Genomic DNA, 72,089 nt, shown 5'->3' on the forward strand with positions numbered 1-72,089 from the left:
GCTTAGGTGCAACACAAGAGCAACATGTGCAACACAATCAAAACGTGCATCGAGAGCAACAGGTGCAACACAATAAAACGTGCATCGAGTGCAACACAAAAAAACGTTCATCGAGAGCAACAGGTGCAAAAATGTGCATCGAGAGCAACAGGTACAATGGTGCAACACAATAAAACATGCATCGAGTGCGACACAACAGGTGCAACACAAAAAACGTTCATCGAGAGCAACAGGTGCAAGAATGTGCATCGAGAGCAACAGGTACAATGATGCTGCGCATCGAGGGCGACAGGTGTCATTCGCAGTGCGAGTGACACCTGTTAATGGGCGCCTGCTGAACACAACCCTGTGAACAACAATAGGAACGTGCTGCGCGAGAACAACAAGTGGTGGGCGCATGGTGAACACAATACTGTGAATAACAATAGGAGCGTGCTACGCATCGAGACCTACAAGTAAAGAGCGCATGGTGAATACAATACAGTTGATAGGCAAGAGGAATAGGAACAAAGGCGAGTTTGCGCCAACAATGAGGTGTGCACTGTACACTAGGCAAGTATGCTAGTCAACCTACCCGCGTTCTCGTTTAAGCCACAAGAAACCGTGTTGAACCCTTATGCGGACGGCATCTTGGCGGTTGTTGAGGCGTACGACATATTTTCCGGCGATAAGCCAATAGACAGCCCTACCCTAGCGACACTACTTGATTCTCCAGCTGAACAATTTCGTGTTTAACGAAGTCCACTACCTACAGGTTAGCGGCACTTCTATGGGAACTAAGATTGGACCGAACTATGCAAACATATTTATGGGGAGGCTTGAAGAGCAATTTTTACGCAGTCGCCATTTAAAACCGCTATGCTACAAAAGGTTCATTGACGACATCTTTTTTATTTGGCCACATGGTGGATCTCAACTTCGCGCATTTATATCGGATTTTAATAACGTTCACCCATCCATATCCTTCACGCACACCTACTCGGCGGAAACTATTAACTTCCTTGACGTCACTGTAAGCCTGAGAAGCGGGAACCTATTGACTAAGCTTTATCAGAAGCCTACTGATCGACAGCAATATCTTCATTTCAACGGTAGTCACCTTAAACATTGTAAATCAAGCATCCCATATAGTCAAGCAGTCCGTTTTAAACGCATTTGCTCAGAGCAGGCAGACTTCAGTGCTAGCTGCGATAAAATGTATACGTGTTTCCCTTCTAAAACAGAAGTACCCCGCTCAGATTATTGATGACGCTGTGGCACACGCAGACAAGCTTGACCGTAAAACGCTTATCAACGCCGAGAGACGTCCCCGTAGCCTCAATAGCGCTAACCTTGTCCTCACGCATAGCGCCTCAGCGCCCAATGTGGCAGCAATTCTGAGGAAACATTACAACATGCTGACTCAAAGCGAGCATTTAAAGAAAGTTTTTCCCGAGCCACCCCGCGCCGTGTATCGACGTTGCAGTAATCTGCAGGATATCCTCACGTCCTCCAAAGTTCGAAACAACTACATTCCACACGCTGGTTGCCATCCATGTCACAAACCTCGATGCAAAGTATGCACTCAGATGACGACCACCACAGTGGCTAAAAGCACCGCCAATGGTTTTAGCTTGAAAATTCGTGGCGATTTTTCGTGTGAGACAGATAATGTGTTTGCTTGAGTGCCACCTGTCGCCCTCGATGCGCAGCATCATTGTACCTGTTGCTCTCGATGCACATTCTTGCACCTGTTGCTCTCGATGAACGTTTTTTTGTGTTGCACATGTTGTGTTGCACTCGATGCCCGTTTTATTTTGTTGCATCTGTTGCTCTCGATGCACGTTTTGATTGTGTTGCACCTGTTGCTCTTGTGTTGCACCTAAGTACGTTTGATTGTGTTACACACTTATAAATAGTGTGTCACAGGCAGTACATTCATGCTGACGAAGGCTGGACCACCAGCCGAAACGTTAATAAAACTACATTTCGTACGTGAGTCCTTCTTCTCACTCATATATATATATATATATATATATATATATATATATATATATATATATATATATATATATATATATATATATATATGTATATATATATATATATATCTTGTCACGTGGTCGTGACTTCGACGAAGGCAGCAGTCAGCACGTCCGAGATGAAACTCTTTATTAGGCCGAACTTGTGGCCGGGAAAATGAAACTCCAGCTATAGCAATAAACTGATAGCGGCGAACAGAGCGTCGACCGTCGATCAACTGACAAGCGGTCAAGTGCGTCGGCTTTTATACAGGCGCTATCGAATTTTCCAGCGATATCCCTGGTGGCGGCGTTATCGCTCGATAATGCTGGAACATTCGCGTGCGGCGCGAAATCTTAACAAAACGATCTACTACAATCTAGAAGCTTCTCGAACACTGCTTCGCAGACAGCCTCGAGCGTTGATAACCGTATTTGCTGGTCAAACACAAAAACATCAAAATAAAATAGGAAGTGGGCGCGGCAATATATATATATATATATATATATATATATATATATATATATATATATATATATATATATATATATATATATATATATATATATATATATATATATATATAAAGTGGACTAATAGACAACTCACCACCAGCACATACAAAACAAATATAAACAAGATAAAAACTATATTAATTTCCTTGACAACCTCTAGAGAACTAGGACAAGATCCATCGAAAGTGACGCGTGCAGGGACAAAAAAATCGAAACAAGTACTCAACAACCACAACAGTTGTCATTCTGGCAGCTGCACGTATTGTCATGTTACTTGTCTTCGAGTGTGCCTCGCTATCGCGACGTATACAAGATGAATCGAAATGGACAAACATCGCACCAGCTGGCACAGCGTTTATGCAACTGTATCGAAGAGACCTGGACACGAGGGTTCAGCTTAGAGCGATGTTGTCTCTCGCAATGTAACAGCGGCGTAGGTTGTGTTGGAACTTTCCAGCTGCCTTTCGCGGTGTCGTCGTATATTTAGTACCTCCCCTACAATGATCGCCGCCACGATAATGTATTAAAGGATCGAAGAATAGCATAAGCCGCGGTTTTGGGACCTGCATCTTTACTTCCCGAAATTGACGCTCATATCAACCGCGCCAGCTGCGCAAACGTTGATACCGAAATGCACTGAATGACACAACAATGGGAACACTGCGTCAACTAATACTGCGTACAGCAACTTGGGTATCACCGCTAACAAGCTGTCGCCGTTACTGTTTCGCAAGGCAAAACTGCAGCTCGTTCTCTCGAAGCTCTCTCTCTCTTTCTTTTTTCTCGAGTATTGTGAAAAGTGTTTGCCTTAACCCGTTAAATAAGCTTGACGAACCATTGGGCCAGCGCGACCACAAAAATGAGCGCGGAAATGAGCGCGAAAACCTATAATCTGACTCGAAAGCTTGCTTTCCCTCTACTGTTTGAAGTTCGCATCGTTCTGCGCAGCTTCACGTCCTTACATTCGCATGCATCGTAAACACAGGGGGCGCGAATGACGGAGAATACTTAACATGGCCGGCACAGTAAATGGCGCGCCGCTTAATCGACACAGAATATATGCATACTATGTGGCTATTTCGGGGAGGCTTATTCTAATGCTCCCTAATGTACGTGTCTCTCTTGCATTCCGCCCTACTTCAAAAGTAGCACAAAAGAAAAAGAAAACCCCAAAACGAACAAAACAAGTAAACGCATACAATGCGGTAATGTGTCCCCGAAGCCAAGTTGGGTACGAAGCACGGTGTCAACTAGATTGGGTGGACACTTGTTAACTCAAACAAAACATGCGCTGACTCTGGTTAACTGCTAGCGCATTACAAAGAATGGAACAACTAACACACAGCAGCAGAGTGATCGTTGTAGTGTGAAGTCACGTGAATGGTGAGGAAAAGGCCGTGGAAGCTCTCCCTTGTCAAATACTGCATAACAAAAATACATAAGTATATTTTAAGTCGTAACAAGACCGTCAACGTCTTCCCTGGCACCGATTCATTTGCTGATGAGACTCCTTAAGGTGTCACAGTTTAAGCAGTCTACCGAGATTAACACCCTTAAATTTAGAGCGTTTTGCCGGCCGCCAGAGCAGCATTCTGCTTGTGTCTTATTTTCTGGAGTTTTCGAACAGCATTAAGCATAGATATGCCGCAAGTGATGGCGATATGATGACTTATGCCTATCAGAGGGATCACATTGCGATATACGATATTACCTAATGTTGCGATAGTAAAACAACTTGGAAGCTTTAGTGCGTCATCATTATTATTGCTATTATTGGTGTTACCAACGGAAAGCCCGCACTGCGCCCGCTTAAAAATAAGCAGTGGTATTTACTAACCTTGAGGTGTTAAATGTTTGTCTCAACAACCTATGTAGCAAATGGACGTAGTATCTGCCAAGTTAGTAGCTTTACAACAACGACAATCACTACCTCGTTAATGCGGTTACGAACACGTTAGTGACCTACAGATACCTAACAATAGGTTTACATTTACTTGGTTTATGCGTGCCGTTGGCATCTTCATATCAAGTCGAATTTATTGCAAAAGATTAAGCTCAAATATTATAAAAAAAGTAAAATGGTACGGTTAGCTGCTTTATGGACTTTAACGTAGCAAAGCGACTCAGGTTATGAGCGACGCCGTAGTAAAAAAGGCATTGTCTTGAAAAGCTAACAGTAACTTATAACTTCATGGGATTAACCTGGTAAATGCGCAACACAACGACATCTTCAGATTACAATGTATACAGAAAGGCGTGAACGAACCATGGATAAACGAGAGCACACATACACGCACACACAATATGAAAGGCTTATGTGCTACACAGCAACTTGAAAGAGGCTATGGACAACCCCTCGTGACAGGTAAAAAAACACATACAGTAGAAAGCAGACGCTGCCGTGAACAGCTCACCCAAATGTTGCAGTCGTGCGTGGCAAGGAAAGTTCACAAGCGGAGCGGGAAGTTGCCGTTTTCTCAACTTCAATCTCAAGCGCCCTCTGTTCATACAGATGCCCGTACTCACGTTCTTCGGAGGGCTGTCATAACACAGCTGTTTCGTCATACAACAGATTGCTGCTATTGGTCGACAGCTGGCATATGCCAAGAGTGGCGTTTGGATCAGATGAGGTTCTTGCCACGGGGTACCGCCCCGTGCCGGGCGCCGCGCTCTATAGTGTGCTAAAATTACACAGTATGAGACAAGCGCTCTCCGGAATCCATAGAGTTTCCTACAATACTTACTAGAGGGAACTCTGGCGCTAGTGTCTATGGGAGCTGCAATGCATCGCGCTTCAGCCAGCATGGGAATGATGGGTAGTACACGGATTTGTCTAAACTTCGTTCTTTTCTCCGTTTGGCTCCGCGTCGCCTGCATCCGCTTTGTCGCAAAACGAAGTTCAGCAAAAATCAGCAGTTTCACTTCACCACTTTCACTTCTTTAGGCTCACCGATTCAAATCTGGTCACGAAGTTCACAACGGTCTATTCTTTTATCGGAAAGAAAACCAAAACATAGCAATAAACAAAGCCACAAGTGCGTTCGAAGCGCACAAGCACGAAGACTAGGCAAGTCCGTGTACTACCCATCATATTCCCATGGTGGCTGAACGATCGCAGCGCCAGAGTTCCCTCTAGGTCATTTTAGGAAACTCTATGCCGGAATCAACCGGGGATGACGCACGCTCAACGTCATGGCGCGTGCGTTTACGTAGCTTCTTTCAATTTTGTTATCCGCCCCCTAGGCAGCTTCCAGCGTGCTCTTCGGGACGAAAGAAGAGGGAAAGCGCTTAAAGCGTGCGGCAAATCCCTGTTACTCTGCTCGTTATTGACGGATTCGAAAATTTTGTGCGGCGATCGATTCACGAGACAACGATCACCGATACTGAGGTCATTCGACGATTACTTAGGAAACTGGCTCAGGACCCCTTTAAGGCTATATAGCTCTACACGCACACACAGAATGTCAAGGCTTCTGCGCGACATTTATTCTAAGAGCAACTTTAAAGGGACACTAAAGGCAAATAATAATTTATGTCAAAGTGAAAGCCCAACGTATGACAACTTCTAAAACGGCAATATTATCAACAGCAGTGCCCTACTTACCGAGAAATTAAGCTAAATGTATCACATGATGAGCGCCACGAGTGGGACATTTTCGAAGTGATCCCGATGACGTAGGGAAGTCGGCCTACAATAAATCACTAGTAATCAAACTAGCAGCAGTAAAAAAAGAACATTCCGAGCATCAAAAGACGTAATAAAATGCTGTTTGTTCATTTCCGCTTGATTCATGGAAAACAAAACCTCCGTGGCGTTGCCATGGGGAACGGCGCGCGTGGTTCAAAGGTTCCGTTTTCGCCGAACTGTGCCTCGCCCGTCTCAGTGGTAGTTTCGGGATCGCGTACTGCCGTGCGTGTTTTGCGCGCTCGTGAAAGTCGCTCTGACAGAAAGTTCGACAAAATGCCGCATGCGTGTGATATTGCCGGATGCCCGAATGGTGCACAACGCCAGTTCTGCAGCAAGGAAACCGGTTTGTCTTTTCACTGGGTGCCGCGGAATGAACCCTTACGCTCGAAGTGGCTTAGTGTCATGCCATTGCGCCAGTGTGCTAAACAGTCAAAACCTCTGCGTGTGTGCTCGCTGCACTTTCGTACTGAGGATTACGAGACCAACCGCAACTTGGTGATGGCTTTGAATGTGCCCATCCGAGCAAGTCTTTGCCGCAGCGCCGTTGTTGCTGGTCCCGCTACTTCCGCTCGGCTGCTACTAGTGTCGGCGGCCGCGCAGTAAAACCGGGCAACGCTGGGCACGGCAGCAGTGACGTATGAGAGTCGTATTTTCAGGCGGGAGATTTGAAGCGCGCTAACGCGATGCGGACCACTAAAAACGTGGTTTTATTTCAAAATAAGCATTTCCTTGGCACAAAAGCAGCGCTACGAGGTTTCTGGACCGCTGTTTCAACAATCAACGTCAACTTAATATTTGCCTTTAGCGTCCCTTTAAGGATATTAGCCCTACTTTGGTGTATAGTATACGTAGTAGCGGTGAGCAATCATGAACTTAGACATATAATAGATGTTTTGGACTCAGATTCCGTACTAGTTGCATATGCTAGTGCCATAACTAAGTAGAAAATGTTATTCCAACATAATCAAGCAAATTATACTTTGCAAAACTCTTCCAAAACACGGTCACAATTACAGCATAGCATACTATATACGGCCAGCAGAGGTAATAATGTTTACTAACCAGTGTTGTACGGAACGGCGTTCCAAGGAACGACGTTCCAGGAACTAGTTCCTTTTTGGAGGAACGGAGGAACGCCGCCGTTCCATTGAGGATCGGTGTAACTGTAACGGTAACTCGTTACGTTTACGTAGGAACGGCATAGGGAACGGCGTTCCTTCTGTAAACGTTCCTCGGCATTGAACAGGCGCCCGCGCACAGCCCATCATGCAGAACAGGGTGGACGGGCGACAGCGTGAGGCACAAGAAACTACCGCTCGCCTGTCACTTGACTATGCTGCACCCTGGTTTTCAGTTTAAGGCACACGCTGGGGGCTTGGGGAAGCGCGCGATGTGAAGACCGACCACGTGCGGGAGGAACAGCTGATTTTTTTGTTCTTTTTGTTTGAGCCAGTCTGACAGCAATCGCGGGCCGTTCTGGAGTGTAGACCGTTGGTGTAGACACACCTTGGCGAACTTTTACTGGAAATTCGAGAATTATCGAACCCCATTGTAAGGCTGCCGCCAGGAAAGGGCACGCAGTTTTTTTTTTGCGTGTGTGGGGGGAGGGGGATACGTATTCGGGCGGTTCTGCGGCGCGTTCCCGTGGCCTTGTCAACATGGCGAAAAGTGCGTGGGGGAAGGAATCGACTTACCGTAGTCGAGGCGCCTGTATACGCGTGGTTCCGTGGAGTTTTCGAACGGCGCGAATAATCGTCACGAATCTGGTGCTTGACGCGCATGGGACAAAGGAGCCAATCACAACGTTAGAGGCCACAGAAAATGAGTGAAGCACTGACATACTAACCACCTAAATCCCGCGCGGTTGCCTCCCACTGCGCATGAATGGTCTTCGGCCCCATCGTAACGGTGGCGAAGTTACACTTTAGTTCTACCTTCCGACGTTTTATTGGTTTTATGTTCGCGCGCTGCCAACTGCGAAGCTTGGGCCCAGTTCCTGGGAATGTTTCTCTCGTCGCGTGCTCTTTAGCGGCTGGCTCGATCGTCCCTTTAGTATCTCGTGCATGCCGCCGGCAGCTATCGACAAATCTGTCTTTTGACACCCGGTTGCGTGGATAGCGGGGAAGAGGTCATGTTGAAACTTTTTTAGCGCGCACAAAAGACAGAGGACACAGAAAGAAGGTACAAAACGAGCGCAAAACAAAGCGCTCGTTTTGTACCTTCTTTCTGTGTCCTCCGCCTTTTGTGCGCGCTAAAAAAGTTTCAACATGAATTCATACCAACTCGCCCAGCTCTCAGTTTTACCGCGGGGAAGAGGACCGAAACGCAGTGGACGCGAGTGCTGCAGTGGCGCCTGTCCGGTGCCTTCGATGGTTTCGTTCGGGCAAGCATCCCTTCAACATCCAAGTTATCTCCGCGGCTATCGGTCTATAACTTCTATTATAGTTCAGTTCGAAAGCCGCCTCACCGATAACGTCTGTCATGCAATAAACGATACGCGTACATCCAGTGCTACATTCTTGTTGCGCACGCTGAGCCTGTCCTCGCCCCTGTGACCTCGGTTGATTTTGTTCCTATTTGTGTACAACACGGCAGTACCCTCAAGCGCTTGGTGAAACGGCTCTTCAACGTTGGCAACGAAGTTCTGACGAGAAAACAGGTTCGTCTGTCGGATACGAACATCGAGATGCTACTCTTGCTGAGTGCGAACAAGGCACTTTACTAAGCTGCGAATTCGTATCCTGGACATTATATCAGCACTCGTTAAGCGCCTATATATTGTTCCTTTCGATGCGATTTCCTGTGCAAGAAACTTATTTATATTGGTGCATGTGTGGGAATTTCTATTTGAATATCTGAAGCGCAGTATTCTGACTGCATGTGAAGAGTGACGTGGAAAGTGCCACGTGTGTTGCACTTGTAATAATATATAATAATAATATCTGGGGTTTAACGTCCCAAAACCACGATATGATTATGAGAGACGCCGTAGTGAAGGGCTCCGGAAATTTCGACCACCTGGGGTTCTTTAACGTGCACCTAAAGCTAAGTACACGGGCCTCAAACATTTTCGCCTCCATCGAAAATGCAGCCGCCGCGGCCGGGATTCGATCCCGCGACCTTCGGATCAGCAGTCGAGCGCCATAACCACTAGACCACCGTGGCGGGGCTTGCACTTGTAATAGACGAGCACGAAAGTTGCAGTTAGACATGTCTGTAGTATGAGCAGCGGTCTATGAAAAGTTCATCTAGGAGCGTTTCTTTAGATTCCTTTTATCTACATGTAACCTGCTGCTGGCGATGTCAAATTTGTAAAATTTATGTAGCTCGATGTGAGCTTTAAATTGCTCACTTTATTTCGCCTCAGGATTATCCGGCAGCCACGGGAACTATTTTTTGAATAACAATTCAAATGTAACGTTAATGTAACGGCACGTTCCAATTTTCGAAATGTAACTGGAACGAGTTTCTTTCTCATTAGAGGAACTTGTAACGGGAACTCGTTCCAATATTGGGAAGGAACGAGGAACAAGCTTTCGTTCCTGTTTTAGAGGAACGTGTACAACACTGTTACTAACCGTAACGTACGCAAGTAGTAACCTTTACTAACCGCGTTGTTCCCATTGGTATTGCCCCCGCCTGAAGAAGTCGCGCTGTTTTGTTATTACTGTGCATCACCAACTATCCCGAAGATTTTCATTACCAAGTTACTTTACTAACCCTAACACGCTTAGTAGTATTGACAACGTTTACGACCTCTCATTTGTTTCAATAGTTGTAAAACATTAGCGGCACTTAGTAAAGGTGACATGGTGGCATACGTTAATGCTGCAGTTACTAACTTTTTACTACCTTTTTACAGTGAAACTATATGCCGACGCGAAACGGATGTTCATAGGCAGGTTGACCCTAGCGAAAGTACGCGCCACAGAAATTGGACAAGCCCCACTACCCACCAACGTTCAGTCTACAAATGAAGAAGCGGCCGCTGCTGCGGGTTTGTCAAGCGGCTGATCCCAAGACAAAGCTTGCTTGACCATGACACCGGGCTGCGCATTTGTTGGTGTGGAGCTGCTGATTTGTGATTATGTCACGTACAAGTATTTTTAGCAACTTATCTCCGAGTTCCAGCCCATAACAAACGACGCGGCCGCTAGGCTGGCATGGTCACATTTGACGCACTATAACTTGTTAGCAACCAAAATAATGCAACATTTTTTTCTGCACAATAGTAGATGACGTCCTTGACTTCAATCAGAGGGCTTTTAAAAAAATTAAAAATGGCCTTTTTGAGAAAATCATTTTCAAAGTTAGGCATTTTTGGTAAATTACTTACGTTTCAGCCCAATTATCGAGTAAAACAGAGCGCGATAAAACCACGCAAATTATTTTAAAAGAGAGCGAAAGTATCAAAGTTAATATGTACCGATTTTCATTATCCTCACTTTAACTTGCTTGCAGCAATAAATTCCTGAAATAGAGGTATTTTGTGCGATTTGCCAAGTTTGTGATTTTTTTCTTCAAAAGTGCTTCGACAAGCAAGGGAAATAATCGACTCATAAGATTATATTTCACTTGTTCTTTAAGGGGAATAAATATTATGACGAAGAAGTGCACCGTTTTTTCCCTAGGTGCGCTCAAAATTCAGAAATCGCGAAATTAGCGGAAAAGCGTTTTTTGCGGCCAAAAGTTGTATATTTTATTTCAGGCGAACAAAATTTTTTTCCGCGAAACTAACTGCGAAACCATTGTTCTGGGTGTAATGCCTAGACCTACAGTAAATTTCATCACAATCGGGAATGGTGACCGGGACCTTGTGTTCGATCTTATCTGGACACACCCTCCTCAAGGTCGTGAACGAAACGCCAAGCGCATGCGGCGAGCCAGATGATCATGCACTGTAACAGCGCCTCGTCTAAAGAAAGATAGAAGAGGCGCTGACTGTAAGTATTCTTAAAGGACACCGAACTGTGCTATTTCAGGCAACGTACTAATTGCGTGCGCATATTTTAGATGCGGAGTATCTCTTGCTCGGTGGTATGTAACGCGGCGTGGTAATCCGCACGCGGCGTAGTGGTCCGCACTCACACTACGCATGCGCGACTCTCCTCCTTTCCTCTCTCCAACAGCTGCGCGTTACTCTCTCCCCTTCTCTACCAGCACCTGCTTGTGCTTCTCCTGCGTTCTCGCTTCTGCTCTCACGGCGCATACGCTATTCTCCTCCTCTAGTCTCCTCTCCTTCAAATGGTAAAGCGCTGCGCGCGTTCAGTCCAGCGCTTGCCTCGGTTGGCTCCTCTGTAATGCGGGCTCGACATGCCGATATTGTCTCCTGCGCAGCGCCGCGATGAGGGCCAGCGCATGCGCGTCCCCTCCCCTTCTCTCTCCTCTCCTACGCTGCCTCTCTCTCGCGCGCCTGTCGACGTTCCCAGCACGCTCTGTGAGAATTAACGGCCAGGCTAGTGGGAAGACACGACGCGCGTAGTGTTCTTCGCGTTCCACGACGCGAGGTCGGTAGCATGCCCAGCGAACACCAACGGAACGCGATCGTGCAAGTATTCCGGACAGGGGCGTAGCCAGAAATTTTTTTCGGGGGGGGGGGGGGTTTCAACCATACATTATGTATGTTCGTGCGTGTGTTTGTATGTGTGCATATATATACATGCAAGCAAAATTGAAAAATTTCGGGGGGGGGGTCAACCCCCCCCCCCCTTGGCTACGCCCCTGATTCCGGATTCGCATCGCCTCATGGTCCCCTTTAGCGGGAGATGGTGTACCTTTTTTTACTGGTAAATAAATCCCAAGAAAGGCGAAAGGTATCACGTACGCTCTCACCCAAATAGGAAAGCAGCGCCCTCAATTAAGCTTACTGCCATCAACCATTTTGTGTGTTGCCCGCCGCCAGGGGCAGCGTTCCGTCAGCAAGATGGGGGGGATGGCCAGCGGCGTGTGTCGCAATTTTAGAGGGATCCTTTCCACTCGATTGTACGCCCCTATCATTATCCGTATCTCACGGCCGACTGATCCCGTTGATAACGCGACCGCAGCACCATTCTGACCAGGGCCTGACATTGTCAGTTCGCTTTTGTGGCCATAAAGGCAGAAAAAAAAAAGCTATCCGCGCCCTTTAACTACGCTGCAACAACAGCTGTCAGATATTATTTCATTGCCAATACCAAAGCGACGTGTTGCTTCAGCTGGGACATGACAGATAAAGCACTAACTCGATCACATCTTTCTTTTTTAGCTTTCTGCCTTCTTTGTTAAATTCTGGATGCATCATAGTGATATTGTTTGATGACCCTTTATATCTTATGGGCGTGGCAGTGTAATCGCGCGGTCTTTTTGGTGTGTCGTAGGCTTCCTTCTTCAGTCAGAAAACAATTGCACGCAATTAGTGCGTCGCTGAAAATAGCGCATTTAGATGTAACTATAAAATGCCTGCAGATGCCTCACTAACCATTTGATGATTAGGAGACTACTTCTAGAGTTGCACAATTAATGGTAATTACTAAATGAATGTCATTAACGGAAAAAATTACTGTAGGCTACAATAGCACTCCAGTGCACTGGGAACAATATCTACACGAATTTCTTCACTTAAGACACTTCCTCTTCTTCAAAATTTTGGTGGTCGATAGCTGGGACGCCTGCATATGGCGGAACTGCACTAAAAAGAAGAATAGCATTAATGCGCCAAGAGAGGGTAGATCGAGACGGGCAAGTCGAATCACTCAATGGATGTGCACGCTGGCGTATCGTATCGAGGTGGGGGGGGGGGGGGGGGGGGGGATTGAGACGGCTGCCAGCGCGTGCTCTCCTCCATCGGCGAAATGCGCTCGCCAGAAGATGGTTCCAGTGTGTCTCGGGCTACAGACGGGAATGGAGCCCGCGTAAACGCTGCCGCATAATATTACTTTCATGCGCTAGGAAATGCGTTACCCTACCATCTCATTCATGTAAACGCGACTGTTTGCCAGAAACTGTTTCCGGCGAGTGCATTTTCGCCGGTGAATGGACCAGAACACACGTCCGCCAGCTGTATAAATTTTGTCTCTCTCCCTTCCCTCCTCCTCTGTCTCTCTACATCCCCCCTCCCCCCATCTATACTATTTGCCAGCGTTGTTTATCTAGTGCGTGAGACGATTTCCCTCTACCAAACTACGCTCTGTTGTAGCTACGCCTTCCATATAACGCAGTGCCGCCGCTTAACATGATTACGATGAGCTACAAATGTGGTGCAATGCGCCATTTGTCACATTTATGTAAACATAACTTGTATCGTAGAAAGTAAGCAGTGGAGGTTTCTCATCATACAGTGTCTTGTTTGTTTTCTTTTCTTTTTCCCGATATACAGGGCGAAAAATAAAAAAAAAGAAGCTTTTTAGAGCCTTTCGCATGGCTAATACGTCAGGAATGCTTATGCTGTGGCATTATCTGATAAATGCAAATAAAAACACTTTCTTCAGTTGTCGCCATCTCTACCGATAGGCGCGTCGGTGTTAAGTGAAAACAGTACTGGCGCTGTACTGTGTGACGTTAAGATTGAATATTAATGCAACCCGGCACATTGTTCTAGTGGTTATGGTTCGAACCCGCAGGTCGTGGGATCGAATCCCGGCCGCGGCTGCCACCGACGCATTTTCGATGGAGGCGAAAATGCTTGAGGCCCATATGTGCTTAAATTTGGGAGCACGTTAAAGAACCTCAGATGATCGAAATTTCCGGAGCCCTCCACTACGGCGTCTCTCATAATCATGTCGTGGTTTTGGGATGTCAAACCCCGTCAATTACTATTATAAATAGTAATACATAAAAAAGCCACTTAAATCATTGCGTTTTACTTGAAAAAAAAAACACGGTAGGAAAGGGGGTAGGCATTTATTTTAAATGACCACCTGGGAGTCTTTAAAGGGCGCCCACAACACTTTTCCAACTAATGATCGAATGGCATCATTAAAAGAGCTTATTGCCTCACGAATCGACTGTCACCAAAATTTTTAGAATCCGTCATGTACTTGCGCAGTAACAGGGTCTTGTCGCACGCTTCAGGCTTCCCTCTCCTATCGTACCAGCGGCGCTGAAAGCTCGCACGGAGAGAGGTGGCAAGGGGGCAAGAAGATGCGTCCTTTCGTCATCGCGCATCATGACCTTGAGCACTTTATTTTCTTTTTTTCTTCAAACGCGCGGCTTACTTTCAGTGTGTTCGCGAGCGTGCGCGCGGGCGCGTGGCGGCATCCTGCGGCCGCCGCAGAAACTATGTAGCTCAAGATGCTCAAATCAGCCAATGGCCTTGGACTTTGGGTTTATATGGCGTGGTCATTTGGGTTCATGGCATCATTTGTCGAGAGAAGAGGGGATGATTTCTAGCTGACTTTGAGAATTAATTGTAAATTCCAGGCCACTTGCTGCGCTGTAATATTTGGCTCGCGTGTTCTCAAGAGCCTCGACTACAGATCGACAGCGTTTTCTGACCGTGCTGAAAAAGTGTTGCAGGGCCCCTTTAACGTGTACCTAAATCTAAGTAGCCGATATGTGTATTTCTGGAATTGGCACTCATCAAAATGGGGCCCCTGCTGGGGCCTGAAATCGAAACCCCCGCCCCCACATGCTTAGTGGCGCAACGCTATAGTCGCTAAGCCACCAAGGCGGGTAAAATCTACAAAATTCTGATGTGCTTAAAGTTTCTTACCTCAACAGCAGCCTCCCAAGCCACTCTGTGTCTGAAGCTTCTCGGAGACGGCAATGTTGCAGTAATCGCTGAATGAAGACATGCTGGCTGGCCGCCTGACACCCACCACGATCTGTATGACGGCTTTTTCTAGCAGTTTAAAGAAACAGACAAATAGGCAGAGTAGGTACCAGCGGATGCGCAGGTTGAGCGTTGTCTTTTTCTATTTTCGATCGGCATTTATAGTATAATCGCTAACATGCAGTGCAAAGTTCTCTTGCAGTGCAGCTTGAAGTGTTGCGCGTATACGATACCGGACAGGCACGTTGGCTGTATTGTTTCTCTTTCTCACATTGTTGAGTGGCCACACTCGGGCATTTAAAGCAGACACAGGCCGAAGCTCGACAATTTCGTAAGCACTATATGCACTCGAGGATTGTCCACGGCGGGTTTTTGAAACATCGCGAATATTTTGTTCTTGGCTGGGACTAAGTGACAGATGGGACTAAGCGACAGCTTATTCATTTGTTACCTCCGCAACGAGAACTAAATAGCAGGGGTGTGCGAATAGTGAACTTTACAACCGAATCGAATACGAATACGAATCGAATACTATTCGAATACTTTTCGAATAGTAAGGCAACCATTTTCGAAACAGCCCTAGAATTCCGTAAAATTCTACTTGATACAAATATTCACAAACTGTAACGGAATAACATTACGATTGCTTTTAACCCACAAAAACTACTGCAGTTATGTAAACTGTGGTAAGCTCGTACGCATCAGCGACTAGAGCATTCGGCATATTTTGTAACTGTACAATGAAATACAGCAGTAACTATAGTACTGAATGTGGTACTTTTTCTCCAGCCTTTAAATAAAACTGAGGCATAAGAATTAAGCAATGTTGAACCAAGCACCGCACACGCAGCTAAAAATTTAATGAAATAGATAAGCCAGTTATAGACTCATGGGCCTTAGTACCGAACGCACCAACCAAATATTATTGTTGAATACTGCCTTTTCAAGAACAATTTACATCAACATAGCACTTGCGTCTGTTGTTAGTCATGTAAGCGCGTACAAAAACTGCACTTTGGCATCCTAATGCGACGGTAATCCCCACCGTCCCATGACAAATCTCATGGTGATTATAGTGTATTGGCGACACGTTCCCTTCGGCGACACTGCAGTTTGAAGCAAAAACGCCTTTATCCGGTGATCAATATAGCGTCGATAGTCCCTCAAAAGCTGGGGCTGCATGCATTTTGACAATCCGCCTTTTTCACGACGCCCCGGCGCATGCGTTCCCCCCTAGCGGAAAAGTCGCGAAACGTCTCCTCATCTCGGAGGCTTTGCTTCTGGAAATACCGGTTCTTCCGGCCCCTACCAAACCCCTACCAAAACGGCAGAGGGCAGCACAGGAAAATGAAAGAGGCGGATTGAATTTCAAAAACAAGTAAAAATGACCCTTCGCTGGTCCAACGTTTCTTTACCTCGGGGTTTTCCCATCGATGCTGATTATTTGAAAAATATTCGAAAAATATTCGGTATTTCGAACATACACTATTTGATTCGAATACCGAATCAAATAGAACACTGTTCGATTGGTTATTCGAAATTTTCGAATATTCGCACACCCCTACTAAATAGCAATGGCTAATTTGAAAAAAAAAATAGAAATGTCTGGCCACTGCTAGGTCAAAGAATCTGCGGGGTACCCAGTGCTGCAAGGCGCGCACGCGCACTGTTCGTAATGCACCCCGCAAAGCTAAACTAGAGTGCACTAGAACAGAGGAGTGCTCCGAACGAGCTTCGAAAAGTGAAGCCCAAACAGGGTCAATCAGCTCGCAGCGCTGCGATCGGTAGTCTGCAATGTGTCGTCGTTTAAGAGTTGCGCGCGGCTCCGCCGAAGTGGCGCAGTGGTAGAATTTCCGCTTACCACTCAAAAGGCCCGGGTTCGAATCGCAGCTGTAGATGGTGGGTTTTTATTCTTAGTGTCACCTTTTATAGTTGTGTTGGTTTTCCTTTGTTTCTTAAAACTAGGTTCAGTTGCTACGTGTTGGTTCAAAAATAACGCAAAATGTGACGTAAAATAGAAGAAATTTGACAGTGAGCGCAGTTATTTGCAGCGCCACCGCCCGGGATTGAGCAAAAACGTAAAGTATGGCTTCCGAGATATTCGCGAATACGAGACTCAAAACGAGATTTCGCATTTTACGTTACTTTTTGTAGCAATACGTAGCAAATGAAGCTAGTTTTAAGAAACAAAGACAAACCAACGCAGCTATAAAAGGTGACACTAAATAAAAACCCACCATCTACAGCTGCGATTCGAACTCGGGCCTTTCGAGCGGGAAGCGGGCATTCTACCCCTGTACCACTTTGGCGGAGCCGCGCACAATTCTTAAAGGGGCCATGACATGGTCGCCCAAAGGTTTGTGGTTTTCAGCGAAAATTAGAAGTAGAGGGTCTACTATGCCTATACAAATTTCAAAAGTGGGCCGTAAAAGAATATTTCAGTGCAAAATGAGCCCTAGCAGTCGCCGGCTATAAACTCCGCCCACCGCCGGTGACCGCCATTTTGTCATGGCGCGTGGGACGTCATGTGCAGCATGAAACGGAGCCGTCGTCTTCTACCAAAGTTTGAGCCACTGCAAGTCCTTTGATTTCAGTGCCAAGCTGAAGAAAGTTAAATATCTCGATATCACGTGCAGTTGACCACGAAACAATATCGTTCGCCGCAATGCAGACGCTTGCACAGCTAGCTGCTTGTTACGTCACGGCTCGCGAGTGCTCTCGGGCCGCTCGCGTGTTTATAAAAATATTCGATTATAAATTAAGTGCTCGACCAAATGCGCTAAAATTTCGCCAGCTTATTTGTGAATGCACGAGGATTAATCCACATAACACAGATTATAGTCGAAAATTGGGTGTCATGACCCCTTTAAACGACGACACATTTGCAGACTACCGATCGCAGCGCCTCAGGTGGATTGATCCTGTTTGGGCTTCACTTTTTGTACATTGGCGCTGCGGCCGTTCCGAGCACTCCCCTGTTCTAGTACACTCTAGCTAAACTTTCCTGTATGCACTCGCTTTCGTCGATGTAGTTTCATCGTCAAGTTTTCGCTCTTCAAGACTACACTAAAGCCCCCCGTCGTCTTCTAGAGCGAGCGAGAGAGAGAGAGAAATAGTGAATAAAGGAAAGGTAAGGAAGTTAACCAGGGAAAATATGCGGTTTGCCACCTTGTACTCGGGGTCGCAAATTTATAACTCTAGCTGGCTCCAATTTTTGATCGTACAGGGTCGTCCACTTCTGCATAGAGCGACCGAGCGCGTCGACCTACTATAGCCTGACGATGGCTGCTGGTTCCAAATACTGAGAGTTTATGGGCATGCGCAGCTTAACAGACATGCAGAACTGTTTCTCATGTATGGTGACGATGATGAGCGCGTTCGTTTTGCCGAACAGTACTAGACCTTGAGGCGCTCACAGTCTCGTTGCACCACGATGTCATAGGTTGACATGGGCTGATAACGTACGCCCTATCCTTTCGCAACATATGATGCGCGCTTACTGAGTGTTCGAGATACTGTTCCTTTTCCACTGACATTCGAAGAGCTTGAAATCAACGAGGGTGCTTAAGATTTCTACTATTATTCTATCCACTATATCCGTTGTGTAGTCACTTTAATGGTTGTTGATATAACCCGAAATCCTTTTAAACATATACATATTTTTGATGTGTACGATGTGAAAAATAAAACGCGTCATCAGCACACGTGAGTATTTCTTTACGTGTGGTGCAGTGAGACAGAACCTCTGATCGTGCGCACACCCGCCGAAACAAAAGCAGTTACAAACATAACCACTGGTTTCAAGCAATTACTTGGCAATTACGCGCAGGCTTGCCCTTTGGTTAGGCCACGCATGCTCCAATGCGCAATATCGCGAACTCTTCTATCACCGCAAGGCGTCGCCCGTTCAAGCACTACACATCAGTGCACGGCACTGTTACATCAAGCTGTACACTGCGTCGACCTTCCTGACAGTGACATTGAATAGGTTGGCAGCGCCTTTGTGCTTGCATCCGTTGTAGTTGTTCAGAAGACTTCGCGTTAGCCTATACACTTGCTTAGTGAGCGTTGATGAGACTGCCGCTTCGTTCCTTTCAGCACCTTTCTGAGAGATCTTCGTGAATACCCGGCGGTATACGTACCTGTACTGTATGCTCACAGAATGCTAATGTTATGTACCGCTTATGTACCAAACCGGCTGCCCGTGACTTGCTAGGCATGCTCTCCAAGAAGCACCCGCGCGAAGCCGACGTTGCGGAGGCGGTGTCAGGCAGTAATCGTAGAACGCCTGCATCCTGTTGCTCAGCCACCGGAGCAACGCATGTCCGCTGTATAGGCTGAAGCCACTCAACACAATGAAGCCGCAAGCCAAGGCGCAACATGAACTGCACAACAACTGACAGGCAGCTCACATGGATTTATCGCAGCATAGCAGGGCGATGGAACACGAAACGTACTACAAGAGGAAACACACGAGACGAGCAGTACTAGCTCGCGATAGAAAGTGCTCGTGATGCTTATTTGCATAGACCGTTGCGAGGCTCGCGGCTGTCATTTCCAGTTCAAAGAAACAGCTGTTCGTCCGCACGCTGACGGAAAAGTCTTGCAGACGACGGAGAGGCGGAGATACTTAAGTTGGAGCTGGACGTGCGTAACATGTGGGAGCACCCTTCGGGGTTGCCGTTGGGCAGATTTTAAAAGAAGTCAGAAAATAAGCTAAAGGTAGCCAAGAGTAGCCAAGCGATTTAATCTTCTCGCTAGATTTGTAGCCAAATAGAACAGAAGCGATATTAATTACGAATAGAGGTTTTGTTATTAAACATCCAATAATATCACTTTTATTAAAGGGGTGGTGCCACCAAATTTGTGGCTTGCGCGTTCTTTGCTGTAAGCGTTTCCTATATAGCTCCAGGAAGCATGATACACGCACCAAGATTTATGTATTCTCGTTAAACAATTTATTATCGCCTTTTTATGTGGACAACTTTCGGGTTCGGTTTCTGGGCGCCGAGGTTGGGCAGTGACGTAGCAGTGTAGGGGGCTTGGTCACGTGACCACACAAGGCTGCGACGCACTTAGCCAGGAAGCGATCGAAACTCGGCGAGTGGTGTAGCAACCGATGCTACGTACGTTGCGGAGGTGACGGAGGTCCAAAGGTCACTCACTTCACTACAGCAGATCTGGTGTGACGTCACTGCAACTTTCGTTGCCCCTGCTACAGAGCTACGTCAGTGTTGGCGCGCTAGCGATGGGTCTCGATCGGGAGAATGGGCATTTAGGTACACTTTGGAAGTGAATTAACATATATTCTAAACGTCTGCTGTGTCCGACCCTTCGTGCGGAGTGTCCTTGCATACAGAGGAAACCCACAGCAGTCTTGTTATAGCCTCGAAAGTTGATGGCACCAGAAACAGAGAATAAAGAGCAAACTTTTCCCGCTTATGCTAGGTCTTCAAAGGTCAGGTAACTTGTAATAAATAAATTATGTGATCAGTGCGCTCGCACGTGACTCAGTTTGAGTAAAGTTCGTGCCAGAGTAATTTTTGAACATTGCAGGCAAAAGCTGTGTAGGTACTATAAACGCTGAAGCAGTTTTTCCTTGAAGCCGTGGACTGAACCTGATTAGTAGGCCGCCGCGGTGGACCATGGTTACGGTGCTCGACTGCTGACCCGCAAGACGCGGGTTCGATCCCGGCCGCGGTGGTCGCACTTCCATGGAGAAAGGAGAAACGAATGCTCGAGCCTCGTGCACTGTATGTGCACGTTAAAGAACCCCAGGTGGTGGAAGTTATCCGCAGCCCTCCACTACGGCGTCTCCCATAACCCGAGTTGCTTTGGGACGTAAAGTACGATTAGTAGTCCATTCCATCTTTAAGCATTAAAATCTGGTTGGAGACGAACAATCCAGCTTCATTTTGCTGCGGACCTTTGGTTTTTGTCAAGTGCACGCGAGAACAAGCGCTGTGCATCAGCATTAGAAAATTGCGCGCAGCGTCAGCATAATATGGCGGACAGCGTCAGCAGAGACTGCCTTTTATAGAGCTGAATAAGCGGCATTAGTAAAGGCAAGCAATTGTTTAAAAACTGATTAATGTTCAGTAACCTTCTTCTTTAAAGCATTTTATTTAAGGGGATTTAGTTTGAACAACATTCCTTTCGTTTTTCAAGCTCACCATAAATTGCGCTGCCAACAATTTATTTTCTTAAGCACTTGGCACGCTACAGAGCCCAATCTTGCGTTTCTTCTCAGTGTTTCTGAAAATACAATAAACGCGAATAGGCAGTTGTATACACGACCCAGAAACCTACCTCGTTGCCACAGTGCATATATGCTGGTATGCAGATTTGTTTGAAGTCGTACATTAATTGAAACCGCGCCGTCGCGTCCAGTACAAACAAGACAAAAAAAAAAGCGCAGCTTGCACATGGCGCAACGCTGGTACCAACAGCGTTCGAACCATCTTTTTTTAAGTTTTTGCTAGTGATGTCAAGCTTTTGCTAGACATGATAAGTTTTTGCTATTAGTACTAACTATGGTTAGGCTTAGCTATCCTACTCCAGTATCGGCCGGTTCATACTAATAAACAGCGCGAAAGAAACGGAAGACAAAAAGGAAGAACTACACAAGACAAGCGCCCCTTTTGTTTCTCGTTTTTTTTCGGCCGGTTCCCCACACCAGAGAGTTTCCTACAATACTTACTAGAGGGAACTCTGGCGCTAGTGTCTATGCGAGCTGCAACGCATGACGCTTCAGCCAGCATGGCGCAATGATGGGTAGTACACAAATTTGTCTAAACTTCGTTCTTTCGGCTCCGTTTGGCTCCGCGTCGGCTGCATTCGCTTTGTCGCAAAACTAAATTCAGCAAAAGTCAGCAGTTCCACTTCACCACTTTAACTTTTTCAGGCTAACCAAATCAAACCTGGTCACGAAGTTCACAACGGTCTATTCTTTTATCCGAAACGAACGCCAAAACACGGCAATAGACAAAGCCACAAGTACGTTTGAAGCCGCAAGCACGAAGACTAGGCAAATTTGTGTACTACCCATCATTTCCATGGTAGCTGAACGATCGTAGCGTCAGAGTCCCCTCTAGTTAATTTTAGGAAACTCTATGCCCCACACTACCTACGCACGTGTCACGCGGTTTTGGCGGGAACGTGTCATGTGCTAGCTGTTACGTGATGTTGTGATTTTAATCCCGTGACTCGCTGTTAAGTGGTTCTTGGCGGGAACATATCACGCGACCGGTTATTGCTATTTTAGTCACGCGACTAGCTGTTACGTGATGTTTGTTACGTGATTTTAGTCATTTGACTATCTGTCACGTGATATTACGTGATTTTTAGTCACATGAATATGTCACGCGATGCAAAGCGATTTTAGTCACGTGACTATAGCTGTTACGTGGTTTGGGCGGAAACATGCCACGTGAGTTGATGTTACGTGGTTTTAGCGGGAACATGTCCCGTGATTAGTTGTTATGTGATCTTAGTCACGTGACTAGTCACGTGACTTCATTCGCGTGAGTAGTTGTTGCGTTATGTTACGTGCTTTTAGTTACGTGACTACCTTTGACATATTTTTGGCGGAACATATGTCTGACTGGCTGTTTTCTGATGTTACGACGTTTTGCTCACGTGATTAGATGTTACGCGGTTTTTAGTCATGGGACTAGATATAACGTGATTTTAGAGACGCGACTGGATGTTACTTGTTGCTACGGGATTTTTAACCACGGGAGTAGTTGTTACGTGCTGTTTCGTGATTTCAGTCACGTGACTACTTACGAAATAATACTTGAACTGAGTGACGTGGCTAGTTATTACGTCATGTTAGGTGATTTAGACACGTGACTAGATCTTACGTGATCTTAGTCAAGCGACTGCTTGTTACAAAATGATGCGTATTTTAGCCATAGGACTAGTTTTACGAGATTTTTTGTCACGCGACTTGTTACGAGATTTTAGCCATGTGACTACTTGTTGCGCGATGTTACGGGATTTTCGGTCTCGTAACATACTCGCCCATCATATCGTTCCGCGGCCGGACAAATCGGCGCACGTCTTGTGCGAGATAACCAGAAGATGAAGAAGAGGCGAGCGCGCGCCAGTTGACTCCTTGCGTCCTGCTGTGTTTGCAAATAATAACAAAAAACGCCAGGCCTGCGCTGAAACCGCAGCACAGTCACAGCGAAAGCTGGGAGAGCGGCGTTGTAAGCTCTCTTGGTGCTACAATACAAGTACACTAGAAAGGTACCCACTACGCCGTAAATCACAATTTTTGTGAAGTTGGGAAGCACCTACTAAGCCATTATTCGTCATTCTGCGGAGAAGCGAAGCACCAGCTACACGTCTGTAAGGCATTATGTGCACTTTGTTGACGCGACGACTGATGACGATGAAGAATTATGGCTCAGCCCTTTGTAATGGGTTGGATGCTTTAAACGGCCCACCAGTTACGTAATTTGCATTGGGTGACGCCCGCTCGCTATTTCCCTCTCCCGTCATGCCGTATAACATACGTTGACGTGGGAGAGAGACGGGGGGGGGGGCGAAGAACTTTACTGAGACCCCGAGGAAATGGATCATGCGCTTATGGGCTTCCTTGGCAACCAATACAAGTACACTTGCGACGAACCCACTACGCTATAAATCATTGTAATTTTACTGAGACCCCGAGGACATGGATCATGCGCTTATGGGCTTCCTTGGCAACCAATACAAGTGCACTTGCGAGGAACCCACTACGCTATGAATAATTGTAATTTTTGAGAAGTAGGGCAGCAGGCACTGTGTCATTTTTCGTCATTTTACGGAGAGCCGTGGTACCTGCTGCTAAACGCATGTAAGGCATTATGCGCACTTTGTTGATGCTGTGCCTGATGACGACGAAGAATTATGGCAGATCCCTTTGTAATGGGTTGGAAGCATTTCACAACCTACTCGTTGCGCAATTCGCATTGTGTGACGCCTGGTTACAGAATTTGCGTTGTGCGACGCTTGGTGCTTATTTTACTCTTCTACCACGCTATATTGCATATGCTCAGTTCCTTCCCGACATGAAGCCTGTATAGGACCTTTTTGCAAAGCAGTTTCAAGCACCGGCATGGCTCAGAGGTTGAATACTGGGCTCCCACGCAGAGGGCCCAGGTTCGAACCTCGTTCCATCATGGAATTTTTTTCTTATTTAGTGTTTTTTCTTATTTCGAGCGATACTGGTTACGGACACTGGCGGCGGCGGCGGCAGCGGCGGCGGCGGCGGCGGACAACTACGGCGCCAAAAACGGCCGGTGAAATGATTTCATAACAGCTTTCGCAGTAAAAAAAAAATGGCAAGGAAATGCGCCAAACTAGCAGTTCGAAGTAGCCAGAAAATAGCCACGGAGTCATCACGAAATTTTCAGCACCAGGTGGGGTCATAAAGTATACTCAGTTTGGCGCAACGTAGCCACAACTCCAGCTCTGGGCCGCCACCACTGCGCCTCTGACAGAAAAAGAAGTGTTTTTTTTTTTTTCTGAGCCGCATTTGATGCGTTTTGGGCAGGCACGATCACTCTGGTTAGTTAAAGGGAACCCTTCTTGGCCTGTACCGCAAGCTTTAGGCGTGTCTCACTGACTGGCTAGGTAGGCTGAGCGGGGCGAGATCGTATAATTTTTGCGTCGCATGAGCGGTTTATACGACACGGACGCAGCCGCCCCCGTTACTGGAAACGCTGGAATACTATACCATGTCCTTATACGTGCGGTATCGGCTTGCTAAGTACACTGAAGTATGCTTCTTAGTACAAGTCCACAGGCCGGTGAGTACACCTTCGGAAATGTCAATATAGAAATATCACAGTGTTTTTCAAACAGCTCGCTGTTTATTCTTCTGCCCTCGCGTTGGCCGTCGCTTTGTAAAACAATCTGGACGCCAAACCACAGTAAATAAGAAAAACCATGACATCGATTCAGCGAAGTGCAGGTTACGCGAACAACAGCGATTTCATTGGTGAAGGAGCTGTTGCAGGCTCTAACCTGAAAGACGGCCATCCTTATGTCCTGGCTTGCACGCGGCTGGTGTTTTCTGTTGTTGCGCGTGCAAGGTGCCGGACTGGCTTAATTACGCAAGTGTTCGTGACGTAAGACTGAAGACAAATGGAGGCGCCCGGCCATTGGCTCGGCCCCGGAGAGCACTACACTCTTAACCGCGTAACCTTTAGTAGAGGCATACATTTTTAAGATTCGTATCTGTCTAATTTAAAGGTTATGCATTACCTTTTAATATGGTAACTTCTACGATATAGGTCACGGTAGTTTTATAAGTCACAGAGAAACCTTTAAAGCAAAAGATAACTAGCAACCTCTAAAATTGTAACTTTTATTAGAGGTATAGCGTGTTTGTGTCCGTATAGGTATTTGAAAAACTTCTAAACTCAAAGGTTATACAGTAAACCTTCAAATGTAACTTTTATGACAAATACAGCAGACCACTGCATGGAATTAACCTTATACAACCTCTGCATGCCTCGTGCAAAACTCTTCCATTAGAGAAAGAACATCACAGGGGACATGCAGAAGTTGTGGGTTCATATTCCTTCCATTCAGCAAACTGCATTTTGCTTTCATTCACCTGGAAAATAAAAGTGCCCTGAAAGAAAGACAGGCGTATCGGCTTACCATGCTTTTTAGCTTAGTGGTACACAAATTTTCTAATCAATAAATGTTTATAAAGCCTGCTTGTGCATAGTATTTTTTGTGAGAAATATGTGAAATTGTTTGGCATACACAAAGCCGAACAGTTCATGCAGGAGCATAGGCTCTCAGACATTCGTCCGGATGCAAAGCAAATTAAACGAATTAGTCAGAGAAACAAGAAGCATGAATCACTTTATTTAAAATGCAAAAATATACAGTAATTCAGCTATACGTAACTGAAAAGTTTTTCTTGGAAAAATATTTATATGAGAACTTCCAAACATCTGCCCAAATAATCTTTGGCATAAAGTTTGACCAAACAATTGCATATATAGTGATCAGACTTTTTTTTTCTTCAAAAGCGCCAAGAAACACTTCAATAGGTTTGAAATAAGCCCACGTGGGATAGGTTCTTGAGGTCTTAAAAGTTTTTGAACCATATTCAGGGTCTGCGAAAAAGCAGACGGGTACATGAGGTTTTTCAGATAGTATATGAGAAAGCATATGACGACGGCACGCTCAATGTTCAGTTCCTTCAGGTGAATTATTTCTTCCTTGCTGCCTCCATACACCCAAGCTTGGTCCTTGTATACGTATACATGTGGTGCAGCAATTTTTTATTTCTGTCGGTAGAGCATCCTGTGATTCGAATCATCAATGACCCAAAAAAGAGTGTTATATACTAAATGCAGCCATTTGCTAGACATTCAGCATTAGTCCAAGTCTATTTTTCGCACATCATTTGACACGTGAGCACTTATCAGTGCGTCTTTCACGCTTTTCGAATACAGTTAGGCAGAGAAAAAAGAAAATAACTTACCTCAATGATCAGTGAGTGCTCTGACGAACCTTGCAAGTGCTTCGAGAGCTCTAAAAATGAAGTCTCCCTTCCTTCCTTCTCTGAGAAAACTTGTGCCGCCTTTTTTAGCCGTTGTTCCGCTTCATCCACAGTGAACCCAAAGCGCAGTTGGAGCTCAGCACAAAGCTATGGCAGAAGCAACAAAACAAGAAAAACACTTATTTTCCCTTCACGTGCCTTAAAAAAGTGAATTTGAAACAAGTCATTCGGCTAGACCTATGTTATACTAAACCTTGAGAGTAAAGAAAAATCAATCGGGCCTTGAATGCAACGCCACAAGATTAATTTCGCTGTGTGAGTTTACAACTCTACTGTGTGCCACTGCTCAGAAACAGATGCTTTAAGATGTTTTAAATCAACGCTGATATAAAGTATAAACTTACAGTTTCTTCCACCAAAAAATAATTTGGCAAGGGGTCTACATGGTGTTGGCAGCGGTCTTGGTATGTGGCTCTCAAGAGGAACTTCGTCGTTGATTGTGGCCCCTTTAAGCTGATCGAAGCCAATAACTGGAATACACAAAAATACAAATATGACAAAACAATTAAGGCCCCCATTGACATGGAAGGATAAAGAACATAAACGCCCTTTGGGAGCATTTCGTCTCGTATGAAAACTGAATAAAAATTGCAGCCTACCTGCAACTCTGGCAATGCCACCTCTTTTGTTAGTTCTCGCCTGGATTCCTCCGAGAGAGCAGTATTACTTCTTTTCTGTCGGTGCCGCTGCATTTTTCTTTGCAGACAAAGCCTCCGTATGAAGACACTCTGTGGAAAACAGTAGAAGGGAATGAGCATGAAAACACAAAATATGGTGGAGCCTATTCAGGATAGAGTAATCTGCACAAAGGGAAATAAAGCTCAGTACATCACACTGAGAGTTGAAAAATTTCGTCAGAGACTGCACCATTCATAGATCTCATTATGTTAAACTGCTATATCTACCAGTTTCAGCAAGGCCACTAATCTCACGGATTAAGTTTTAACTGAAGCATTGCTTTGCGATTTTAACCCATTTTATACCACATTCTCTCACCTGACCACTCTATCTAATTTCCTGTTATCACTTTATTTATATGCCTCCTTAATGGACTTGCACGGGTGTACAAATGCTGACGTCCTTGCCCCGGCAATGCAAATGTAAGGGAGAGGGGTGGCGCATATATATTTACAACATAAACTTTATTAGCAAGATACATCCAGAAAGAGAGTTACGGATCAATTGCGAGAAGTGCAACGGCATTATTACTCTGGATCACATGCTTTGGCAGTGTCCTGTGGCTTTCACAGACTGTGACAAGGAAAGAGACTGGTGGCAAAGAGTCCTTCACAGTGGAGCTCTTTCAGATTAAGTACAGGCCGCCCAGAAGGCCCACGATATGGCGGTAAGGTTAAACCTTACTGTTCCAACGTGGGAGCCGCCTGCGTCAACTTAGGGTTGATCTTCAGGACCCGAATAAAGTTCATCATACCATACCAGAGGGGATTATAGAAGCACCCTGAGAGCCTTGGTTGAAAAGAGTTTTCAATTCGGTGCTCATGTGAACGCGGCTTTGAGAGCTGACGTAACCAGCTATGTTTACACGAAAAGCGGTCCCGCCTCACTCAATGCTCTTTTAAACCGAAACTTCACTGGGCACCAGAACAGTCTTCCAATTATTAACCATCACACGCTCAAGTAAACGAGCTTCCCGGCCGTGATAAATGGGCCGTTGTTAGCAACAGAAAACACAAGGTGCAAAATCTTTTTTTTTTTCAGTGCCTTTTAGTAATAAATACGCAGGGATTCACTACTCGCGCCAACCAGTATATGAGCCTGGAGGACGGTACAAGCGGAGCACACGGTCAATCAAATCACACCGAGGTTGAACATGGCTCCGCAAATACGGACGAGCCCGTTTTAATTCGTTAAAAGGACACGAAGCACCTCATCGATATCCCTCTTCTCGCACCACTCAGCATTGATTCATGAGCAGATTAGGTGCAATGATACTCCGCAGGTGCGTAGCCACGCGTAGCCGTGTTCCCGAGGCGAGGTACACACAAAAACCACAGCGCAGATTACGAGCCCACGACTGGCCTCATGCCCATATGCCATCTGGCATACGTGTGCTCATATAACACCGGCAACAAGGAGCTCACACATGCACGCAGGTTACCCTATACCATTATATGCTTCGGTGCACCGCGTTGGAAGCGATTATTTCGCTTTGTAGCCGTAGACTCGGTTGTTAGATGAAGGAACGCACTGGTAAATGCTTATCTACTCATCCGACTGCGCTCGCGGTAACATGAAAAGAACAAGGTGGTCGTGGAGAGCGCGAGGGGCCACACAAGTGCGCCACCGAGAGAACACAGAGCCGCATTTTCATTCGCGTGCGCCTGAGTGAGGTTTGAATAAGTCCTGGGGCGGACAACGCTTTTAGCACAAACACTACACCACAAAACGCCACATCAGCCAGAACATGGCACTCCTTGCCTAACAACGTTGCGAAAAGATGCTAAGCTCACACGTGCAGACAAAGCAAGTATTACGTGCTCGCGTGATAAGTCCGTCAATTGCAAGTGAGCACTAATTTTAACAAAATAATGCCACAAAATTTATATCTTAATACTAGATTACCTAACTCTTGTATACGAGAGGCAACAACATTTGTCAGGGCATACAAAAGGGAAAACGCACAACGGCTGCAAAACAAAACTTTGCTTACCGAGATCAGCAATCCTGTTGTGGGCGCTGGGACTGTGGTCACAATAGTCGCATCGAATGCGAACCTCGGCATCGTCGACGGCGCACACCACCATATATTGCTTGCAATCGCATTGGAGCTCATTGCACCGGCCACGTAACACGCCACAAATGTCTTTGTGCTTGACGGGCATTTTAAAATCATACCGAGCACGCCGCCATACGGCTACAACGAGCACGTCACGTTCAGGTAGTGGGATGAGACTATGGTGTAATATAGACTCATGGTGGCGCGAGAGGGCGCTGAGCGCAAGAGAGGTGCTCTAATCGCGAAGCAAACAACTTCGTGAACAGCCTCTGTAGCAGTTATTTCCGTGAGACTTCATATCGCGCAATTTCGTTGTGACTGCAGGAGACGAGGTACAGAAGCAGGTACCATACTTTTTTTCTCCTTACCGCGAACGTTGCGGTAGAACACCTCAGAATGACACGGCCCTCTAAGTGTTTCATCGCTCTATACAACCACCTCGCCCACATTGCCGCGCGCCGTGGACGGCGCACTTGCCAGTATTCTAGCACACGCAAGCACCAAACCATTTCAGGGCTGCTTGCGCGCGATTGGAGCAATAGAATTTCCTTTCCCGGTCGCCCTCGCCGAATCTGTAACCCTTGCCCCTTGAATGTAAACGCCTAAACGTATACGGCGAAGACTCTGTCAGTTCTAAAGGTCACCGTTAAAGGTATACACGAGCCATATACCTTTAAATTTAGATTGTAACCTCTGTGAACCAGCAAGTAAACCTTTAAAACTTGGGAAGACAAAAAACACAAAAACGTCGACCCATGTAACCTATAGGATAAAGGATAAATTTTGGTAAAGGTATACATAGAGGATACGCGGTTAAGAGTGTACGCTTGCGTAACGCGCCACCTCTGTAGTGAAAGAGGATAAAGCTGAATTAGGATGATCCTCGCAAACGACATCGATGACCCCTAAATGGACACACTCGCTTAGTAGATAGGTCGCGCGTGCTGTGGCGCAATCTGGTCTTTCTTTCTCTTCGTGCCGGTGTATCTGCGACCAGACTGGCGTCAACGACCAGTCGGTCAAAGTCGCACGGTCCGTTCATCTTTATCTGCGCATGTTCTCCGTCCAGAGCAACTGCACCCGGCATGCTATAAAGCTTGAGCGCAGACTCGTTGTTTTATCGTTTAATTAACACGGAGTGCGTATGCCATTATTATTATATAAACTACACCTGTAACGTCGTTAACAACAATCCTTTCTCATCATAGAGATATCTAGTTTTCCGTTAGGCAAATTCTTCGTTAATGCCCATTCTTCATTATTTAAATCGTTATAGTTTCACCGTGAGGCGAGGTAGCATATGAGCTGTATACCTAAGTTAGTCGTCTTAACACTTCAATGACCTCGTCATATTTATGCGCACAATATCACACAAATCCTGAAATTGAATCTACCTGAAAGGGCGGTGTGTTTGCGTTCACTTGGGCCATGTAATTCCTGACGTAAGATGTCAACGTAGAAAGCGATGCCCGACTTATGAAGAGACAGAGAGAGAGAGAGAGAGATGACGGACAGTTAATGTTCGTTTTACCATCCGACATAAAGTGAAGTAGATGCAGTCATGAGTCGTGGCACTTCAATGCTCTTTCGTTGTGTAAACAGCTGGGTAAAAAAACAAATTTAAGACAACTTCGCAATAGTGGTGGCCTGAAGGACCAGCGGAACTGGGCGGCCTTTCTTTTTTTCTGTTTGTTTCTCTTTCTTCCTTCCTCTCTTTCTTTCTCTTTTCCTCTGTTTTTTATATCTCTTTCTTGTCTCTTTCTTTCTATTTCTTTCTTTCTCTATCTTTCCCGCTCTTTATATAGTTTTGTCTTTCTTCCCTTTCTCTCTCTCTCTTTATTTCTCGCTTCCTCTTTGTTTCTCTCTCCTTCTCTCTCTTTCTTTTATTATCTGTCTTTGATTCTCTCTCTTTCTTTCTATGATATGCTTTACTCTCTCCACTCCTTCTTTCCCTCCTCCTCCTCGCCATCACTTCCCTTTCCCATCATCTTGCTATACTACACTATACTAGGCTATGTTGTGCACTGCTAGCGTGCCTCGATAGCCGATTGGTTATGATGCTCGCCTTCGCATCATGGGTACTCGGGTTTGAATCCCTTCTCGACAAGAAATTTTTTTTTGCCGGGAATCTCTCTCTCCTTCTTGCTGGCTCTTTCTGTCTGTCTCCTTTCTCACTTTCTTTCTCTCTCTCTCTGTGTACTCGTTCTCTCACCCGTCAGAGTTATCAGAATCGTGCGCCGGACAAATCCACGCACGTGTTCTGTGAACGAAGCAGAAGTTGAAGAAGAGGACGAACGTAGCACGTGCCGGTTCGTGATGATAATTTTCTGGGGACGGATTACAACCAACCGCTGGCATAAACAGCTCCGCTGCTAAATATCCACGCATACTCTCCTTCGGGAGTTTTCTAAGCGATGCGTAAGCGCCGACTCTTTTATTGCAGGTAGCGCCCGTCTCTGGAACGCTGCTTTCTGGCGGCGTCGGCATGGCGTCTTTCATCTTTCGAGCGTTCGTCATCCTGTAGAACGGCCCAACGAAAGCACCATCCCGCGATCACGGAAACGCGTGTTTGAAATTAAATGTTCTCATACTCCGAATTTTGCTGAAATGTGCAGTTCTCGATGTCGTCTTTACACGGTGTCCTATACAAAGGGTTTTTATTCCGCCAACACAAAATATTTCGATGAAGCGCCCATATATCGATTGTTATGTTTTTCAGTTGACTTGCGTATCGTCTGTAGAACGCATTCGTAGGCTTCAGTTCAATTCATGTTGTGCAAGCATGTATGGGTGCGTGGCCCAGTGGTTAAGACACTCGCCTTCGGTCCGCGTGTTTAAAGCCAGTCCTCGGAATGGAAATTCACTATGTTTTATTTATTTCTTTATGGTGTTGATCGTCTTACGTGATAGAGGGAAAGATGGACGGACGGACAGCTTTCTCCTTGAGTCGGCATAGAAATGCTTACGCATTTAAAATTAAATCTCTGACTCAATATTGCGTAGTACTCTTGCTGTATGCGTATTGATGCTCCTGCTCTTGTGCAACTAAATGTAACCTGTATCGAAGGCCTTCACCATCTTGTTCAATTCGTCATATATGCAGCTATAGACATGTCTAACGCCCTTACTGACTAAAACTCAGTTGACGTTTGTTGCGCCTATAATAATTCGCTTTATTCGTTAATTTGTTTGTCTTAATATTTAACCAAGCTCGACGATCAATATCCATTATACAAGGACAACCTTATATTGGCCGAAGAGTGCAAAATTCGTATCTCATCTGTATAAAGAAGACATATACGAACCCAGTTTTCATGGTGAAAGAAAAATATCGATCATTCCGATGTCAAATGCACGCTGAACCGTGTGAACCAGCGAACAGCCGCAAATAGCCATTGTGGACACATAACTATAAGACCGGCCGCTGTGCGAAAATTTTCAACATTTAGTACGTGCGCACAGATGAACTACAGTTGAACTAATGACACATGTATTTTCTAAACACAGAGCAAGATGCACTGTACTGTGCATTTTTCTCAAATAGCTGAGCTTCAGTGCACACGAGTAAATGATGCGGACATCACGGCATTGACGTGAAGGGCTGGGGCGCGTGCAGTCTTTGCTGTCCCGCTCGGACCAATTTCAGCGCGCGCTCGATGTTCCGGAAAGAGGCTCACTAATCTCATGTAACCACGCAGCCTCAAAGTGTAGTCCGTATGGACAAGTGTTTTGCGCGGAGCACCTGGGTCTGGTGACTTGAAAAATAAATATGCAGAATAAGAGCGAGAGAGAAAGAGAGCGTTCACGTGGTGGGGCATCGGCTCCGATCCTAGCGTCTGCTGCGAGAGACGACGGACACCAACAACACCGAAACAAAACCATCCAATAAGACGCACTGGAGCCACATGAAAAAGGTGAAGCGAAATTTTGAGGCAGACGTTACCGACTACACCTTCTACGTTTCTTGCCTTCCGTGTACTCGCAAACGCCCGTCTTCGCTTCGCTTGTCCCCTTTCTCTCTTTTTCTTCCCCATTAACCCATCTTTCTCGATTCTGCCGCTTCTTCAATGCTTTCCCTTCTTTTCCCCTGGCGAAATGAGCGAACGCCAAGAAAAGTCCAAGGCGAACACTCGAGTACCTTAATCATAGAACAATCGATATCACAGAGCTCTCTTAATTGAATTTGTAAAAAGGAGCTAGTTCTTTTCTGCTTGTGCGCTATTGAGGCTGCACGGCGCGCAACTTGGCCCCTGATAAACGTGGGAGAAAAAATAAGTAACGGCAGAAGCATACAATAAAAATCGGGAGCGAGATGCGCGGGAACGTGGCATAGGGCGGGCGTATAGGGAAGATAAGCGAAGGCCGCGGAGGAATCAAGTTCTTTTGTTTTGTTTTTTTTTCAGTTCAGAAGAAAGGACGGTAGGAGGGTCGCGATGAAACAAAAGCGGCTAGTTTGGAAAAAGCAAAATAGAGCGGGGGTGAAGTACCGCGGGAGCACAACGCCGGGAGAGCAGGCACCGGCACAGATGGCGCGAACTTGGCGCCGTCCTCCTCCTTTCGGCCTCGTAATCTCAAAAGTAGGATTACGAATATCGACACCTGTTTCGATTCGGTGTATTCCCTCTCGGCCGAGAGAGCAGTGAATTAAGTTCATCGCGACCTGAAGCAGCAATGGCGCTCCCTTCTTCTGCCGACTGCGTTCGGTTTCTGCTTTCTTAATTTTTCGATTCGCGGCTGATTTGAACGAGGCGCGCACGTACAGACCCCGTCAGAAAAAAAAAAGAATGTTGCGAGAGCTTTGAAAGTGGCAAGAAGCCCGTCGTCAATTGAATTTCAAGCTTTCCGAGAGAACGAGGAGAGAGATAAGTTTGGTAAATGTTCAGTGAGCGCTTAGAAAAAAAAAATAAAAAAGCAAACTCGAAACTTTAAGGAGCAAAGCGTATCATTTTTTTACTTTGGTTCCGAGAAGACACGTTAAGACCTCTATCTGTCTGAAAGAGCACGAAACGGAAGCGCACACTTCCACGGTAGATCAATAACGAGAAAAGTTTGTTTAATGCCGCACGTTCTGTTCCAAACGAATGGCCTTTGTTTGTTTCTTTTTTTGTGTGTGACTAGAGGTGTCTCAAATGGAGGGGTTTTTAAGTATTTATCGTGCACTCTACACGCGGGAGCCACGCGTGTCCTTTAGCTTTTACATACGCGGGAGGCACGTGTAAGAGCGTTAGTGTAAAACTTTAATTCGAACAGCAGTGGTGCTAACTCGCGATAAACAGTGTGACTTCTTGAGTCGAGTGGCAAGTCGGCAATCTTTACCTTGTTATACGGTGAGCCCGTGCCCTGGAAGAGTTAACAAAGGTTACTGTTGTGTATTCACCAGTGAATAAGGTCGGCAACCATGAGCACCCGTGGCGCCGCCCTTGGAAGTGGAGTGGACAGTAGCTCTGACGGACGATTCATTCCTCCTCATGTTTGGCAACGCTTTGTACCCCGCTAAGTCGGCTGGTAATAAACTACAGTTATGCATACATTACATTTGGCGACGAGTTCACAAAACCGACGTGGTGAGCGACGGCGGCTGCAAACGCAAGCGGCAAGCGCTACACAAGGCAACGAAGGTGAGCTTCGATGAACGTCGGCGGCAGTACGCAGAGCGAGATGCCTTCGGACAACGCTTCGGGCGAGGGTGCTTCGGGAGCTAAGCCTAGCGTCTCAAACGTGTTCATGGGCCGGCTGGGCAATATAGAAGAGTTTTCTCCTGACAACGCGGCAGCCTGGCCTACATACCTCGAACGCCTACAGTTCTATTTCACGTCGACTGGTGTGGTTGAGGAGCAGCAGCAACGGGCAGTGCTGTGCAGCGTTTGTGGTCCGGCTACGTACGCCATCCTTCGCACGTTGTGTTCTCCGGCGACGCCGGCTGAGACGCCGTATGCGGACATTGTTTCCAAGCTCACGCACCACTTCACGCCAACGCCTTCGGTGATTGTACAGCGTTTTACGTTTCACAAACGCTGTCAGCAGCCGGGTGAAAGTATCGCGGATTTTGTTGCGGACTTGCGCCGACTCTCCAAGCACTGCGAGTTCGGTGTCACCCTGGAGGACATGCTCCGCGATCGTCTAGTCTGCGGCGTTCGTGACGAAGGGCTGCAACGGCGTCTCCTGGCTGAGACTGCGTTGGATTTCAAGAAGGCGTACGAAAAGGCCGTCGCTGCCGAGTATGCGACGAGGCAAACGGAAACCATCAGGGGAGCGTTGCCGACAGCGTCCGAGTTACATCGGATGGGTCAAGCACCAAAGGCGGACAAGCCGGGCGGTAAACAAGAGCGTTCCAAGGAATCAAGAACCGGGCGGTGTTCCCGCTGCAGCGGTGACCACGACGCTACGAACTGTGGTTTTCGCTCTGCAGTGTGTCATTTCTGCAAGCGGAAAGGTCACATTGTTCGTGCCTGCCGTCAAAAGGAAGAGGCAAGAAGCAAGGCAACGAGTGGCAATAAGCGCCCAGGCAACTTGGGTCACTCAGGAGTGTACGGACTTTACCACATTGCTAGTGGATTGCCAGCGTTTATGGCTAACGTCATTGTGAACGGACACCAGGTATCGATGGAAGTGGACTCTGGATCCGTTTGTTCTATTGTCAACTTGAGGACATTGAGCAAGCTGGGAATCTCGAAGAAGGCGCTACGACCAAGTTCCAAGGGAGTGCGGACGTACACACAGCAGCCTGTTTGTGTCGTGGGCGAAGTGGAAGTTCCTGTTAAGTACAACAGTAGAGAGGGCAAACTACCCCTGCTCGTCACGAAAGGGTCGGGAATCAGTATCCTGGGGAGAGACTGGTTCCGACCGCTAGGCATAACACTGGAGGGACTGCACCAGCTCAGCGGAGCCCCAGCTTCCAAAAGTTCCAGTCGAGAAGTCCAACCAGCTGCACGCAACCCGAGCAAGGTGGTGACAAGCGTAAAAAATCTGCTGCAGGATTATCCAGATGTGTTCAAACCTGGGCTGGGCAAGACCAGGGGTCTTCCTGTGCGGATCTTAGTGGATGAGCAGGCCACACCCAAGTTTCACAAGCCACGGCAAGTACCTTTCGCGCTACTGCCCAAGGTGGAGGAAGCCATCGAACAGTTGGTCGAGCAAGGCATTTACGTTCCCATTAAGCATTCCCGCTGGGCGACGCCAATTGTGCCGATTCTGAAGAAGAACGGAAAAATGAGAATTTGCGGGGACTACAAGGGAACACTCAACCCAGTCGTCAAGTGGGAGACGTATCCGCTTCCAACTCCAGAACAACTGCTCGCAAGAGTGGGAGGATGTGCAGTGTTTTCTCGGCTGGACTTGGATCAAGCTTATCAGCAACTCTGTGTCGATGAGGACACCGCCATGCTGCAGACCGTGACATCTCACAAGGGCCTGTTCAAGGTGACGCGATTGCAGTTTGGTGTGGCAGTCGCCGTAGCCATCTTTCAACGTTATATGGAAGGACTATTGAACGGACTGGAAGGGGTTCAGTGCTTTCTGGATGACATCCTAATTGGTGGAAGAACAGTTGCTGAGCATGACGAACGGCTGCGCAAAATGCTGCAGCGTATCCAAGACGACGGGCTTCGCCTGAACGCCGAGAAGTGTGCATTCAGGGACAAGGAAGTGACGTACCTGGGGTACCGTGTCAACAAGGACGGAGTAAGTCCTTTGCGTGAAAAAGTGGAAGCCATCAAGCAAGCTCCGGAACCGAAGAACAAGAAGGAGCTGCAGTCGTTCTTGGGAGCCTTAAAGTTTTATGGCCGCTTCTTGAAAGGAGCGTCACATGTCTTGGAACCACTTCACCGCCTCCTGGACAAGGACAAGGCATGGAGTTGGACTGAGACGGAAGCGAAGGCATACCAAGATGCCAAGAGCCTGCTGGAATCATCAGCCGTCTTAGCACACTATGATGTGACACGTCCCATAAGGCTGGCCTGCGACGCGTCTCCGTGCGGGCTGGGTGCGGTACTGAGCCAAGTGGGTGAAGATGGTGTTGAAAGACCCGTGGCCTTCGCCTCGAGAACCTTATCAAAAGCAGAGCGCAACTATGCGCAGATAGACAGGGAGGCTCTGGCTTTGCTATTCGGAGTTCAGAAATTCCACCAGTATATTTTTGGTCGGAAGTTTCAACTCTTGACAGACGATAAGCCATTGCTAGGCATCCTGCACCAAACCAAGCCGGTTCCTGCCGTATTGTCACCTCGGATGTTGCGCTAGAGTCTGCAACTTTCTGCATACAACTACGAACTTTTGTACGTACCAGGCTCCCAGCTGCCACATGCCGACGTTTTCAGTCGTCTTCCGCTTCCTGTCAGGCATGAGCACGAGCCACCGTTGGGAGACATTTTGCGGCTTGAAGCAGTGCCGGAAGTTTCTCTGGATTATACCAAGATCGCAGCACTGACGCGTACAGACCCTGTTCTGTCGCGGGTACATCGCTGGATTTTGCAAAGTTGGCCTTCCACGAAGGTGCCCGAGGAATTCCGTCCTTTGGTGGCCAGGAAGAACGAACTGTCCACCTACCGAAATTGTGTGCTGTGGGGATCTCGTGTTGTGATTCCAAGTTCTGCACAGGCCCAGGTCCTAGACATCCTACACACCACGCACCCAGGCGTAGTACGGATGAAAGGTCTTGCACGCCGCACCGTGTGGTGGCCGGGCATCGACAATCACATAGAGCGCAAGGTACCTGGCTGCCAAGTATGCCAAGAAACTCGGCAAGCTCCCAGTAAGGCACCGGTGCACCCATGGGAGTTCACTAAGAACCCTTGGTCACGTTTGCACATAGATTTTGCCGGCCCCTTCCAGGGAAAAGTGTTTCTGCTAGTCGTCGATTCTCATTCCAAGTGGCTGGAAGTTTGCCTGATGGAATCGAAGACGACAAGAGCCGTTCTTAAAGAACTTCGGTCAATGTTTGCTCGTTTTGGCATTCCCGAAGTGTTAGTGTCGGACAATGGAACTGCACTCACGTCAGAAGAATTCGCCGAGTTTGCAAAAAGAAACCAAATTCGGCACATTACAGTCGCGCCCTGTCACCCCTCATAGAATGGTCAGGTAGAGGATGGTTCAGGAGACGAAACAAGTCCTGCGTAAGTTGTCGGAGGGAGACTGGGCCACCAAACTGTCTCGTTTCTTGCTGGGTCAGCAAATTTTACCCAGTACTACAGGGAAGAGTCCCGCTGAACTGTTGATGGGGAGACGACTGCGATCGGTCATTGACCATCTGCATCCAGACTTTCACATGGTTGGATCGTCCTTTCAGCATTACTTTAGTGATGGTTCTCAACATGTTCGGCATTTCCATCCAGGCGACGCTGTGTATGCACGGAACTATCAAGGTGGCACCAAGTGGGTCACCGGGTCCATTGCTTCAGTCACCGGACCCCTTTCTTACCAAGTTCGTCTGTCCGACGGTAGCTTATGGCGAAGACACGTCGATCAGCTCCGCAACCCGGCCAGCCCACTGGACCTCGGTGAAGCTGACAGTGATACTTGTGGAAACTCAGCCGATGGTGATGACCTCGCTGTGACTGGCCAGGACCCACCACTGCCAAGATTGAGTGACACTTCACCCATATCAAGTCCACCTAGCAGTCCCGCCCCTAGGCCCGACGGTCCTGGTGTACCTGGAAGCCTTTCACAGGAGCACAGCTCTTCTAGCCAACTTCCAACAACGAGAGGAAAGCCCCTCAGCGTTACCGGGACTACGTTCCGTAAGGGGGAAGGGATGTTGTGTATTCACCAGTGAATAAGGTCGGCAACCATGAGCGCCCGTGGCGCCGCCCTTGGAAGTGGAGTGGACAGTAGCTCTGACGGCGATTCATTCCTCCTCTTGTTTGGCAATGCTTTGTACCCAGCTAAGTCGGCTGGTAATAAACTACAATTATGCATACATAACAGTTACATACACACGAATTTAGCGACGTCAAGCACCGAATGTATTGGGAAGTATAGAAACATTGGGCGAAGCTTCAGTCGTCGTAGGGCTTGTTAAAAGGGTACTCAACCACCCCTCGTTCCCTGTAAACAACCCCCCCCCCCCCCACACACACACTCACACTCTGCGGTAAGAAAACGCTGCTGTGAACAGCTCAGCGAAATCTTGCAGTTGTGTGCGGCAAGTAGAGTTTACAAGCGGAGCACGAAGTTGCCACTTGGTCAAGCGCCCTCTCTTCATACAGAGGCCCGCCTCACTGCCTGCGGAGGTCCAGCGCCAGCTCTGTTTCTTCATGGAGCAGGCTGCTGCTGTTGGCCCATAGCCGACATAAATCAAGAGCGGCGTTTCGATCAGATGCGCTTCTTGGCACGGGGTGCCGCCACTTGCCGGCGTCGCGCTCTATATAGTGTGCTAAAATTTACAGTAGCAATACTAGAGCGCACAGGAATCGCACCCGAAATGAGCTAAAGCGTTTCGTGGCGCGTTCTGAAGTTCATTACGCGCGTACACCGCATTAAATTCATGAGCCACCGGCCTGTGTCGTTATCCTCGCGGCGAAAAGCGTACGCCGTGCCACTTGGGAAGACGTTAAAAAGAGAGAGAAACTCTAGGCTGGAAGGTCAACCCTGCAACAGGAGAAAGGAGGGAGAGAGTTAACACTGATTACACGCAGGATGACGCACAGCATGACCATAAGGTATATTGTTACGCTGCTGAGATTGCAAACGCAGGAAAACTTAATTGCACTGTACCACGAAACTAGCGTGCACGGACGACTATGGACGGTCACTCAAGCAGGTGTACTTCAATAACTGCACTATTTATATTCAAAAGCTTTGAGCGCCAGTGGGGAGACGTTGTACTTGCGTAGCTTGCTAAAAACATGCTCGTCATCATCAAATACGAATAAACTTGGGATTCCACCAGCTGAAACATGAAGTAGCGAGCACAATGAAATCGCGACCATACATCGAGACCGCAGCTTCGTGGATCAGCAGCAAGGAGGCCGATGATAAACCAGCGTTGACAGGAATGTAAACCGACTTATACAGCTATGAGGGCCGATTAACTAACGACGACACTTTGTCGTAAGAGGAGGGGGGATCCTCAATTGAAAACAGGCGACATTTGTGTGGCGCAGCACTATACTGAGTGTCGATCTACAACACGTAAGTACGTGAGAAAGTAGCCAGGGAGATTGTTACCTCGATTGGTAAACCTGCGCATGCTTAATGCGAATGCTTGGGCTCGGATCAAACTAAGGGAAAGATGTTTTTTCTTCCACTGTCATTTTCTTCTTACTATGTTATTTATGTTTCAATTACAACAAATATTTATTGTCCTTGTCTGCCATATCCTTTTTCTTGCTTTTCATATCTGCTGCTTGACATGATTGTGATTAACATAAATGGAGAGAGCCCCTCGGTCCTTTTTCGTATCTATCTATCTATCTATCTATCTATCTATCTATCTATCTATCTATCTATCTATCTATCTATCTATCTATCTATCTATCTATCTATCTATCTATCTATCTATCTATCTATCTATCTATCTATCTATCTATCTATCTATCTATCTATCTATCTATCTATCTATCTATCTATCTATCTATCTATCCATCTATCTATCTACGCGCCAAAAAAAGTACGGTCTTTAAGGGATGTAGCAGTAGGAAAATAATATCTGGAGTTCCACGTGAGAAAACCGGGGTATCATTGTGAGGGATGGCCTAGTGGGGGGACTCCGGATTAATTTTTACCACCATATATCCTTTAACGTGCGCCTAAATCTAAGTGCACAGGTCTTTTTGCAATTCGCCCTCATCGAAATGCAGCTGTGGCCGGAAATCGAACCCGCGACCTGCAGCATAGCAGCGCAACACTACCAGGGCTGGGCAAATATACTTTGAAATTGTATCGCGATACGATACAAGATACTCAGGCAAGAAGTATTTGAGATACAGATACAATATACTTTCGGAATAATTGTATCCGATAGGATACTTGCCAATTGTATCTTAAGATACTTCGATACATTTGCAAATTTGCTCTTATATGTCGATATAATGAAGCAGGAAACGCTTATGAACAAAAATCTTTAATCGGAATTCTTAACTGCGACCAACTTTGTGTAATTTTGAGAAAGTATCTCTTTGTGTCCCCAGATTTCTGTCTTACTTGCTCAAGTTAGTTTCATTCCGAAACAACTCAGCTTAACATGGGAGCTCTTTATACGCTGCGCTGTCAATGGTTCTTGTTTGACACTTTTGTAATTAATGGGTGCCGCTTCAGTACTTGCCGACCAGCTAGCGGGTTGCCATCTGAATACAAGAACGTCAATAAGAAGCCTCCGCACGATGGCGCAAATACCGTTGTGCAGTTCTACCTTGTCCGTAAGCGTATTACCGTTTTCGCATTACCGGATCACCCGAAATGCAGCAACAGCGCTGGTAGCCATATTTTTTCGTGACGCATCTGTACACTGAGGGCTTAAAACTTCAATGGTTTTTATATTCTACTTAGCTGCTGGCGTAAATCATTCGTTAGCGACATATTTACTAACGTGTAATCTTTTGAATTTTCTTCTCTCAGAAAACTAGTGCCGTCGAAAATTGTCTCAGGCGCATTGTAGTGGCACAAAACGTTGCAGGATACTTCTATTGCCACCTATGGCTCCGACTATTTCGTAATTTGCAACAGCGAAAAACTTTACGGTGACCTCAAAAAAGAAAACCAATATAGCTTAGTGAAATAGCAAGGCGGTTCCGTATCAACCACAATGAATACGTTTACAGGCAGTTTCACGTAACTACAGGCTCAAATATCTAAAAAAGTGGTTAAAAGGACACTAAAGAGCAAAACGATTTTTCTCGTATTAGTAAACTACTCTTTCACAATACCAAAAACACCACGCTTGCTGCAAGAAGATGCTAATATAGAGTCATCATATCTGGCCCTACAAGAAGCCACTCTATTGTTCCTGCATGAAAAACACAGTGGACGCCTTCACATTTAGACTGACGGTTCAGTTTCTTGCACAAGCTCAGCAGGGGCAGTAGTCATACCCGAGAAATCCGTCACCATAAAGCTCAAGACGTCGCATTTGACATCATCGACGGCTGCAGAACTCACCGCCATCCGTGCTGCTCTAGAGTTCGTAGTTGAAGAACCGCCACAGGCGTAGTCAGTCTTCTCCGACTCTAAAGCAGCCCTCCAGTGCATTATGTCACCATATCGTCAAGGACCAAATGAACACTTAGTCGCCGACATAAGACTGCTTCATCACCGCGCCACTGAGAAGCAGCACAGCATAAGCTATCAGTGGATACCGAGCCATTGCGGTATCTACGGAAATGACCGTGCTGATGAAGCCGCCCGATCTGCCCATAATGCTCACCATTGTGCAGCTATACCGCTGTCAAGAACGGACGCCGCAACAAGCCTCCGTTCACTTGCACCTGAACTGACACTGGCACAGTGGAACTTGACGAAATTTACCAACGCCTGTCTTCACAACTTGGACCCGAATCTACAGCTCTGTCTTCCGTCGGGAATAACTAGAGCTGAGGAGACGCTCCTGTGCCGCCTGTGGCTCGGGGTGGCCTTCACGAAGGCCTACTCATTTCGAATTGGAATGGCTAGCAGCCCGACATGTGATAACTGTAGCTGCGAGGAGACAATCGCCCATCTTCTCTGTGAGTGTCCTCGCTTCAGTGCACAAAGAGAAGAACTGTCCAAAGTGTTTGATAGACTTGACAATCGTCCACTGTCGGAGGAAAAGATCTTAGGACACTGGCCGACACCGTCCTCGGCACAGAAGGCTTTGAAAGCGTTGTTGCGCTTTGTGCGCACAACTAGTCTCATAGACAGACTTTAAGCAGTGTCGTTTATCGTATTGTTCTTTTTTTTTCTTCTTTTTTTGTAACACCGCTTTTATATCATCTTTCACTCCCCCTTCCCCTTTCCCCAGCACAGGGTAGCCAGGCGGTCTGAGAAGTGGCTAACCTCCCTGTCTTTCCGTTTTTCTCCTCCTCCTCCTTAGTAAGCGAGAAATAGCGCAGTGGGTGGTGACGCCACCTTGAAGTTTCCGCACCATTCGCCGTGACGTCACATATTTTGACGGCGCCTAATAGGGCCTACGTAGTTCCTAAACGGTAAAAATGAAGTACACTGTCCTCTGATAGGGCCATAGAGTTAACATACCAAGTTTGAGGAAATTTTGTTGAGCCAATGGTGCCAAAATACGATAAGTACACTTTGAAATCTGTGACGTCACGCATGGGATTAGGGAGCGAAATTTAAAAATGAAACATTGAACTTCATTTTCTCCTTTATTAATACACCTATGATGGTGAAATTAACAACATTATAGTTCTGAGAGAACAATTGATCAATCTAAACCGATTCATTGTTTCTCTTTAGTGTCACTTTAACCGCGACTGAAGGAAACCAATGGAGTATGGTTTACCGTCATGTGGTGCTCCTTATAATATGCTTTTTACGGTATTGCGGTTAACTGGTTGATTAAGTGGGGTCAATTATGATTAACTGAAGTCAAAAATGATTTTTAATATTCATTTAGGACCAAAACGACCGGTCCAATTTTTGGTGGCGACGTACATGCTGCGTGGTGATTTTCTTCCGATTTTAAAAGAAAGCGCACAAAATATCAAATGAAACCACGTGGCTGCGCCGCTCGTGCGCTACCCTACTTCAGCGCCCTCAAACATGCTTCGAGCATAACAACTGGCGCGCGAATTGTCAGCTTATCGAGGATGACGGCGTTTCCTTGCCGTGTGCGGTCGTCAGAAATGTTGACGCACTGTGAAGCCGATGCATAAAGCCGCGGCCGGTCATTTCGCCATGGTCCACGCGCCGGTTGTTTCACTCGAAGCGGGTTTTCGCGGGCTTTCTTTAAATGGGATGCAGACGAAGGACAGAAAAAATAACACTCATGCTGACAATCAAAGTATGATCAAAATAACCGCTTGAATAATTGAGCAGGAAGAACAAAGATACAGTACGCCAAGATATCATAGTTACGTAAATGCTTGTTCTACGGTATCTAGCATCAGCACCGGTGGGGCGACAGTTTTTAGAATCTCATTTGCATATAAGTCAATCTCATCGTATGTAAGTCAAACTTACATCCACGAAATCTTTTTAATCGCTGTCTTGTGAAAGCCGCGAGACGCAAAGAAACCCCTTTCGTGCAGCAGTACTTCTTTGCAGACTAGTTGGTTCATATTTGCAAACTCGACTTGCTGCGCAACCAACAGGAAAGAAGGAGGGAGACAGGAAAGAGCGCAGTTCTCCTGCCTGCGCTCTTTCCTGTCTCCCTCCTTCTTTCCTGCTGGTTGCGCAGCAAGTCGAGTTTGCCCATTCGTGCATTCTTCAGACTTCGTAACAAAGCACCACATAAGGGAAACTTCGGTAACTACTCGATAACGAATTTTCGAAACTTCGACAACGAATTTTCGCGAAAGGTGCCGTACGCGTTAGAGTACGTAGAACAGTACAGTGTTTACAAGGAAGTGTCATGGTACCGACACAAGTAAAAAGAGAAAAAATTGCGAGAAAGCGAAGTTCGACTGCTCGTAGACGTTCGCGGGCTTGTTTTTGTCGAGATCGCGCGAGCGCCACCACGTGACTGTGCTCCACCAACAAGGACGCGCTGACCTCATCGCCTGCCCTCGCTGGAGAGCTCTGGCAGGTATATAAAAGAATGTCACTGTCGTTAGCTTTATTCAAGTAGCTTAGTAGCAGCAGTATCAGCTTGAGAAGCGTATAGTTCAGCCACCGTTAATTGTTTCTCTCGGTGTTGTTCCTGTAGCAGTATCTTGTATCTTAAGATACACGATACATTATTGAATGTATCGGAAATACAGTTACAGGTACTCGTCTTGCGAGACGTATCGCGATACAGATACAAGATACCTAAGGAGTATCTAAGATAGTATCTGAGATACATGTATCTTCGATACTGCCCAGCACTGATACACCACAGCCTGCTAAGCTACCACGGCGGGTATCGCAACAGGGAAATACGGATTGATTTCGACCACGTGCGGTAGCTTAACATGTACCGAAAGGTACATGTTAAGCTACCGCACGTGGTCGAAATCTTGTAGCTTCTGCCCCTCTGTAGCTTAACATGTACCGAAAGGTACATGTTAAGCTACAAGAGGGGCAGAAGCACTTCGTGATTGGGGTATGTCGGAAATACTCCTCCCCAAAACGTCATCCTGGAGAGGAGCGTAAGCGTGTACTATGTGTAACCGTGCGCCTCCGAAGGGTTACATTGTGCCCGCCTAAACGTCACTCAGTATAGCACAAGGAGCATCATGAGTTCCGCCCTCATCGAAAAGCGACCGTCCCGGCCAGTAATAAAACCCCGACTTCGTGCTCAGCACCAAATGCCTTTGCCGCTGAGCCACTGTGGCAGGTAAGCATTGCGGAAAGCAATGCAGCGAGTTAACCGAAACCGCTCACTTAACAACCGCTCACTTAAAACCGCTCACTTAACATAAATCTACGCTGGCTATCGCGTCCCGTGCGACATCAAGATCTATTGCGTGCGGCGAGTTTAGATTAATGTCGCCCATGATCTATAAAACAACAGCGTGAACAAAAATATGTGACAAACAATACAGGCGCTGATTGAGCGCCTGTGCTGTGTAGGACATTGTTCTTCCTTGCCTGCTAAATTTGCGCTGCTATTTTATAGATTACGCGCAACCAACTAGCCGGTCAATATTTCCTGAAGAAGGTAACTCAGTTAAAATTGAAGCAGAACATTTTACTACAGCGACTAGGGCAAAGTTATATCGGAGCAAAGATGCCCCATTCTAGATGCCTTCTCAGACAACGCCCGTCTGACATTTGCACGTGCTGCGGTGCCGTCGGCGGAGCGATTCTCGCGTGTGCACGACGCCCGTAAATTAGACCCATAAGGCACGCTCGTGAGAAAAAGTGAGCCCCAAATTTATGCCTCCGTCGGAGCAGCTTTGACTTCTTACCGCTCACTCGGTGACCCGCGAGACAATTTCGTCGATCTTGAGCCTAATTCCTGGAACGAGAGTTGCCACGATGTTTCCGCAGTTCTCGACGTTGACAGCTACAGGATTACAGCGTTTGCGCTTCGCCCTGCAGCACATTACCACTTCTAACAAAATGGCGCCGACAGCACCACGTGGATAGCTGCTCTCTGCAAGAGTCTCATCGGAGTGGAGAAGACGAGGGAGCTTTGCTCGAGAGGCAAAATACGAGAGATAAAAAGCGAGCAGGAGGCGAGCCTCTGGGTTTGGTGATGGATTGCCTTCTTCGGGTCACAGCAGCAGCCCGGTGAGCGGCGGCGGCGAGTGTAAAAATATGTCATTTTTCCCCCCGGGGCGCGGAGTGCCGGTCGTCTTCCTTCGCCGCCCAGACAGGGGCTGTTTTCCTTGAGTCCCTTACAAACCTCCGCACGCATACGCGCACTCTTTTGACGTCTTTACTTTTGCTTCGCGGCGGCCGCCTTGCTTATCTTTACTCCGAGATTTCTCTGCGCAGCCGCCCTTCTCTTCGCCCTTCCTCTCTAGCACTGGGCTCTCGTCGACCGGATGAACGTCGGCAGGGATGTCCTGCTTCGTACACTTCTTCGGGTCTTGTTCTGCAAACGCGCGCCGCGCTTCCCAACTCGAGTCACCGGAAAAACTGAGGGATGAAGAGGCTAAGACGGTTATTTCCTTTGGTTATTTGCCTTGCCTTCACTGCCTGCTCTCCACTGCGACTCTTGTGGAATGGAAATGTATGTACGGACACTCTCCTCCGGCGGCCGCCGTGTCGTGGCTTCTCGTTCTCGCTCTCACACATAGCGCGCAACGTAATAATAATAATCATAAAAAGGACAGAGAGCGAAAGAGGGCGAGAAACCCGCAGAAATTAAGAAGAGAGGGTGCGAGAACTCAAGTAACGATACAAAGCTAAGAAACTGGAGCCTGCTCTCTTTTTCAACAAGCGCAGCGGAACACCCGAAGAGCAATGGCTCTTTTCGCGCCGCACCGCGAGAAAGCAAAGGCAAAGGCGGCAAGTACAAACTGTAAATTGTTTTCGTGGAATCTCTTGATTCTCATATACATTCCTCGCTGTATTTCCCCCTCTCTCTACTTCTGCAGCATTGCCCTTTCCCCTGCCTCGTTTTGAAAGTTATTTTTTTTTTGTCGATGTGTGGGCGTTCCTAACTTTTCTCTCATCTGCCCCACCTTCTCTCATATTCCTGTTACTTTCCCCTGCCAGGCCGAGCCGATGGACAAGGCTCGATAACGCAATGCTCAACAAGAGTTGCAGGCGTCGCAGTCTGCTGGGCAACGCGGCTCGCTTTCTTTGTTTCTTTGGTTGCGCGAAGAGCGTTTAGTGTGCTGACATGTCGCAGAAAGTTACGCGGTAGCTTTCCTCAGCGGCACGGTGGTTGTCTCTTAGCGGGCAATCTGCACTTTCTCACATGCTCGCCCGGGGAAGACAGGCGACTGTCACGAATTGAAAAAGTAGGAAGCGAACTAGACGGGCCGACATATTTGCCCTCACTCGGTCTCCGCTCAGTGTCATTCATCATCCGCTCTCCAAGAAGCTTATACGTTCACAGGGTGAACTCTCCTTGTTAAAGGCAGTTATACAGCACTGCGCTGTTCGTGCTAAGCAGCAGACGTTTGTTTCGTACAGTCCTGGCACTCTCAGACGATGGTTCCCCGCGGAACGCGGCATCGCTGAACTTACAACACTTTGGGGGAAGAACACTACGGGGGAAGAAACGTACCGCGTGCGCGTTGGCTGCCCAGCGAACGGGGTGCATTTCTTTCACTGCAGGTTATTGTCCTCTAAGCCTTGATGTACACAATTTGAATGGATGAATGATCTCGTTTTGCAAAGTTGCAAATAGCCCCGCCACACGATATCTGAGAAAAGTATAATTCACAGCGGTGCGCGTTATCACTAACTGAGCGTTATGAGGAACATATACTATTATATAAACTGCTCCTCAAGTAAAACAGCTTCCGAACCCTTTTTTATTGCGATAACACTTATATGGACACTCTCGACGGGTTTTTGCATGTCCCGTATAAAGTCCAAATTGATAACATTCCCCTGTGCATCGCTCGAGCAGCAACGCTGAACCTCAATTGATTCTAAGGTCCTCTACGTGCTGCGCTCTCAATGCGAAGAGACTGTGCGGAAAGAGCATCTCTCCCTGGAGTGGCCGTATTCTCTTACAGCAGCGTTTTGTAGAGTTACGCGAGATTAGATTGAAAAGAGTTATCTGCCAGCCTCAGTTCGTATAACTTTACAATTTGTAGCTATCGCATTCATTACTTCGCCCTTGCGGTGAAACTGTGATTTTATTTTTACACATCCGTAATGCAGTTGATACTTAGATTGGCAGATGTGTCTAGAAGGGCGAGCGAGATTACCGAGATTGCAATTACGTGGCGCGTGCGCCCGCTTACTGATCGACATGCGCAGGGGGTCTCCGTTTAGGCGAGGCGCATATAAGTTCACCTTTCCTTGCATGCATGCAGACCATCACGAGCAATAATAAAAAAAAAAAAAAAACATGTATATGCTCGATATGCGCGACAATGGACACAAGTGATCTCAACTTCTTCGCTCATCGTAGGAGATGCTGCGTCTGTAAGAACGTAACAAAAGCACTCGTTGAATATGTTGATTTCTGAAGACAGACAAATTACCCGTTTTTGCACGGACTCACTTAAAAGCCGACTTAGCGTTAGAGGTGGCATACGATGATTTCGCAAAGCTTCATGATCGAAAAAAAAAAAAGTTGTGGGGCCGCGACATGCATATGGAGACGAATTACCAGTGAAGCTGTACTCGCGTTTCTGCTCTAAACGCGTCTCCGCTCGTTTCTCTGGGGTGAGAGACGGCGACTTTCTTCCTCGAACTCGGAGTCTTTGGTCGCATTTTCCGCTTCTGCGCGGTCCCGCTTTCGCTGTCTGTATTCGATTTGCTTCTGTCCACCTCCCTCCGCTTGTTCGTCCGGCGTGAGCGAGCTGCACCGTCTCACCATCTCCGGTTTCTCGCAGTGCTCAACGTCATACTTTAGCAGTGCCACCACACTACGGCGAGGCAAGCGCCGCCGTCACACTTTTTTTTCCTCTCCTTCCCGTCTCCATTCCTACTATACAGACGCGAGCCGCCCAGAGATTAACCTGCTTCGCCTCGCTTATCATATGACAGCTTGCAGCGATCGCGGCTGCTTGCAACAAGGCGACGAATAAGGCAGTGGACTCGAGCACGTTGGGAAGCCCAGCTTTCAAGCTTGCGCTAAAACTTGATCGACCGGACCAGGGAGGTGGTAAAGGTCCGCAGTTTTTTGGACTAAAGAGACTGAATCGACAGCCGGGCCGGTTGGTCTTGATTCACCTTGAATTGACTTGTACAGTACAAAATACGACTCGGAAGGCAAAGAAGCGCACACGCGCAGCGCTGTTTATTTCTCTCTCTCTCCGTCTCTCTCAGCAAGGCTGCGTTCACAGAACTGTATACGCCCACAAACAGCTGAACACTTTTATACCACAATTGAGGATATTTATTATACTCATATGAATTCATCTTGCCAGCTGCTATAAGTAGCTGCTGCCAATGTGATCGACGGGCAGCCTATTACGTTTAGGTCTCGCTGCCGCGAGACCTAAACAGACAAGATGAAACATGCTTGCACCGCATGAGGCTAAACGTCGCATACACCAACTACTTCAGGAGCAAGATTAAGCTGTCGTACTCACCAATGTGCGTCCAATGTAACGTCCAAGAAGATCTACATCATGTTCTTTGTGAATGCAAGCGATACGCATCAGAGAGACAGTCTCTGAAGGCGGCCTTGCATCTTCAACGGGGATCGTGCTTAGAGTTGCGACATGTTCTGGGCCCATGGCAAAGCAGCAGCTTTGCGCTACGTGCCACGAAAGTGCTGTTGACTTTCCTGCGGGCCACGAGCCTGAACGAGACTTTGTAAACTTCTGTGACTGCATGTGTTATGTGGTTATCACTGTGTATATCATAATCGTCACCCAGCACCTGGAGTAGCATGTCAGGCGAACAGCCAGGCAAACATCTCCAGCTTCATTAAAATGTTTATCTCTCTCTCTGTCCCGCTATTCCAAAAAATTTCACCATCTCCCACTAAAGGGAACCATGTGGGGATGCGAAGCAACGCATGGGTCGACTTAAAGTTCCGTTCATCACGCGCACCTTGCCCGATGTTAACGCGCATCCTTGCAAGTGGAGCACACAATGAATTCACTGTAGTTGCTGTTGCTGTTACTCGTCCCGAACTCTTGTTGGAGCACGCCACGCGGGTTCAGCGCGCGTCTGCAGAATCTCGTTCCCCGACGCCATCACGTGATTGCTGAGAGATTGTAAGGGGGAGGGACCACAGCGTCTTACCCAGCCCCTTACACAGGCCCGAACGCGCTAGCACGTGCCAGCACACATGGCTTTGTCTGCATTACACCAAGCTAGGACAGCATACGGCAGCCCGCGCCCCTAAAGTGCTCTGCACGTATCACCATCAAGGCGGTCGAAGAACAAGAGGAAGAAGACTTCTCCTTGGCGCGAGCGCGCGCTCAGATGACTATGCTAGGTGGGACGGTCTCCAATGGAACTACGGACACAGCCCAGCGTAAAAGCTGCTTCGCATCTAAAAGTTTAGGTATTGTTCAGCGTATTGTGCACACGTCATCTTAACGCTGCGAGGTTCCACAGACTTGTGACGTCGCGTAACAAGCAGGCGATATTATGGCACACCAAAATTTTTTTACCATTGCCGAAGAACCAATGGCCAACAATATGCCATATTGAAAATAGTTTATTCTCTTATTTTTGACGTAGTCGTGCATAAGTGGTCATTATGCAAGGAATCATTTTCGCGTCATTTGTTGCATCGCGTTAGGAGCAGGTGCTGTGGGAATGACGTAGGAAATTTCGACCAGTGATAAACAGCTAGTGATCAATGCCGAAGGAAACAATGCGGGGTAGTTAAATGTTATAATCACCCACATTTTTTCAAAGAAACTTCGTGGTTAGACCGTTTGCATTGGCGTAATTACTTGGAGGGGCCGGAGGACCCTCCACACAGTGCTGTAAATACAAATACGATAAGTATAAACAATATACTACGCCTCTGATACCTTACTTTCTAAATAAAACTTGTGGTTGTCAAGTTAATAATAATAATAATAATAATAATAATAATAATAATAATAATAATAATAATAATAATAATAATAATAATAATAATAATAATAATAACGCGCTCGAAGCACCATTTCGACAAGGAGTAAACAAGGCAAAATATAATATACGTCAACCTGAATATGTGTACGACAGCGTAGTACTAATTACGGAAAGGAAAAGTTGCAATCATTGCTACTTGCGTTAGAAAACGCAATTATCAGTGAGCAGCTTTTAGAGATTAACGAAATTTCATTGAATTATGTGAATCTGTACTACTGGGAACGCAACCTTTACCTATATGTATTCATGCATGAACTTGTGTGATTAATTATAAGAAGCGCTGCTTGTAGTACTCTTACGTGCATAACACGCATCTGACTGTACTGTTTCTATAATGTTATTAAACACGGCTAAGCAAATCCTCTCTCTGTGTATGAAAAATTGAGTGCGGATGAAGTTATCGCTGCCCTATATATATATATATATATATATATATATATATAGAGAGAGAGAGAGAGAGAGAGAGAGAGAGAGAGAGAGAGATAGATAGATAGATAGATAGATAGATAGATAGATAGATAGATAGATAGATAGATAGATAGATAGATAGATAGATAGATAGATAGATAGATAGATAGATAGATAAGGCAATTCACCCTCACGAAATGAGGGTGGATTGCCCCCCACTCGCGAACAAGTTGATACGCCACTAGCTGGAGGTAGTTGTGACAAAAGAAGCCATTATCAGGAAACGAAATATTAAGATCATCGCACAGTGTGACGACTGCGCACAAGGCAGCGAGAACGCACCAGAACAATGATAAATGGTTTCAGTGCGCTCTGTAACATTGCTGGGGAAAAGTGCCCGAAATAGTGTACAACGCGAAAGAAATCCCGACTGCACGAAAAAGGTATATCAAGAAGTAAATTAAGTAAAAAAGAAAAACCTCAGTGGCTCGATCAACTAGAAAAATGTTGTGGTGTAACAAGAAGGTAGCTTGGGTAACATCATGTACACGTAGAGCGTTTCTGCTGGTTTCTGCCTGCTGCGCGCAATAAAGTACGCACGACATCAGCAGCGCAGGTATTTGTATAGGATAGGCAGTACGAAACTAGTTGTGCCGCACACTGCGAGGAATCAATGCGCGTTACACAACCCGAAGAAGCTGCTATCGCTTTAGCCTACGCGACGACTACCACCTCTTGCATCGTTAGTGATAGCAGGACAGCTATCTGCAACTTCACCAAGGGCCTCATCTCACCGCAAGTGAAGCGCGTAGTCGCAAACACATCCCCATCTCGTCGCCGCCAAGTTCATTTAATCTGGGCTACGGGCCATTCGGGCCTTGCCGGAACGAAGCCGCTCACGACGCCGCCCGAGAAATCGTCCACCGGGCGCGTCACCCTTCATCAGAGCAGCTACCCTCCCAACGAGCCCAGCAGGCTGAGGTCGAAGAAGTTGAGTCCTGGTGCGGCCACACGAAAGAAAGAATGGTCACGTATGGTGAAATTGTTATGCATTACAGTAAGGCAAGATTGAAGTACCCACCCCCTGACAAGTCGCTAAGTAAGCACCAGCCGACAACATGGCGATTATTACAGACACAAACATTCCATACACCCACGCTGTATAGTCTCATATACCCGGACGTTTACACACCACAATTCAAAGCTTGCGGGGTGGCTCGCGCCAACCTCGACTACAGGCATTGCCCGCAGCGACACACACCATCAGACACAGCAAGAACCCTAAATGTAAGATAACCACGCCCGAGCAATGGGAGGCTATGCTGCTCAGCGCGCGTCCGGGTGACCAAATCTGGGCAGTCCGGCTGGCCGAAGACGCCGCCAAGACCCAAGGTCTGGCCGCCGTCTGAGGAAGGGGGGCTCCGCTAGGGCTAGTCTCCCGGCCCCCGCCTCCCTTGACCCCAGCAAGGACAAAAATAAAGTTATGTCTCTCTCTCTCACTCTCTCACTCACCTATGATGGAAGTATTCGATGCTATAAAAGGCGGAGAAATACGACGCGATGTACTTGTGGAGCACGTGGATTTATTCATGTGTGTACTTACTTATTTATTCATTCACTAAGTTAGTTAGCTATTAGGTATTTAGTTATTTAGCTAGTTATTTAATCTTAAAGACTGTCAATTTCAACATGGATAACAGCAGGAGCGCGAATAGACCAATTATTAAGTGATGTTTACAAAAGAAATGATGGCTTTGTGTAGGATATACGTGGCTTAGAGTAGTAGTAATAGTAGCAACCAATGCCACGAGTAAGAGACCATGTGAAGGCTGTAACAAACTCAGGCAGATACTGCGGAGAGAAAATATATGAGGCACAGGCAATCCAATCTGCGGCTGCAACGGACACCAATCACTCACTTAGAATCGCAAAAGTGAAGCACAAGTATTGATTTGCCAGTATACTTAAAACTCGATCTAATGAAACCCGATTTTACAATGTTCCCGATCTAACGAAGAAATTTACATTCCCTGGCAGATACCCATAAGCTTCATTGCTGTCATCAACGCGGATTAACGAACTAATTTGTCCACCAAACCCGATTCAACGAGGCTTTTTTTTTTTTTCTGAAATAATTGAGCAAAGAAGCGGTGATTTCCTTCTAATTTTAACAGAGACGGGTGTTCTGTCGAACGAGCGCTTTAACAATATCGCATCAAGACGTCTAGGCATCCTAATCAAGGCCCTAGCGTTGCTTTGACGAGGCTGCACGCCGCGTCCATGCATGAAACAACGGTCTCGCGGTCGGTAGTGCTCTTATGTACCGGATGATGGTGCTAGGGGCGGCGGTGTTGCTTTCGTTATTTCATGGTTCATGCGGCAGATAGAACTCATTGTCCCCCCGAAACTTTTTCGCTCGGCCTGCTCGCACAATCATCGCACTCGTGATCCGCGTCTTCGCCTATTGGTATAGCCTGTCATATATTTTCGTGCGACCGACTGTCTGCCCTGCAGCGCCTGAACATGGTGCCCCCTAGGTCCGGGCGCCATAGGAGGCTCCATGTTCGGGCCACCCTCGCGGACCTTTCCCACGCGCAGGCGTGGACTTCCGACAAAAGCAATGCCATGGTAGCTTTTCGGTGTCAGTACGTCACAGTTTTATATTTCGAAGGACAAAAAAAAAAAAAAAATCCTTTCTCGATTTTACGAACTTCTCGATTTAGCAAAATAATTCGAGCGTGGTCATAACTTCGTTAAATAGAGTTTCAACTGTAATAATAAATGGAATTACATGAGAATGGCAACAAAAATTTAACACAATGTTTAAGATTACAGAACTAACAAATCATTTGCAATTAATGTGTAGAAACGGCCTAAATACGCGCTACTATTAATGCAGGGAGTCGGGTCGTTTCATTCTCTGATAGGGGAAATGGATAAGAAGAGTGTGACGTTCCCTCCGTTACCGCTTCGCTTGCACTCCTGCTCCCGAAGCTCGGGGTTTGCTGCACGACGTCGGCGCTGCCTCTCTCGTGCGAGCTCCCGCTGAAGCTCGAGCCGTATTAGCGGTATTAGTCCGCTCATCCCCCGGCGCGCTGGTCACGTGACCTGCGTGGCGCTGCTGCTCTGATACCCTCCCCACCTCACCTCGTCACATGGCCTGGCTCTGCTCCGGCGTGTACCCTCCTCTCTCCTCTCCTGGTCACGTGACCTTGCTGTGCTCCTGCGTGACGCCGGACGGCAGAGAGCCGACCTGTTAGAAAAAAATATGCCTCAGATGATTTGGCAACAGTTTACGTACCATGTTGCTGATATCATAGTTGAAAAACGGAATTTTGTATTCTTTTGCTTGACTCGTTCGCCTCTACAACGGGTGTGGAGTGTTAGCATAACTGCTCGCACGAAACATGATGAACATCATGCGTATGCCCCGTGACCACTAACTCCGTAATGGACAAAAATGCGATATTCAAGTGGCACCGCACGTTATTTACCACCTGCCCTCGTTGTACAGCATTTGTCCCCGCCAAAAGAGCAGTGTCCACAAAGCGGCGTCCTGTAATGCGTCCAGTGATTCTCGCTTGTGAACGAGGCGAAGTCACATTGCTTGGGGAATCTGTGTAGCTGCGTTGACGTTCGTTGTCATTAAGAGGCCACGGGGACACTTCGCATTTAAAAGGGCGCTATGCCGGCGTAGAAAATGCTTGCATTTTCAAGCGAAGCTTGTGTTGACTTACCTGTGAAGCTGGTGTTCCAAAAAACCCTCCTCACCCACAGCTGGGGTTCACCAAAAAATAATAAAGAAAAGTAAATAATTTTTATTTCCGGGGCTGGTTTGAACCTGTGTGCCCCCGGTCCAAAAGCGAGTGCCTTGACCACTAGGCTACACGCCCATGTTTTTTTTTGTTTTTTTATTAACTAGGCCACATGCCCAAGCTTGCCCGGTGTGAACTGAGCTGAAGCGTAAGAATGCGTTCTACCGACGATGCAAAAAAAAACGTCAGGCCTGCGCGGAAAGCGCAGCACAGTCACAGCGAAAGCTGGAAGAGCGGCAGTTCTAGAGCCCGTTCTAAACTCTCTTGGGGCTACTAATACAAGTACACTAGCAAGGTAACCACTACGCCATAAATCACAATTTTTGTGAAGTTGGGAAGCACCTACTAAGCCATTATTTGTCATTCTGCGGAGAAGCGAGGTACCAGCTACACGTCTGTAAGGCATTATGTGCACTTTGTTGAGGCTACGAATGATGACGATGAAGAATTATGGCTCAGCCCTTTGTAATGGGTTGGAAGCTTCAAACGGGCCACCAGTTATGTAATTTGCATTGGGTGACGCCCGGTCACGATTTCCCTCTCCCGCCATGCTGTATAACATACCTTGACGTGGGAGAGAGAGAGGGGGGGGGGGACAAAGAACTTTATTGAGACCTCGAGGAAATGGATCATGCGCTTATGGGCTCCCTTGGCAACCAATACATGTGCACTTGCGAGGAACCCACTGCGCTATAAATCATTGTAATTTTTGAGAAGTTGGGAAGCAGGCACTGTGCCATTTTTCGTCATTCTACGGAGAGCCGTGGTACCTGCTAAACGCATGTAAGGCATTATGCGCACTTTGTTGATGCTGTACCTGATGACGATGAAGAATTATGGCAGAGCCCTTTGTAATGGGTTGGAAGCATTCAAGAACCTACTCGTTGCGCAATTCGCATTGTGTGACACCTGGTTACAGAATTCGCGTTGTGCGACGCTTGGTGTTTATTTTACTCTTCTACCACGCTATATTGCAAATGTTAATGTGGTTCCTTCCCGACATGAACCCTGTATAGAACCTTTTTGCAAAGCAGTTTCAAGCACTGGCATGGCTCAGAGGTTGAATACTGGGCTCCCGCGCAGAGGGCCCAGGTTCGAACCTCGTTCTTATTTCGAGCGATACTGGTTACGGACACCAGCAGCGCCGTCGGCGGCGGACAACTACGGCGCTTAAAACGGCCGCTGAAGTGATCTCATAACAGTTTTCGCTGTAAAACAATTGGGAATCAGTACGCACACTATGGGCGCTTCGTTGAAATATTTCGTGTTGGCGAAATAAAGCGATCTGCTGGGTATCGTGTAAGACCATTGTCAGTAATTGCACACTTCAGGAAAATTTCAACTTCAAGAAAATTGAATTCTTAACCTGCGTTTCCATGAGCACGTGATGGTCCTTTGGTTGGGCCGTTCGACAGGCCTACCAATGCTGGAAAGAACATGGAAGATGCCATGTCGATGCAGCCCGAAGAAACAGCGTTCCGGGGACGGCCGCTACCTATAATACTACTGGGCGCTACGTTAGGAGGGAGCATGCGAAAGAATGAAAGAAGGGAATGAAGGAAAGAAAGAAGGAAAGATGGAAAGAAAGGAAGAAAGAAAGAAAGAAAGAAAAGCAGTAGGTCAGGCATTTCCCCGATTGTGGAAGGGCTCCTGAAATTTTTTTGCAATTATTGCGCAGACATTGTTTGGTCGGTGGGAGAGGTGCGACTGACTTCTTTCCTGTTTACTTTCTCTGCAACTCACATGAACGTACGTACAATGTCCCTACTGACGTGCAAATGACGGCGTCTCGTCCACCACACGAAGTGATTTAGAACTACAGGAATGGCCGCAGACTCGTTCGAGTGCAATAAATGATACAGTGTAGCCGGCCACCCCCGGAACGCCCAGGTATAGGTAAGAAAAAAATATCCACTAAAGGCTCATTCTCGCTATGCGGGTCTCTGCGACTGCTCCAGGTGCAGTTAGGTTCACATCTGAAACAGTTTCAGAAAAGCGTGTATTAAAATAGGCCTTGCCGAGCATGTCATCAGCCACACGCGTTGCGTTGCAAAGTAGGAGGTGATGCTTTAGTGTTCGTGCAAAGCGTGTAGTATATATATGATTATTTTATATTATAATTTACTTGTAAGCCATTTTGTGCAGTACGGGCATCATCAGCTTTCGCAACCCATATAAGTTGTGAAACGTCACCGCCTAATGCCAGTATTGAGAATTAATGGGCTACGGTGTTAATGGACCTCTTCATACACGCACGGGCTGAGAACAAAGGGCGTGTTTATTTTTTTATATTTATTGAACAAGATACTCCTCGTAAGCGTCGCATAATTTATGAAACGGCGGAGTAACTTCAGCCCACAGAATGACCCAAAAGAATACTATTTACCCGCGGAATACTATTAAATGCGAAGCATTTCTTAGCGAACTTCTGCGACTTTGAGCGTATCTATCTATCTATCTATCTATCTATCTATCTATCTATCTATCTATCTATCTATCTATCTATCTATCTATCTATCTATCTATCTATCTATCTATCTATCTATCTATCTATCTATCTATCTATCTAGCCGCCTACGACTTTGTGCTCTCCTGGTCGCTTGGTTAATCGAATGTACACCAAAATTGGTACGGCGTAACATGACTGTATGACGAACATAAATGACAAGTCATAACATGAAAATCATGACACGCATGTCGTACAGTATGATTTACATGCCACGCTCATGGTGGCTGGCGGGCGTTTCGCTAGCTTCATATACACCAAAATTGGTACCTTGCGACGCGACTGTGTGACGAACATAAATGACATGAGTTAACATGAAAATCATGACACGCATGTCATGTACAGCATGACTTACGTGCCACGTTCATGGTGCACTGGTGGCCGTTTCGCTAGCTTTATATACACCAAAATTGGTATCTTGCGACCTGACTGTGTAGCGAACATAAATAACACGAGCTAACATGAAAATCATGACACGCATGTCATGTACAGCATGACTTACGTGCCACGCTCATGGGGCGCTGGCGGCCGTTTCGCTAGCTCGATATACACAAAAATTGGTATATTGCGACGTGACTGTGTAACGAACATAAATAACTCGAGTTAACATGAAAATCGTGACACGCATGTCATGTACAGCATGACTTACGTGCCACGCTCATGGGGCGCTGGCGGCCGTTTCGCTAGCTTTATATATACCAAAATTGGTATCTTGCGCCGTGACTGTGTAACGAACATAAATAACACGAGTTAACATGAAAATCATGACACGCATGTCATGTACAGCATGACTTACGTGCCACGCTCATGGGGCGCTGGCGGCCGTTTCGCTAGCTTGATCTACCCCGGAATTGGTATTGCGCGACGTGACTGTGTGACGAACATAAAAACACGAGTTAACATGAAAATCATGACACGCATGTCATGTACAGCATGACTTACGTGCCACGCTCATGGGGCGCTGGCGGCCGTTTCGCTAGCTTGATATAAGTCAAAATTAGTATCTTGTGACGTGACTGTGTGACGAACATAAATAACACGAGCTAACATGAAAATCATGACACGCATGTCATGTACAGCATGACTTACGTGCCAGGCTCATGGTGCGCTGGCGGTCGTTTCGCTAGCTTGATGTAAGCCAAAATTAGTATCTTGCGACGTGACTGTGTGACGAACATAAATAACACGAGTTAACATGAAAATCATGACACGCATGTCATGTACAGCATGACTTACGTGCCACGCTCACGGGGCGCTGGCGGCCGTTTCGCTAGCTTGATATACACCAAAATTGCTATCTTGCGACGTGACTGTGTGACGAACATAAATAACACGAGTTAACATGAGAATCAGGACACGCATGTCATGCACAGCATGACTTACGTGCCAGGCTCATGGTGCGCTGGCGGCCGTTTCGCTAGCTTGATATACACCAAAATTGGTATCTTGCGACGTGACTGTGTGACGAACGTAAATAACACGAGTTAACATGAAAATCATGACACACGTGTCATGTACATACAGCATAACTTACGTACCACGCTCATGGTGCGCTGGCGGCCGTTTCGCTAGCTTGATCTACCCCGAAGTTGGTATTGCGCGACGTTACTGTGTGACGAACATAAATAATAGGAGTTAACATGAAAACCATGACACGCATTTTCTTTAGTGACATACAAGACGATGTATGCAGCTCTTTGCTGGCGGCTTCGCGTTACATCGATTCCCACAATGCGTGGGATCTGCCGGCTTTTTTTTACCCTAACAAGTGACCACAACGCTCTCGCATTCGACCCTCTTGATGACCCGGCTGCTTGCGGACAAATCGTTGGCAGGCTTGGATACCAGGTGACGCTCAAACCATGCCTAAATTACAGTTACTGTAGAAGACTGTGCGGCCATTCTGGTCTACGTCGCTAACAAAACCGGGGTGGGGGCCGGGCCCTGCACTCCCCTCCCCCCTTTTTTTTTCTTTTGTATGCCGGCTGACATCCCGAGCGTGCAGCGAGCCTTTCTTCCATGGATGCTAACTTATAAATCGCCTGATTTACATGTGTACCATGTGCCTTTGAAATTAATTGGCCGTGCAGAGTAACATGATTGCGACGTAATGCCTGTATTCTGAAGTTCCTGAGCCGAATGATATAGAAAACTGAAAATGGTAAACACACTTAAAAGCAATGTTCGTATATTTACGTTTATAGTGTTTCTAGTGTAATAATGACAACATTTACTGTTATAATTAACAAGCTCCGTGTGTTATTGTGCGTGCATTAGAATACGCCGTTTTTACATTTTGCAGCAGCCGCGCAGAAGCGCAGACGGATAACGGACGCTGCTAGCGGGCTCACAAGGCGACTGGCGCCATCTATTTTCGAGTACAGGTAACAGCCCGCTAGGAGAGTCGGGAGTGACTGACCATTTCCCGCGGTCTTATTTCAGTGAGTCATTCTTTCAGTGTTACCCGTAAATGCTCTCAGCTGAGGTTATCATAAGCAGGGGACGAGGGGAGAGGTGTACAATTATACATTGTCGCAAACACCAATAAGATAAATAATTACACCACACTTGTAAAATAATAAAACCAACCGCAGCATGCAAAAGAAAGGAGTGAATCATTACGTAAAACACAGTATGGCAGCACGAAATGCTAAAGAAACCAAACAAAAGAATATGTTATCAATTATATAAGTTTGATTCTTATTTCAAGGGACTTCATTGGTAGGCTGCTCCATCCTGATGTGATAGCGCTCGCAAAAGTAGGACATTTTTAAACACGCCTTTACGCGCATCAGTGAGATTTTTGTTTGAATGAGTGTTTTGTGGGTGTCGACCGTGCCGGTTCGCCCCGCCGGCGAATTGCAGTGCGGTTGGATGCGGAAATCCCGCACAGAAAAGAGAGTCAAGCGGAATTAGCCTTTTGCGCTGCCCAAAAGAACGATAAGCGCCGACGAACGTGGCTAAGATTGCTACGCTTTTGGCACGGATGGAATTTCACGACCGGTGTTCCGTATCGTATCGCTACGTAGCTGTCAGAGCGCAGCTGCGCTGGAGCTTCTCTGCCGAAGAAACATAAGTTGTCGTACAACACGCTGTCCGCGCGAATCACAAGACCACCATCGCCGGTTTCTCTAATAATTTGAGCTCGTATAGTTATGAGGTCTCCCAGGGGGTAAAAGATATCATTCGACCTTCGTGACGACCGAATGATGAATTATCAAATATATGCTACGGCGCGTCGTAACCACAATCTTCAAGCACAGAGGCAAGGGCAACCGCGCCCCCCTGGAGCGCACAAATTTCACATGGTAACAAACTGTACAGGCTGTGACCGGTAATTTATTTTAAAATTACATATGCAAAATTTTGTTCGCGTATGAACAACACTTAACACTCCCCCGCTGAAAGTGAAGAACAATAATATTAATAAAGAACTTTACAAATCGGCTAAAATAAATAGTGGCGTGCAATCATGTGGAAGCATTCACTGGCTTCAACATGATCGTTGGAACTAACAGACGGTAGTACAGATGGTGCATGTAACCGAATCACATGTTCCGCCGACACTGCTGACCATATCTCCAGCCATGCACCTAAAGGTCAGTGTACAGCTCTCCGCAGAAGAAAATCCTCGTGACATAGAAATGACGGGCAGTTTTTGGCATAGAGCACACGCACTCGAATTTATCCATTGCAGTACATGTCACTCTAGCCATGTTGTGAGGGGAACTATTTGCCTATGAGCTTCGTGCACAAGTCTCGCTATTTGTTTTGTGCACCACTCGTAATCTCCCACTGTTGATGAAAGGGAGGGATTCATACACATTTAATTATGCTTTACTCATATTGCGTGTCCTTGGAATCCACAATGTTAGGCAAGTGGCGAGGTCTGATGGAAGAATATTCCATTAAATGATCGTGCGTGGCCAGTGGTGTAGGCAGAAATTTTTTTCGAGGGGTGGGGGGCACGGCCCTGATATGAAGCGAGGGCAAGCGTGGTCGAGTGCGGTTCTGTATCCCATGCAGAAAGAAACTTCAAGGAAGGGGGGGGGGGAGGCACGTGCCTGGTGCACCACCCCCTGGCTACGCCACTGCACGTCGCATAACCAGGATGAGATTTTGGACACTTAACTTGCGTGGTTGATCTTGCATGGGTTCGCACGAGGCATCCTCACCGCGACCGTAGATGTCTGGAAGCCTACGCTGCCCCAACCGTCGTAATCGCCCTCCTTTTCATCTTCTAATGTTGCTGCCTGAGTTTGGACGAGCTTTCCAACTTCTTGTCTGGGCGCCTTACCTCCAACTTGAATTGCTGCTTCAGAAATCAGTCTTTGTTACGGTCTCTTTCATTCCCTCTATGCCGGCCTCACCTTCCTGTTCTAAAGCAGCGTGTTCGTTCGCAAGTATCACCCTGAATTTATCTGCCTTCACCCTTATGATATCTACATTGAGCTGTTTTTTAATTACTAATTTTTCTCTTGTTCTCTACCTCAGTGAACTACGGTCACTAACACTTCGCGCGGGAAAATTCGCCGGTGCCGTTTCCCACAGCATAGGCGTGTAACAATTCGTAGAACACAGAAATCATCACATCCTGCAGGGTCGTTTACTTCGACAGGCATTTGGTGTGTAGCGACACCCCGGATCCGAGCTACCCGTAAGGGTACCTTGAGTGAACAAGGTGTTGGTGAGTGGCACCACCACGGAACCTGAGCTCCCACACCGAAGCCGCAATCCGAACCGTAGCAATAGGTTGCAAGGTGGAGGGTCAGAAATCATGAACGCTGGCAGTCAGAGCCTTGGTCAGGCCATCGTCTTTCATAAGGCTAGGGGCTCAGAGACCTTGCTGAGTCTATGAGGGTGAACCTCAGCTGAGTACGGGACCTTGATTCCCGACAAAACATATGGCTTTTTCTTCTATCACCAAAAAAACTGATCGGTCTTCCAAAAGAAGCCGCACCAAGGTCCCCTACATTGGTAAAGAACCCGAGAACTTTCCGAAAGTTTTCATGATGCGCTCTACCGATGAGAAAGTTCCCATAGCAAACAAGTTAGTATTACAGATTGCCAGATAGCTATAAAATGCTATAGGGACGGACTACAGTGTCAAAAGGCTTTCTTCATGAGTCAGAACCTCCAAAAACTAGAAATGGTAGCTGACCAAACCGTGACCATAACCCCACAGCGTGGTCTCAAGAGCATGCAAGGAGTTGCATGAGAAAGAGACCTAATGAATGAAACTGATGAAGATATACTAGAACATCTCAGGGCCCAAGGAGTCGTATCACAATTAGAAGGTCGAACGAAACGATCCGGACTAAACACGTTGTGCACACACGCAGTCGTAGTTAACTGGCGGCAAAAATGAATGCCGCTTTCATCAGTTGTCCAGTGAGGGTGTACGGGCCAAATCCGAGGAAGTGTTTCAAATGCCAAGAGTATTGCCATGGCTTATAGTTAGGGCTCCATGTTTTCGAATAAATCCGAAAAAGTCCGATAAACACTCTCCGCTAAAATTTTTGACAATTCGGATTTATCCGGTAGACTGCCGGTTTTAAAAGGGCATTTTCAACGTTCAAAGGGCATTTTCAAAGCTGAGAATCACCAATCGAAAGGAGCGCACCTCCATCAGCGGCAGCAACTTCGTAAAATATTTTTGCGTCTACTACAACAAGCTTTAAGGTTGCAATAAGAACAAACGTAGGTGTTTTGTATTCAAGTATTTTTGCTTGTATGTATATGTTTTGTGCGTTCAAACCTTCCAGACATCTAAAATACACTTAGTGTGTTCGCATGTTTTCGGGTTCAGATATCATTTCATCTAAGATATCGGAGTATTGAGAATAATAATAATAGGTCCTTTATTTTTCATCAAGAAGATGAGGGAGGCTGGGAGAAAAAGCTGAGAAGCGGCTTGACTAGCTCCTGCCCCCCCCCCCTCCTCGCCCCCCAAAGTACACTTTGGCGAGTTTATAGCTGTGCCACGGCCGCTGGATTCCAGCTGCCAGAAAAAAATGATAGGATGGAGGAACAGGATTATCAGCGACAATGCAACGTATTTTCATTGAAAATAAAATTAATAAGTACGCACTGAAACAATTTATAATGCAAAATTAAAAACACCGAATTTATTAGAATTGGAGACTTACGTGAAATAAAGTCCGATAAACACCCAATTTCCTCCCAAATGATAAACTCCGAAAAACACCCTCCGAATTTCAAGAAAAGTGAACTCCGAAAACACGGAGCCCTACTTATAGCCTTGCCGTCGCAAACTGCGATGCGCCAAGTGCGGAAAGAATGAGCACTCCTCAGACGATTGCGAGAACAAATTTCTAATGTGCCCAAATTGTAATGGTGCCCACGCTGCATAGTCACTATCATGTCCGACATTCAAGAAAGAAAAAGTGCTTGTACAATTGAAAGTTACAGAGAACCTAACATATCCAGAAGCACGATTAAAGCATGCTCAGTTTTCGGTCCATCCTATGCCGACGCAGGTGGCCGGGGAGCGGAGCGGTGGCCCGTACAGCTCTGCTAACCTGGCCCTGGCTTTCGCCCCCTGTGAACAGCCAACGGCTGCATCAGAAGCCTCAGTTCTTAAAACCTAACCCAGTAAACGCGTTCATAAGGCGGGGAAGGACGACGTCCAGCACGATGTCTAGCGCCGTACATAACTTATTCGAAACTTCACTTTCATTAGTGTGGCGGCAGAAAACTGATTTGAAAAGAATGAAGGCTATTTATTTATTTCCAATCCAAAGCTAAGAAATCGGTATGATATTACGTATTTCACGACGTCCTAACCTCAAGTGGCCATTTTTGCGCAAGAAATCTTCCTATACTGATTGAAGTATGGCTTTTTACCTGGTGGAATGTTTCAACAGTATAACCCCGCGAGATCGAGCGGAGTCGCCGCCTGGCGGCTACTGGCTGAAGCGCGCCTAGTGTGGATTGCTCCATGCGTCGTCTGCTAGCCGCGTTGTGTTTGCATGTGCGCGTACGTCATGCAGGGCCTCAAAAGGCGGTTTGTTCCGTTGCGTTGGTGCAACTTTAACCGCTCGTACGTATGCCTAACGCGATGTAAAGAAGCATTTGGCCTTGATCGGCTCTATATGTACTGTAATAAGATCAGTGAGTGCATTTGTCGAGAGTGCTGTGTGTGGTCGTCGTACCGTCCGTTCACGAGAGTCATATCAGTGTAGGTGCCGCTCTGTGGTTCAAGCGCATTGCAAAGTGCACTTGGCGTTGTCCTAAAGATGAGAAGTATTAAATCTCATGTGAATATAGCCTTTTAGCGGCTCGGTGGTTAAAAAAAAGGCTCTCATGCACTTTCGCGTTGTGGTTAGGTGTATAACTTCGGGACTGTCGTTTATAGGTTACGCGACGAGCGTTAGTTGTGTACGGTCCTGGTCCCACTGCAGAGAAATATTTCTGTCAAGTCACGTCTGACACCTCGGTACTTAAATTGTCGCCTAAACAGAACAGAAAATGCAATGACACGGAAATCGCAAAACTGAGTTGCCTTGCGCAATTATAACTTGTGGCGAAATGTATACAAAGACACCCGTGTACTTGCGAGGTAGCTTATGCCTGTCAAATTTGCGCTTTGGCAAGTTCAGTGTCGGAAGTGCGTCAGGCCTCAATCACTTCCGCGAAAACCCTTAAAAAAAAGAGAGCGAGCGAGAAAAATATATTCATCAAGATCAGCAGTGGCGCTAAACTCGCTGGCGCATTTTCATCGCTTACGTGGCGAGTGAGGGCTCATAAAACGATACCCTTTGCTATGCACCAGATCATGCATACACACTTGCCGCGTTTCGGTGCACGTACTTGCCCTGCGGAACACTGAGAACTGTTCTCACGGCCGTGTAAACGCAATGGAACATGCGCGAACTACAAAAGGGCTCGGGGACTCTCGTTTGAACAGACTCATAGCCAAGCGCGAACAAACTTTGCATTCACAGCGCAGACGGTACATGAATGACATAGCATAAATTCCATGAATTAATTTTCTTCTTTCTCGATTGATTCTCGCCTAATTTTCCTGCGGAAGTGTAGGAAAATCAAAGCACAGGGAAGCTTACCCGAGCGTTCGCTTACTACAACCGTCTTCACGCTCGTAGTGCACAGCAGCAACAAGCATATAAATGCACACATTAGCGAAGTTATCGCTGACTACTCACCATCCGTTCTCGTTCGCGAACGCTAGAATGCACCGTCGCCGAAGTGCTTGCTGCACACCATCGCGTACTTGGAAGGCGTCTTGCCGTTACGAAGCCTAACGAGCCACAGTCGGCGACGTTCCGCGTCGGTGGGATAGAAATGGAAGCTTATCCCTCGTTCTATGTAGTATGTGCGGCATTGTGGCACCGAACAAAACCTCACCATCGATAACGAAGAGTTTTCTGCGGGTACGGAAGACAATATCACGATGTGAAAACAGAAGCCCCGTGCACTTCTATTCTACACACACCACACGAAACCAGTATCCACACTAGCGGGGTGGCGGCGCTGCCACCTATAGGTCGATCTCGCCGCGAATAACACCATAGCGGCTAAGCAACAGCGCAATATTTTATATAAAGCCTCGATAGGGGCAGTTGATCAAGGTACACACGCCGGAAAAGAAGAGCTATTTAGTTCCTCATCACCGTTATTTACATTTTGTCCTGGAGAACTGTCCGTGATTGCATCCGCAGTATAGTTACATGATTACGCAGAACCCACGCCGCTGCAAGGCTTCGCTCGTTAGTACGTGAACTTACGCTTGCACAATAGAATCTTGACAGAATTTGCAAACTCACGCCTGCAAAGCTAGCATCCGAATCTACAGCTACGTCCTCTGCCAGGAACATCTCGAGCTGAAGAGATGCTTCGGTGCCGCCTGTAGGATCGGAATGCGCAACAACCCTACATGCGACCATTGCAACTAAGAACGTACGATTGGCCAACTTCTTTAATATTGTCTCCGTTTAAGTGCATCCAGAAAAGAGCTTTCAACTGCTTTAGAAATGCTCGACAGGTACCACTTGTCAGAAGAAAGAATTCTCGGACACTGCCCGAGAGCGTCCTGAGCGCAGATAGCGTTTAACGCGTTGCAGTGCTCCTTACGGACAAGTGTGACGTTTTTTTTTTTGTAAAGGAGCCAGAATGAGAAACCGAAACTAAGCTAAATTTCACAGACGTCTAAACCACGCCTTAGTATCTTTCACTTTTAAAACAACTGTAATCAAAATCTGGCAATTCCTCATTGTAACGTCAACTCAAAAAGGCAGTTTTCAAATAAAAAATGAGCCAAATCCTGCATCTGTTTCAATAAAACTGAGCCATATTGATTGAACCAATGCTGCATCAATAATAGTGACAAAAACAACCAATATGGCCGCATCCAATCTGTTTCATCTGAGTCCTAGTTGCCTTCCTGTCGCGCTTTCGTTCCACAATTACTTTTTCTCGGGCGAGTTCGTACTTACTGAAGGACATGCTGTTGTATAGGGCAAAACTCGAATATAGAGGTAAGAGGCCGACTTTCCAACTTTTTCTGCCTCTTAGTTATTCTTTTCTAGTTTTGCGCTACAGTAGCATGTCCTTCTTTCACTCCAAGATGGTATATTTTGATGTAGAAGACAACTGAAATGAAGATATTGGACACCGATATATTCCTTGAAAAAGAAGAAGTGATCAGAAACGGCGCGTCATAAAACGAGCTGAGAAGAAGAAGAGCTAAAGCATTTTTCGAAGGCCTTCAATAGATGCCCACAAATCTACACTGCCGCACGATTCATGGTCGATCCCCCGTGGTGGGTTGAGCCATTCCTCTAGGAACCAACCTACCAACTAACCAAGAACGAGAAAACGCTGCCGACAGTCTAGAATGGTGCCCCTTTTGCCTGGAAGGGCCACTCGCTCTACACGTTTAATTACAGCCATTACGCCCATGCTACAAAGGACGGCACCGACGGAGGCACAAGGATGTTAATATTGTCGCAAAATATTGCTCATTCATTGTCTGTCTTTTTCGAAATCGCATGGAGTGCTTTGTCGCGATTATCAAAATCCGATTTAACGCTCCCAACTCGCAGACGTGCCTCGTAGAGTTGTCAGTTCCCCGCACTTCGCATGTAGCTTAGTGGCTAAAGTGTTGCGCTGTTAACTCAAGGACATGGGTTTGATTGCCGGCCACGGCAGGAGCATTTTGAAGGGGGCGAAGAAGCTGTGTGCATAGATTTAGGTGCACGTAATGATGTGCACCGTAATGATGTCGCAGTTTTGGCCAATGCCGGTTCCCAACAATAACCAATGCACAAGAAGCGCGCAGTTGTTTTACTGACACGCAGGCGCCGTGATCGCGTACCTTTCTTGTATCGCGTGAGTCTTTCCAAGCGAAACTTGTATTGCCTCACAAATTGGCGTTGTATGTGTGACCGCAAAAGTAAAATAAAATAAAATAAAATAAAATAAAAAAATTCGGCAGATCCCACGTACCGTGGGAGTCGATGTTATGCGAAGCATGCGGCGGGTAGGTGACTGTGGCGTAAGCTTTCTATACTGACTGACACGTTACAAAATGACGCTAAAAATTTGTATAAATTTTATACGCACACTTATATATGTTGAAGAGCCGAATATGTGTTATATAACCAGTTGTTTACGGTTGAGTAACGCTGCCAATGGCAACGTGGGTATTATCAACACCGGAAGCGGTAAGCTGATATGTAGTGCTTATACGTGTCCCGAGAACGCACGCAGGTTTCACGAACCCGTCTGAATGTGTGCAAGAAGTTCTTGCCAGTTTTCGAACAAGGGCATCATCACCGTGATCAGTGAGCACCAGCAGCTGGTCATGACTTGTTATAGGATCCGGTCGTGATCGTGGTGACAAGGGGTCCATGTGTAGTGAAGTATATGGTATAATAGAGCTGTTGGAATTCGTGGATGCCTCGGTCATTTCGTCGACAAATTGTCTGTCGACAGAGCCGCCGACATGTCAGAACCTGAAGCCACCCTTCGCGTTGGTGAGGTATATAGGCCGTCGAGGCTGGTAGGCCTGGATAGTGCTACGTAGACCTTCGCGTTGGTGAGGTATATAGGCCGTCGAGGCTGGTAGGCCTGGATAGTGCTACGTAGACCAACATCAGTGGATGGTGTTTATCGTATTTGTAGCCTATCTGGGCGTATGTGGCCTACGTAGCCTAGTCTACAAAGCGGCTGTCAATCAATCTGACATCATCCTCGGTCAGCATGAGGCCATCGCCCAGCCTCGTAAGAAATGAAGAGGACATTGCGTCGTTCTGGCGGACTAAGTGCACTTTACGGTGCGGTGATGTGGATATGATATGTAACTTTCGTTAATGTATTCCTCCGGGGTCGAGCAATGCTTCAATATAGCTCGCTGAATCATAGGAATACAAACGTAATGTTTATTAGACTGCTATAAAAGCGGAGCCAACACTGGAACTACAGACGTTAATCTGATATGACGCCTGTATAGTAGGAGTAGACATCGTAAGAGTATAATGTAGTGTTTATTGCTTTCTTGTAAAATTAGATAGCCAGCACGACAACCACAATTGACGTTGCACCGATATTACGCCTGCGTAGGCTGTTTTTCCAAACCAATTTATAGACCTGGCGTGGCTCAGTGGTAGAATGCCTGATTGCCACGCAGAATGCTTGGGTTCGATTCCTCCTGGGATCCTAATTTTCATTCTTTCCATTCGTTGAGTCAACGCTGCCGATGTTGATTTTCTTAATGCTCTAGCATTTAAGTTAACAATGTCTGTTCTCGCAGTTCCTGGGTCGATATAAACTGTCAATCACCTGTGGCGCATACCCGTACACCGCGGCCCGTGGTAAACGGGTATGTGCCACACGTGTCTAGTGGAAAGGGTTTGACGACGTACGCGACAAGATTTTAACGTTATTCATGTCATCACCCGGCAGTCATATTCGTCAAATCCTCTTACTCTCCCATGCAAATTTTGGTGTACACCAAGTTAAGGAGGCGATCATGAGAGCACCCAGACGTAGGCGGCTAGATAGATAGATAGATACGTAGATAGAAACGCTCAAAGTGCCAGAGGTTCGCTAAGAAATGCTTCGCATTTAAAAAATAACCCTGCGCCCGCGAGTGTACAGAAATGCGGGTGCACACAAATAAGGCCCTCAAAGGTCACATGCGTATTCGTATGCGCCGTTTTCCAGCAATTGATGCTCTCGTGGGCTTGTCGGTGATCAGATCAGCCGTTTCTGATACGGCAATCTGACCTTTTATCGAAGTTATCGAGGTGACTTGCCGTTTCACGTTGCCACATTTTATTGTTGCCAGGATATCAACGCGTGACCATTGTTGTTGCCTGTAGCAACTGAAGTGTTGCGATGCTAACCACGTGGATGACGGTCTCATATCCGGCATGGAGGAAGGAAACAGTTAGGAGTAAAGGTGCGCGAATATTCGAAAATTTCGAATAGCGAATCGAATAGCATTCTATTCGATTCGGTATTCGAATAGAATAGTACGTATTCGAAATACCGCATATTTTTTAAATAGTTTTCGAATAATCAGCACCGACGGGAGAACCCGACAACAGCGAAACTCTGGAACAGCCAAAGGTCATTTTTCTTCTTTAATCACTGAATTACAAATATACAAGCAGCCCAAGATTTTTCGAGACTGCCTACGCTACATTGCTTAGCGGATGAAGGCGTTCCTTCTGAAAACTCCACTCTAATGCCCCTGTCACACTGGAGGTGTTAATGTCATTAGGTTCAAACGTCATTCGGTGCAACGAATGCCATTCGATCCGTGATGGTGCTACACAGGAAAAAGTAATGTCATTCGTTCACGATACCAATGTCGATAATTGAGATAAAAAATGGCCGTAAAAGTTGAGGAAGGTGAATGTAGAATGGTATAAACGTGAAGTTATTTATTTTAAAAGACGTGTGCGAAGTCGCTCCCCTAAATAAACACGACTAAAAAGTTTATATCGCAGAATATCTGGCCACCATAAGCCAACGCGACGCCTACCCAGGCAGCACAGCACATTGGTCCAATATTGTTTATACGTTGGCAAACGATGGCCCAATGATGGCCCACACAAACCACTATAAAACCAATGTTGGCAAGCCAGCCTACAAGGATGCCAATAATGGTCCATCTTTGCCAGCCAACATACAATATTGGTCGTGCTATTCTTTGAGGTTGGCAACAATGGCCCATGGTTGCCGATGTAAATACGATATTGGCAGAACCAGGCCGTATGGATGGCAATATTGGGCCAGCTTATCCGTTGGTAAAACAATATTGGTTAAGTAATGGCAGTAGATCGGATATATTGTCCAGTCAAGTTGACTGGTTAAACAATATTGGACGGCCAATGCTACGCGCCGGACAATATTGTCCTGACTTACACGTTGTCGCTCCAATGTCTTAAACACTGGCAAGCATATGCATGATTAATCGGCAAGAATGTCTTTTTCCCCTTTTACCATCACTGAGTGAAGGTTAGCCCGAATCGAGCCACCACCTGCATGCACGCTATTATGAAAATCACTTTGTCCGGCATCCAGCGCACCTCAAAGAAGATTTCTGTTACTTATCACCATAGGCGTGCGCAGGGTTCCCCATTAGGGGGGGGGCAAAGGTTCGTCGCAGCGCCCCCCACCCTACTAAGAGTTTCTTCCGAATTAACCGGGTTGCGGACAGGTATGGCCGAATTAACGAGAGTGTGATGCCGTTAAACAATAAACATGCTTGCAGGGATCAGAGAACGCGTCCTAATTATCCGACTTTCCGAATTAATAAGTGTGGAATTAACGAGCTTTTACTGTATAAAGAT

The 72,089-nt window shown here is 46.7% G+C and overlaps 1 protein-coding gene across 1 annotated transcript; it reads left to right on the plus strand.

Annotated features, from left to right (window-relative positions):
* The first annotated feature begins 34,923 nt into the window (after positions 1–34,923).
* LOC119381085 (uncharacterized protein K02A2.6-like) lies at positions 34,924–38,816 on the plus strand. The gene is made up of 3 exons (XM_037649075.1): positions 34,924–37,263; positions 37,756–37,986; positions 38,595–38,816. Exons 1-3 carry the CDS (start codon positions 34,924–34,926, stop codon positions 38,814–38,816), a joined length of 2,793 nt encoding a protein of 930 aa, XP_037505003.1.
* Positions 38,817–72,089: the final 33,273 nt, after the last annotated feature.

The sequence above is a fragment of the Rhipicephalus sanguineus genome, chromosome 1 (assembly GCF_013339695.2).
Source record: "Rhipicephalus sanguineus isolate Rsan-2018 chromosome 1, BIME_Rsan_1.4, whole genome shotgun sequence".
Lineage (NCBI taxonomy): Eukaryota > Metazoa > Arthropoda > Arachnida > Ixodida > Ixodidae > Rhipicephalus > Rhipicephalus sanguineus.

Coding starts and splice junctions, on each gene's coding strand:
- LOC119381085 (XM_037649075.1), top strand. CDS start 34,924: ATGCCTTCGGACAACGCTTCGGGCGAGGGTGCTTCGGGAGCTAAGCCT. Junction 37,264..37,755: donor TGGGTGCGGTACTGAGCCAA/GTGGGTGAAGAT, acceptor CCTTCCACGAAG/GTGCCCGAGGAATTCCGTCC. Junction 37,987..38,594: donor GCAAGGTACCTGGCTGCCAA/GTATGCCAAGAA, acceptor ATTTCCATCCAG/GCGACGCTGTGTATGCACGG.